Source organism: Manihot esculenta, chromosome 5, assembly GCF_001659605.2.
Source record: "Manihot esculenta cultivar AM560-2 chromosome 5, M.esculenta_v8, whole genome shotgun sequence".
Classification (NCBI taxonomy): Eukaryota; Viridiplantae; Streptophyta; class Magnoliopsida; order Malpighiales; family Euphorbiaceae; genus Manihot; species Manihot esculenta.
Window position 1 is genome coordinate 608,788 of NC_035165.2, and position 72,089 is coordinate 680,876.

The window sequence follows — 72,089 nt, forward strand, 5'->3', positions numbered from 1 at the left end:
TACAAAATGCAAAATGAGATCGGAAGTTATATTATAAGAGGCCTCAATAAAAAATAATTGAGTTAATACCAGGTGATACTCTTTTCGGAAAATGATTGAGTTAATGTTAGGTGATACTCTTTTCGGTCACACATGCTGCTAGTCCAAAACGAAATAATAAACCCTAATTTATGATAATTAATGGAGTCCGAATCAGAGGCTTACACGTCCTGATCTAGCCAGATTGTTTCAGAACATTTGAATTTACCTTATAGTAAAATTTGCCTTATAGTAAAAATTACACCGTGTACTCTATTCCGACTTAATTCTTTTTTTCATCGAAAAAAAAAAACACCTAGGATAGCTACAGTTTCAGGGTAAAATTTCGAGAATAATTCTCCTGTTGAACATTCCCTTGTACATTTTCTCCAAACCGTAAACACGGTGATATTTTACAATACCCATTTGAAAGTGGTAGCTTATAGTCTGACTTCACTTATTGGGTTGGGAATTGGGATGGTGTTCAATTCATTCCTCAACAGGAAGGAGTCTATTATTACGCCACATTTTGGGACAATCTATTGGCATTATTCATTTACTCATCGTCCGACTCTTCATAAAGAAAATGGACTGGTATGTCACAAATGCTCTTTAAGCAATGCACATGCAGCATCAAGCCATCAACCATGAATGACAAAGTGATAAAACTTAATTACAAAAGTATGTGTGAATAAACTAACAATTAACTTGCAATATAAAATGTAGTGATGTGGTAGTGACCAAAGTACAAAACTGAGAAGTACAACTCTCACCTTGTAGTACAGTTTCACACCCATACTGCTCTTCTAAAGGTTCTCCATGGTTGTCCCAACGGGTGTAAAAGGGATACCCTTAGGTCTAGCGACTCTATATCCCACAAAAACAGAGATGCATAAAGACACTACTGAAAATAGAAGGGCTATGGCACCGCCCACATCTCCTGAGCCGCCTGGTGATAGCATTGAACTGCCAGGAGAGATATCTAAGGGTATCCAATCACAGTTGATAGAAAAATGACCAGATCCATGCCATGGATTCCCATCAACAGGATACCAGAATGCAACAGCCATCTTGCTAGATCCACTAATTGTAAATTGAGCATCCTGCAGAAATTTTGACAAAACAAGTCATTCAAGCTCTATTACTGCTGCAAGGTAATACTTCTAACTATAAAGTTATCGCACAACATATGTCTTGACAATATATGCACTTCAGTTAGAGTAGTAGCCCAGCAAATGACTAACGCAACATGGAGCAAGAAAGTTCAATCATGATTGCAGCAAGGTGTAGCAACCAAATTTTAGAGATCCTCTGAGCATCTCATAAATAAAACATCGTGCAATAATAAATAGGAATCAACATGATCTGCTGGCTTCTGCTGGTTATAGTTCAAGGTTATAACCCACTTTCCTTGAGCAACACAATGAGCAATAGTCGGTGCAAGCAATTCTAAAAGATAATACCACTACATATTTGTCAGATAAAATCGTAATAGAGTTACTAACCTGCTGGAGACGATCCATGGTTCTTAAAGGCCTAGAGAATTCAAATAAATAAGTGCCTTTTTGACCATCAGAACCATAAGGACTGTCTTCCTCTACAAAACCTGTTAGTTAAATATTAAAAGGTCAAGTCATTTAGAAGAAAGATGCAAATTTTATTTAAAAAAAAAAAAAAAAAGAAAGAAAAAGAATGTGAATAAAGGTAGACAATAGTTCACTTGAAAGCACAAGTAAAAAATATAAAAACAGACTGAGCATAAATGATATGATACAGAAACCAAAGTAGAAGTTCAATGTCTCAAAGTCAATATTTGTAAGTAAATCCATATGTTTGTTTGCTTTATAGAATCAATTTCCAAACACTGCACTTTGGAGTTTGGACACAGAGTTATTGTGCTTTCTATTGGCTCTTTCATGCAGGTCATTCTTCTCAATGGTACAACAAAATTTGTTTACAGTTGCCATTGTGACCAAGCTACAGTAGAAGGGTGGGTTCAATGCTTTAATACCAAATTGTTATAGAACAGAAAGAGAAGAGGCCTAAGAGAAACTAAATTCTCAAACAAACTTTACCTAATTATCAATAGTAATTATGGTAATAAAACTAACAAATACTATAAAACCTATATTTATGTATAGAGTTTGTTTGATCTAATTGGGATTAAAAAATCTAAATCAATTCTAAATAAAACAATAAATCCCTAAATAATAAAAATATAAAATTCCAAATTGTTCAATGAATATAATTTCTAAGTTCCCTGAGAAATAGCCAATAAATAGATAGATTAAATGGACAGACAAACAGACAAATAGATTGAGAGAGAGAGAGAGACAGAGAGAGTTACCTGAGTGATCAGTAAAGATAGTGTGCCACCATGCCCCCTTCCAATTATTCTGTGCACTAGAATCATTTCCTGACATGGAAAATTATCAACCTTTAATAGTTTGATGATCATTTACTTATTATAATAGAGATTTACTAAAAATAACTAGAGGCATAAATGAGGAGAGGAAGAAGTAAAAGAAATTAACTTGATGTGATTACAAGGAAAGTAGAAGTCATTTTATAATAAGCTCAATCCTAAGAAATAAGTAAATTTCATGCACAAAAGGATTTTGTTTTTTTTTTTAACAATAGTGCTCCTAGTGTGCAAAGCTCCTCCAGATCCTGTCAAGGTCAAAGGAGAACCACCCCAAAAAAAAAAATTACTTTTTTTTTCCCTTTTGGTTCTTTATTTTCTTCCCGGGATAGGTGCTTTTCATATCTAGTGATAAAAAGGCAAGCTTAACAATGAGCCGAGGTTCCCTTCACATAGAAAAGAACATGCTTACTTTTGACTTTAGACTTTAAAGACACCTAAACAATTCTGAAGCTTCATTGATAGAGCTTTAAGAAAGAAAAATGGAAAAATTATAATTTAAAGATCTCATTTCTTCTTTGGTCAGATAAACTTTAGATTCCTTAGCATGAAAAAATTCCAGTTATTTTGCCCACTTTAGAAAGGAATCCACCATATTTCTGCAGTTTAGACTAGTAATTCTTCCTAGGTAAGGCTGTAACCAAGATGGACTGAAGAGAAGCCCACAGTCAGCCTGAATTTTCAGGATGAGCTCAAGCTCACACTCAGACTAGCATTTTATCTTTCATTCGTTTAAAAAAGGCATGGGTAAAGGTAAAAGTGAGTATGAGAGAACTTTGCTACAAACTATAATATCAAACCAAAGGGAAGACAAGTTAATTAATAAAATCAAGAAATAAAAGTAAAACATGCAAATATGGATTAAGCACAATTCAAGCTATCCTCTGGGAATATTTAATATTAAGGATGAACTGACTAATATATCAAGATCTTTATAAAGAATTCCAATATCTAAAAAGTGTGAAATAGACAATATCAGAAAAGGCAAGCTTGACTTTTTAAGAGCACGTCATGATTTCTAGTTTCTATGCCAACTGCCAGGTGCATATTGTCACTTTCTTTAGTGCCTTATCCCACTTTGTTTGTCTTCTTATATGAAGTCCCATCATTTATAAGCATGTTTTATTTCCCATTAGAAAAAAGGATAACTAAATGCAAAAGATACCTGAAGGACCAATTCCATCAATGTATCTACAGTGTGGATTCCATGCATATAGATCGACCAAATGGCCAAACCTGTTCAAAAAGAGAATGACAAGATAACACATAAATATCCACTGAGCTGATTATACAAGCATCCACCAATAGAAACATCCTGCTCCAATTTTTTAATAGTCAAGAAGTGAATATTTTATCACCTGTCACCACCATTTCCATCTCTGTTGTCTATCAGATTCCCACCATAGAGCCGTCCAGGAATAGCATTTCCAATTGAGAAATGCATCATGTCTACTTCGTGGCCTTTGCAAGTTTTACTGGTGCAAGAATTAGTTCCTTCCTTACAACCACCCATCTAAAAACACACAAATGTTTTCACATAATCGAAAAGACCATGAAAATGAAAACTAATTTGCAAATACTGACAGCAAAAGCACAACAACCAGTTGAGCCACTTACATTGTGGTAGGTGGCGTGGTCACCGATTGGAAACATGAGGGCCACAGATGGGCATTTATTGTTATTGCTGCAGAGAAGAAAAGGTTTCAATCGAATAAAATTCTTCTCTCTGATAAGTTAAAGCACCAGCAATCTAATCATAACTAAACGTGCATTTCCCTGATTATCCCAAAAATATGTTATGCCAAGTACAGCCAAGTGTTTGATGTTATCATGATAAAATCAAAACTTCGACCACAAAGCAGAATGGGCAACAGTCTTGAGTGATAACACAAGCATAAGAGGTATTTCCCTCAAATCTACGTATGTCGTAATGTATATCAAATTATAGTTGATCTATAAGAAGGATAGGGTGGCAATTGACTTGGAACAGCCATCTACATACGTGATATTGGACATGTTTAATGGATCAAGCGCATAAAGGAAGTAAATACAAAAAATCCTGAACATTATAAATTCACTTTCTGCTTTTTTCCCCTTTTTGGAAGGAAACTTACCCTTTCGCGTAGGCATATTCCCCATCAACTTGCAACAAGAAGAACAAATCCTGACCATCGTGCAAGGCCTATAACAACCCCAAGCGTTTCTCATCAGGAGAAAAAAATGTAAGAGACAAATTTGACAGTGGATCCACAAAAAGTCACCATGCTCTAATACTCCAATTTGTAACTGATTTAAGCATATCGGACATCACATAAAGACTTACGATTCACACAGTTTTTAATTGAAACCTACCTTAACGGTCATTTTTCCACCCTTGTACTCTTTATCGTCATCGGGGTCCAGAGCAGGAAGAAGAGAGAACTCGAATCCATCAATATCATTCCAATCGTCGGCGTGACCATCGAGGGTGACAATTCCGGGCCTGAACTCGGCCTCTCCATTAATGGAGATAGAGAAGTCAGAAATGGGGAAATGGCCTGTATGTTGTGATGATTAATGAAGAGGAAAGATATTCCCCGAACTTAAGGAATTAAAAATATTACCATGTAGTACGCTTTTCAAGAGGGGGGGAGAATCTCTTTTAACATCTTCATCCCAGAATTCATCATCTGCAAGCAATCCACTTCCGTCAATCTGTCTACGATTTCCGGGTTATTAGGTAAGAAGCAAGGAACACTCTTTAAACCAAATCCCGTGAAAGAAGGTGAAATAAATAAAGTAGTAAACTAAGCCGAAGCACTGCATTGCCATTTTTTTCTGAATTGGCTCCATCTGTTTTTGCAAATATTAATATTAAAAACCCATAAATAATTAATTAGCATAATTTCAAATCTTTCCAAGCAAATTCGACTATATATATATAATTACTTTCCTTCATATTAAATCTTAATTTAGAATAAATATTTATCTCTGAACATCCCGAAACCAAGAAATTAAAAATATTACCATATTCTGCATTGCCATTTTTTCCCGATTGGCTCCATCTATTTTTTGCAAATATTAATATTAAAAACCCATAAATAATTAATTACCATAACTTCAAATCTTTCCAAGTAAACTTGACTATATATATATAATTATTTTCTTTCTTACTAAATCCTAATTTAGAATAAATATTTCATCTTTGAACATCCCAAAACCAAGAAATTAAAAATATTACCATGTGCTGCATTGCTATTTTTTCCCAATTGGCTCCATCGTTTTTGCAAATATTAATATTAAAAATCCATAAATAATTAATTACTATAACTTCAAATCTTTCCAAGCAAATTTGACTATATATATAATTACTTTCCTTCTTACTAAATCCAAATTTAGAATAAATATTGAGAATATCTAATATTTTTAAAGACCTCCGAAGATTTTTTATCAGACACTCCATTGTTACAGTTATAGAATCCCTTTCTTTCATAGCATCAAAGGCCCAATACAGTCCTACTTTGTAATCCTAACTAGTATCATGTCTCTTCCATTCTCTCTCTCTCTCTTATGTGGCTAGAGTGGCTGAGATCACTAAGCAGGGCTCACACCTCCCCAAGACAGCCTCAGGAGCCACCTTCACCAAGGTACTTCTCCTGCTCATCTTTTAAAGATATCAATGCCATTCTCTTAGAAGAACAACATGGCTCCAAATCCCAACCCCAAACCCCCAGAAGACCCTCCATTTTCCACCGCGCCTCCCCACTCCACGGCCACCACCGCAACCACTCTAAAACATTCATAATTTCACCACCTCCTAACCAGGATGACCACGAGATCATCCTCTACTTTACCAGCCTCGGCATTGTCCGCAAAACATTCGAAGATTGCAGAACCGTCAGATCAATCCTCCGTGGATTTCGCGTCCCAATTGACGAGCGAGATTTGTCCATGGACGCCGGGTATCTCGACGAGATACAGATGATCACAGGTTCCAAAAAAGTTAGGTTACCTGCAGTTTTCTTAGGAGGGAAGTATGTTGGTGGGGCCGAGGAGATTAAGGAGATGAATGAGAGTGGTGAGTTGAGTAAGCTGATTGGTGGGTTACCCTTTGTAGGAAACAATAGTTTCTGTGATGTTTGTGGAGAGCTGAGATATGTTCTTTGTGCACAGTGCAATGGCAGCCATAAGATCTACTCTGAGAAGCATAGGTTTAGGACCTGCACATCGTGCAATGTAAACGGTCTGGTTAAGTGCGGCCTATGTTATCCCGTGAACCGGCGGCGAATGTCAACTTAGCCCTCTATCCACAATAGGAAATATAGAAATAAAATAATATTAGATTGGAAGTAGCAGCTGTTTTTTCTTTTGCTTATTTTCTATTTTAGAAAAAAATAGAATACAGGAAAGTGGGGAACTTCCTATTTGGGTTCTTATATTTGATGGGATTTGTTTGATTAGATGTTTATAGACTTTTTTTTTTAGCACAGATGTTTATATACTTAGCAGTAAGTGTTTGATGGTTTATGAATTATTTGTGAAACTTATAAATCTTTACTTGTTGATTTTTATTTATTATTTTTCTAACAAGCCCCTTTGATGAGGCGGACGTTGGCTCGGCATTTGGAATTGAGCATAAAGTCTAGACGAAACTCTGAGTCTGATACTTCGATGAGCGGCCTCTCCATTAATGGAGATAGAGAAGTCAGAAATGGGGAAATGGCCTGTATGTTGTGATGATTAATGAAGAGGAAAGATATTAGTGTTTGAGACGATGCATGCACGTGATTCTGTGGGGCTCATGCATGGGTGGCCAATTTGGAAACTTGTCGTTACTTATGGAAGATGCAAAAACAACACTTTAATCGTGGGACGGCGTTTGGGTTTGTCTTTGTCCCTAATGTATTAAGACTTAAAGTATAATTACATAATAATTAAAAAAATATATTTTCTAACTATTTTTTATCTTTTTTAATACAATTGATAGCTAAATATCTTATGAAACGATATAAATTAGAGATTTGAATAGATAAAATATTTTCGAATATTTAATTTGATGGAATTTTATTACAATGAATTTGAATAAAATATATAATTAGATTTGAATAAATTTGATGGAATTTCATATTGAATAATCATTATCTAAATTTATTTATATAAATAATTAATTTAATTAAAATATATATTTTATAATAATATTTATAAATTTTTATATGTTTTCATTTAAAATTATATTATAAATATTTTATGAAATATTAAGTTTTAAAATTAAAATTATTAATTAAAAATTTTTATTTATAAATTATTGATTAAAATTATATAAATATGGTATTAGTTTGAGTCATAATAATTGATTTTAGAATAAATTTAAATAATTTAATATAAATTTTCATCGTATTTGAACGAGTTCAGTTATTAAAAATATTAACCGATTTTGCATAGGGTGGTTTTTTGTGAATGTCCTTTCATTATTATTTTAGAGAGATGAACAATGAAATTTATTTTATATCATTTGTTAAATTACATCATTGTTTATGCTTTAAAAATAAATAATTAAATTAAATTTAAAATAGTTATATTACACATTTTATTGATGTTTGTAAATGTTTCTCTCATAAATTCAGTTTTAAATGTATTTATTAAAAACCATTTTAGTTTTAAAAGTTGACTCATCAAAATCCGGTTTGGATAGATTAGTGGTGCACAAGTTGAATCTGGGAAAATTAAAAGGAGAAATTTTTAAGTGAATTAGATTTATTATGAAGTTAATAGATATTAAAGGCACTTTGAGGCTTAGCCTGGTGGAAAGTGCATTGTAGTAGATTTGAGAGGTCTAAGGTTCTACTCCCCAACCCCTATTTCAAAAAAAAAAAAATTAAAATGAATTTTATTTATTATTTTATAATATAATTTATTATTTATAATTTTAAAAATTTATTAATCTATAATAAATTGGATCCAAATATATACTTCCCATCAAATGTACTTAAAAATAACTCAATTTATTGATTTATTGGTTTATAAAAAATATTTTCGTCAATTTTATAGTAAACAATATTTACAATATTTTATTAATAATAATATTAATCAATATACTAATATGTAGAATGCTTTCGGGTGACTATTTATTAAATTTTAAAAATTAAACTCTATCTTATTTTATTTTGTCAATTTTATAACAAACAACATTAAAAAAAGTACGAGATAAATTTAAATATTGTATCATAAAAAGCTACTACTCAATTTAAATAAATAATGTAATGCATGGTGGTCAATTTAAGGTCAACGTGAAAGATGAAATTAGAGATTTAAGCCCATATTCTAAAATTCTTAAATATTGATTTCAATTCAACGATTTCAAGTGACATACAGCAAATTTTAATTTGATTTAAAGAAAAATAAAATAACTTAATTAAATTGATGTTGATTTTATTTTAATTTTGCTTCAAAATCTAACAGATTACTATTTAAATTCAAAATAAAAACCGAACCATGACTCAATTGGGAATGTAATTCCTTTTGTTTGCTCCCCATTTTCTAATTTTTAAATGTGAGTCCATACTCATAATTCTCATTTTTCAATAAAATTCTAATATTAAGGACGAATGATTATTCATCTAACTCATTTTAGGATGAGGTTAGGAAAAATCATATAAGCATATAGATAAGATTTGATTATAAGAGTCTTTTTCTGTAATATTAACCATTTTATTAAACTATTAACTGATTATTCACCTTATTTAGTAGGGAATAGCAGTTATGTTAGTGATTAGTTGAATATAAAAGATAATTTTTTATAATTTATTTTTTTAATCACTAAATCAAAATAGTAAGCATTAAGAAAAAATTATTACTTAATTTTTATAAAAAAATTTAATTTTAAAAAATATATTAAAATATTTTAAATATTTTAAAAAATTTATTAGTAAATGATTAGGTTAATTTTATTTATTAAATATTTTACTATTTAATTTTTATAATTTTAAAAATTTATTAAGTAATATTTTAGATATTTAAAAAGTTTATTAATTAATTTTTTATATTCATAACATTTTAAATTCTTTTATAATATTTAACCTTAAAATTAATAAAAAATAATTATTATTTTTTAAAAAAATATTAAAAATATTTTAATATATTTTTTAAAATTAAAAAATTAATTAGTTTTCTTATACCGTATACACTAAAAAATATTTTTTTCCTTACTAAGATGGAAGTAGCGGGAAGAAACCATTGTGATCGACATCTTTTATTCTAGAAATGATATTAAAATTTCAATAATGATTTCTGAGTTGTTCTTGCACATGCATTTGCTCATACATATGGCACAATTAAGTTCTATAGTCGTAAACAGAATTTATTGGAGTTCTCCACATTAGCTGAGAAAAATTATTTAGGGATTGGCAGATCTCAATGCACCCTTCTCGCTACTAGTGAATATCCCCGAAATCAAGAAATTAAAAATATTACCATATGCTGCATTACCATTTTTTCCTAATTTGCTCTATCTTTTTTGCAAATATTAATATTAAAAATCCATAAATAATTAATTACCATAACTTCAAATTTTTTCAAGCAAACTTGACTATATATATAATTACTTTCCTTCTTAGTAAATCCAAATTTAGAATAAATATTTCATATCTCTGAACATCCTCGAAACCAAGAAATTAAAAATATTACCATGTGCTGTATTGCCATTTTTTTCCAATTAGCTCCTTTTTTTTTGCAAATATTAATATTAAAACCCCATAAATAATTAATTACCATAACTTCAAATCTTTCCAAGCAAACTTGACTATATATATATAATTACTTTCCTTCTTAGTAAATCCAAATTTAGAATAAATATTTCATATCTCTGAACATCCCCGAAACCAAGGAATTAAAAATATTACCATGTACTGCATTGTCATTTTTTCCCAATTGGTTGACATCTTTTTTGCAAATATTAATATTAAAAACTCATAAATAATTAATTACCATAACTTCAAATTTTTCCAAGCAAATTTGACTTTATGTATAACTACTTTCCTTCTTACTAAATTCAAATTTAGAATAAATATTGAGAATATCTAATATTTTTAAAGACCTCCGAAGATTTAAACCAATGATGAATCAAGCATTTGATCAGACACTCCATTGTTAAAGTTATAGAATCACTTTCTTTAATAGCACCAAAGGCCGGTCCAGTCCTACTTTGTAACCCTAACTAGTCTCATGTCTCTTCCATTCTCTCTCTCTCTATATATAATGTGGCTAGAGTGGCTGAGATCACCAAGTAGGGCTCACACCTCCCTAAGACGGCCGGCGGAGCCACCTTCACCAAGGCACTTCTCCTGCTCATCTTTCTAAGATATCAATGCCATTCTCTTAGAAGAACAAAATGGATCCAAATCCCAACCCCAAACCCCCAGAAGACCCTCCATTTTCCACCGTGTCCGGATCGCCTCCCCACTCCACCGCAACCACTCTAAAACATTCATAATTTCACCCTGGTTAGGAGGTGGTGAAATTATGAATGTTTTAGAGTGGTTGCGGTGGTGGCACTGGAGTGGGGAGGCGCGGTGGAAAATGGAGGGTCTTCTGGGGGTTTGAGGTTGGGATTTGGATCCATTTTGTTCTTCTAAGAGAATGACATTGATATCTTTGAAAGATGAGCAGGAGAAGTACCTTGGTGAAGGTGGCTCCGGCAGCGTCTTAGGGAGGTGTGAGCCCTACTTGGTGATCTCAGCCACTCTACTGCGTCCAAAAAAGTTAGGTTACCTGCAGTTTTCTTAGGAGGGAAGTATGTTGGTGGGGCCGAGGAGATCAAGGAGATGAATGAGAGTGGTGAGTTGAGTAAGTTGATTGGTGGGTTACCAATAGCGTCTGTGATGTTTGTGGAGGGCTGAGATATGTTCTTTGTGCACAGTGCAATGGCAGCCATAAGATCTACTCTGAGAAGCATGGGTTTAGGACCTGCACATCGTGCAATGTAAACGGTCTCATTAAGTGCGGCCTATGTTATCCCGTGCAATGTAAACGGTCTGATTAAGTGCGGCATATGTTATCCCGTGAAGCGACGTATGTCAACTTAGCCCTCTATCCACAATAGGAAATATAGAAATAAAATAATATTGGTGTTTTTTTTTGCTTATTTTCTATTTTAGAAAAAAATAGAATACAGAAAAGTGGGGATCTTCCTATTTGGGTTCTTTTATTTGATGGGATTTGTTTGATTAGATGTTTATAGACTTTTTTTTTGCCACAGATATTTATATACTTAGGAGCAAGTGTTTGATGATTTATGAATTATTTGTGAAACTTGTAAATCTTTACTTGTTGATTTTTGTTTATTATTTTTCTAACAAGTCCCTGTGATACTATTTCTCCTTTTTTTTCTCTTTTTCTTTGTTTTTTGCAAACATAAGCGATTTCTAATTTCTATTTCATAAAAGGGAAATGCAGTATTTCAGTCATACACCATACCTATTGAAGAATATTCAACATAAAAAAAACAAATCATGGATAGCTACTATAATATGCTTTAGAAAACATCATTGAGAAAATTATTAACTTAAATACATATTAGTCAAATTTATAAAAAAAATTAATTTAAAATTAAATTTAACATGCTTTATTATAAAAATTTGAATAAATAAATAATTTTAATTTTTTTTTTTAGAATGGGGATTAGAAATTGAGAGACTAGAATATGAGAGTTCTATCAAATTTACTTAAATGCACTTACCATATTAAATCTGTGAGTCCAATTTTAAATTCTTTATATATATATAAACATATCTTAAACGATCATTGTTTTTTATTATTCCGATCTTTGACGGGATGAGCCGCTTTACCGTTGACTGTCAAATTAATAGGGACAACTATATTTTCTTATTTATCGATAGTTAATTGACGCAGATCATTTTTTATGGAGAAGAGAAAATAAGAAGTTAGGTTTAAAAATTAATAGGGACAACTATATTTTCTTATTTATCGATAGTTAATTGACGCAGATCATTTTTTATGGAGAAGAGAAAATAAGAAGTTAGGTTTAAAAAAGAGAAAAATGCGATACTACCAAGTTACAAAAGGAGTAGAGAGGAAAACTTATATTATTATATATATTATAAAAACGTGTAAAAACATATAAGAAAATTATTATATGAATTGTTAATCTGAGAAAAAAAGTCGTTAATTAATAAAAATATTATGTGGTCGCTTTAAAATTTTAATTAAAAAATAATAACGCTCGGAGAGAATATTTTTATTTATAATATTTTTAATTTGAAAAATATTTTAAATATTCATAAAGATTATGATGTTTATTTTCTTCTCTTTTTGCTCCTGGAAATTCATCAGATTTAGAGTTCTTCTTCTCTTTTTGCTCTACAGAACTTTATTTTCTGCTGGTCGCTCAACGACGAAGGTATATAGCTACATATGGTTTTCTGTTTGTTTGTTGGGAAAGTGGAGAAGAATGGTTGGTGAAATTTGGTGGTCTGTTTGCAGGTTTAGCGTTATTGAAGTTTAGAGAAAGAATAGTGAGTGATCCGTACGACGCGTTGAAGAATTGGAAGGATGAGGATGGAGTTGTTAATCCGTGTTATTGGTTTGGAGTTGAGTGCTCTGATGGCAAAGTTGTCGAATTGTATGTATCTTTTCTCTCTGCTGAAAAATTTTGGCCTTTTGTTTTCGTTTTCTTTTCTGTTCTGATACTGGAAAATTTAAGGGAAAAGTTTTGAGGCTCGAGACGCATTTTTTTGATAAAATTTGTAATTTCTGAAGCTAATCATGCGAGTCAGCGATGAAAAATACATAACCTTTTGGTTTTGGATGGCAAGTTTAAAGTGTGTTCTAGCTATTACTTTGCAGTTTTGAGAAGTCATCCGTTGGTTTCCAGTTTACTTTTTTGGATGACTCTATCAGATCAAAGTAACTCTATTACTATAATTTATGCTGCTTGATCTATGGATTACATGTTCTGTTGATTGCCCTTTTGGCTGCAGTCTGCAGCATTGTGAGAACATTTTTCAAAACTATATCACATCAGGTGCTGCTGTGCCTGGGAACCTTTTGGGTTCCCTGGTGATATGTAAACTTTGCAACTTGAATCAGAATCCTTAAATCGTGCTTTGGTTTCCAAGTTCCGTTTATTTTGATTAGAACTTAATGGAATCAGCTCAGATTGAGTAAAATTTGAAAAGAAAATCAGTGTTACTCTCTTTGTAGTTAATGGTTATTTTAAACGTGATACTACTTGCTGATAAGCTCTCTATTTTATTCTAAAGAAAAATATGTAATATTCAGGAACTTGAAAGATCTTTATCTTGGAGGAACACTAGCACCTGACCTCAGAAACCTTGTTCGCATAAAGTCTATGTAAGTATCAACTAGGCAACATAAATTTTCCTTTTGTCCTTTGATTCAGAATTTTTTTGCCTTTGGTCATATGGCTTAATGTTCTGCTGCAGCATTTTGCACAACAATTCTTTTACTGGCATCATTCCTGAAGGGATTGGAGAGTTGAAGGAGTTGGAGGTGCTAGATTTTGGAAATAATAACTTCAGTGGGCCACTCCCTCCCGTCCTTGACAGTAGTCTCTCTTTGACAATCCTGTAAGTTGATAATGTTGAACAATTTTTTTCCTCCATTGAGATTATCTTTTGCTTCCATTAGTATATGAACTCCATTTTTTTTGTGCATATGTTTTAGTCTCCTGGACAACAACAGGCTTCTCAGCAATTTATCACCTGAAATTCATCGACTAGAAACACATTCTGAATTTCAAGTAGATGAAAACCAACTAGCTAGTGCAGCTAAAGGACCATCTTACAATGAAAGACAGTTGAATATTCTCGTATGGGTCAAGATAAGACATTTTTCTGGTAGTCTACTGTAAATCTGAGACAATTTTAGTGGCACTAACATTGTTTTAGGTTCTTGGGCACCTTTTGGTGAACCATCTGATGGAATTTCTCCTTTATGGGAGACGTTGAGAAAAGGAATGGCCCCTCTGTGACAAACAATTCATTGTTTTCATGAAATGAAATTGTCTTGCATTCCCCCCCTCCCTTCCCTTCCCCTTCTCTGTATTTGTGTAATTTCTTTGTTGTTCCATGCTGTTACATACTTACATTATGCCTTTGTCCCCCATATTTTTTACAGGAATGCTGTGCAAACTGAAAATGCAATTAACAAGCGACAGCTGCAAGTGGCCAATGCCCCTCGAGTGAATGAATCACCATATTTAAGAAGTCGTTTCTCTGTTCCAGAAGCACCTTCTGAATCTGGAAAGGCTCCACCTAGATCTGTAGCCCCACCATTTTCGCTTTTGCCTTCTCCCCCTGTAAATAACTCCATTCAATCTCCTCCACCGGAACCAAATCCGGCACCCTCTTCTCCCCCTGCAGTTGTTTCTCTTCCAACTCCACTGGAACCAAATCCCCCTTCTGCTTCACCTAATGGTTCTGCTTCAAATCCTCTTCTAGTTCCAACTCCTCCATCCTCTAATAATCCTAGAAAACCTTCCTCATCAAAAAACATGTTTCTATAATTGCTGGTGCCATAGGGGGTGCTCTACTTGCCATGTCCATTGTCATTTTCTATGTGTATAAAATTAACAAGGCTACTGTCAAACCTTGGGCCACAGGATTGAGTGGGCAACTTCAGAAAGCATTTGTAACTGGTAATTCTTCTTCCCAAGTGGAAAAGTTATATTTTGTACGAGGGTGTGAGGTTTCAAACTTCAAACCATTTTACATGTGCATCTAGAGTGTAAGCTGCTCCACATCTTTCTTCCATATGGTGTGTCCGTGTTCAACCCTTTTTGGCTATCTACTTACATGACTCAAGATTTGCATTTCAGGTGTACCGAAGCTTAAAAAAGATCTGAGCTTGAAGCAGGCTGTGAAGATTTCAGTAGTGTAATTGGTTCTTCACCAATTGGTACACTGTACAAGGGAACATTGTCCAGTGGCATTGAAATAGCTGTGGCCTCAGTTGCAGTAACATCTTCCAAGGATTGGCCTAAGCATTTGGAAGTTCAATTTAGGAAGAAGGTACTTTATGAGCTAATCACATTGAACTATAAGGACTTATGATGCAACCTCGTTTTCTAATTCCTTCAGATATTTTCTTTCAGATTGAGACATTATCAAAAGTGAATCACAAGAATTTTATCAACCTTTTTGGATATTGTGAGGAGGATATTTTACTTCATTTCTCTTCTCTTCAATTCCTACCGGTAAATGTGAACAAACTTGCATGGTTTCATTGCTTTATGGCGTTTTGAATTCTAACTCTGATTGTGAATAGTAGTTTTAGTTCATTTTAGTCGTGTTTTCTTGGAGAAGATAGATATATTATTTAATAGTGAATCGAAATTTCTATTGGTGTCGATAGTGTTTTAGTGATTTTGGAGTGTTTTCTTTGTGAATTTTCTTTTCCCTGTTTTGGTAGCTAGAGTACATGGAAAGCTTATTCAATTTATTGACTTTCTAGTTGTGTTAAAGATGGTTGCGACGAATCAAGCAAAATAAAGAAGAAATTAACGTGCTCGACATTATTCCAATCTGGTCATTCCTTTGCTGATTTTTTTCCTTCTTTTTTGGTGTAAATTATATTCAAATAGTGTCCAATCTCGGGCAATGAGTATAATGTTTCCATGTTTGTTTACAATGAACAGATTTTGAATCCCTGTGTACCAATGGCGCTTAGGCTCTCTGGCATTCTAATATCCTTTTTTACAATCTATTCTGTAATCGATTTCTGATTGGAGATCACTGACTAGAATGTTTTCTTTTCTCTTCTCAGGTGAAATTGTTATCGTTTATGAACGGAAAGTGAAACTCCTCTATGGTGATGTTCAGTCCCTTTTATCTCACATTTGTTGAAGTTAAATTGCAATTTTCAGTATCATCTAGGTTAACAGTCTCTACTGTGTGTTTATTTGCAGATGATGCAATCCATTAGCTGGGTAATTGCACGAATTTCTACATCAAGAAGAAAACGAAACCATTCCTCGGTTTTCTTTTTGGCTTTTTGTTTTTAAATTTACAATTTCCTTCACTCAGCTAATTTTAAATTATATGGTGTCCGCTGACTCCACATCCTACTGTTCCTCCTAAAGAGGTCACCGTCTTTTTTCTCTTCACCTCTCCTCTCCTCTTCTTGAATCAGCGTATTTTAGCACACTGATTCACTAAACCAGCCCGCTATGTCGCAACCATTTGAGAGGAATTGTTTATTTCTACACAATTTAAGACCAGAAGATGTTAAGAGCCGATGAAGGCCTTACCGTTCTGTCCACCATTGTTTAAAATTTCAATTGTTGGATGTATCTACCCTTGCAAAACAAACATTAAAGTGAAAAGCAAAGGAGCCTTGGACAACATACTGCATATTTTGCAGGAATGCAGGGATATTATGTCTTATTGGAGCAGCTAACCTGATGGATCTGCCACCTCTGTTCCTTATTGATGATTTATGTGCATATGAATATAGAGAGATCTATTATCCAGCACCTCTTCTGGAGCTTTGAATGAGAAGTGCCCAACCTCCCATAAGTTTATTATCCTATGAAAGACAATTGAATAAATTCATATTTTCGGTCTGCACTGGAAGGACTCCCATTGCTCTGCATCCAGAACCAGCAAGAGCCAACTGGATATGTAAGTCTCTCCAGTTTAATCAGTTTGTTCCAAGGAGAAACACTGAAGTCTAGCTGATCGAGTTTGGAGAATCTTTTCAGTGTTGGGTCTACGTCACTGGATGTTTCTTTTCATCAGTACGCTACTTCCCCTCATTACTGGATAGATGCTTCTAGAGAGGTGCAGGCACCCAGCTTGTAGAAAAGCTATAATGCGACTCCGCTTCAAAACTAGCTCGCAAGGATAGGTTTACAAATCCATTCATATTGTTAGATGGATGTACAAACAACAATTATGTGATTTTCCATAAAAATTGTAATTAAAGAATTAAGCAAGTGATTTTCCATAAGAATTGTAATTAGAGAATTGAGCAAGTAAGAAAAAAAAAAAAAAAAGAAAGAATAAGTAAGAAAGAAAGGAATAGGATTTGGGGATAAATTTTGAATAAATAAAAAATAAATATGTTAGAAGATAACAAGTGTGTGATTTATAATACTCTTCTATTCTCATAATTTTGAATATTATTTAATCAATTTTAGATTTTCAAAATATCTCTCTAAATTAATTCATATTTAAAATAAAGTTTTATATTAAATATTTTTGTGAAATTTTTTCTTGTTTCTTCTGGGACTTATCTAAACAAGCTATTTTATATCATATGTAACTTTCAACACCAACTTTTAAAACATCAAACATTTTCATAAACAATATAAAAGATAGTGTTTTGGAACTCTTACCCTATTATCATGGATTATTTACAGAAAAGAAAAGTAAATAATATTATTATAAGAAAGAAGGATGCAGATAAATTAGAGTTAGTAGAAACACTAGCAGATATAGATGACTCAAAAATCTTCCCTTGAAGTTTGTTTTTGAATTCTGGAAACATAATTAAGAGAATTAAATGTGAGTCCATACTGATAATTCCCATTTTTCAATAAAATTTTAGGATGCAAATTAGATACTTTGAATGTAGCCTCACTTATTAAGGACGGATGATTATTCATCTAACTCATTTTAGGATGAGGTTAAGAAAAATCATATAAGCATATGGATAAGATTTGATGATAAGAGTCTATATTAAGGACATTGGGGTTTAGGCTAAGCCTTTTTCTGTAATATTAACGGTTTTATTAAACTATTAACTGATTATTCACCTTATTTAGTAGTGAATAGCAGTTATGTTAGTGATTAGTTGAATATAAAAGATAATTTTTTATAATTTATTTTTTTAATCACTGAATCAAAATATTAAGTATTATTTTAAGAAAAAATTATTACTTAATTTTTATAAAAAAATTTAATTTTAAAAAATATATTAAAATTTATTAGTAAATCATTAGGTTAATTTTATTCATTAAATATTTTACTATTTAATTTTTATAATTTTAAAAATTTATTAATTAATATTTTAGATATTTAAAAATTTTATTAATTAATTTTTTATATTCATAACATTTTAAATTTTTTTATATTATTTAACCTTAAAATTAATAAAAAATCATTATTATTTTTTTAAAAATATTAAAAATATTTTAATATATTTTTTAAAATTAAAAAAGTTAATTAATTTTCTTATACCATATACACTAAAAAATACTTTTTTTCCTTACTAAGATGGAAATGGCGGGAAGAAACCATTGTCACCCTATGACATCTTTTATTCTACAAATGATATTAAAATTTCAATAATGATTTCGGAGTTGTTACTGCACATGCATTTGCTCATACATATGGCACAGGCAATTAAGTTCCATAGTGGCAAGCAGAATTTATTGGAGTTCTCCACACTAGCTGCTCTTCACTTTATTAGAGAAAAATTATTTAGAGATTGGCAGATCTCAGTGCACCCCCAATTGCCACTAGTCATATATCTGAACATCCCCGAAATTAAGGAATATTCGAAATCAAGGAATTAAAAATATTACCATGTACTGCATTGCCATTTTTTTCTAATTGGCTCCATCTTTTTTGCAAATATTAAAATAAAAAACCCATAAATAATTAATTAACATAACTTCAAATCTTTCCCACCAAACTTGACTATATATATAATTTCTTTCCTTCTTACTAAATCCAAATTTAGAATAAAGATTTCATATCTCTGAACATCCCCGAAATCAAGGAATTAAAAATATTACCATGTGTGCATTGCCATTTTTTTCCCAATTGGCTCCATCTTTTTTGCAAATATTATTATTAAAAACCCATAAATAATTAGTTACCATAACTTCAAATCTTTCCAAGCAAACTTGACTATATATATAATTACTTTCCTTCATACTAAATCCAAATTCAAAATAAATATTTCATATCTCTGAACATCCCCGAAACCAAGGAATTAAAAATATTATAATGTGTTGCATTGCCATTTTTTCCCAATTGGCTCCATCTTTTTTTGCAAATATTAATATTAAAAACCCATAAATAATTAATTACTATAACTTCAAATCTTTCCAAGCAAACATGACTATATATATAATTACTTTCCTTCTTACTAAATCCTAATTTAGAATAAATATTTCATCTCTGAACGTCCCCGAAACCAAGGAATTAAAAATATTACCATGTGCTGCATTGCCATTTTTTCCCAATTGGCTCCATCGTTTTTACAAATATTAATATTAAAAACCCATAAATAATTAATTACTATAACTTCAAATCTTTCCAAGCAAACATGACTATATATATAATTACTTTCCTTCTTACAAAATCCAAATTTAGAATAAATATTGAGAATATCTAATATTTTTAAAGACCTCCGAAGATTTTCAGTCCTACTTTGTAATCCTAACTAGTCTCATGTCTCTTCCATTCTCTCTCTCTATATATCTCTAATGTGGCTAGAGTGGCTGAGATCACCAAGTAGGGCTCACACCTCCCCAAGACAGCCGCCGAAGCCACCTTCACCAAGGTACTTCTCCTGCTCATCTTTCAAAGATATCAATGTCATTCTCTTAGAATAACAAAATGGATCCAAATCCCAATCCCAAATCCCAACCCCAAACCCCCAGAAGACCCACCATTTTCCACCGCGCCTCCCCACTCCACCGCCACCACCGCAACTGCTCTAAAACATTCATAATTTCACCACCTCCTAACCAGGATGACCACAAGATCATCCTCTGCTTTACCAGCCTCGGCATTGTCCGCAAAACATTCGAAGATTGCAGAACCGTCAGATCAATCCTCCGTGGATTTCACGTCCCAATTGACGAGCGAGATTTGTCCATGGATGCCGGATATCTCGACGAGATACAGATGATCACTGCGTCCAAAAAAGTTAGGTTACCTGCAGTTTTCTTAGGAGGGAAGTATGTTGGTGGGGCCGAGGAGATCAAGAATATGAATGAGAGTGGTGAGTTGAGTAAGCTGATTGGTGGGTTACCGTTTGTAGGAAACAATATTAAAATTAAATTTAATAGCGTCTGTGATGTTTGTGAAGGGCTGAGATATGTTCTTTGTGCACAGTGCAATGGCAGCCATAAGATCTACTCTGAGAAGCATGGGTTTAGGACCTGCACATCGTGCAATGTAAACGGTCTGATTAAGTGCGGCCTATGTTATCCCGTGCAATGTAAACGGTCTGATTAAATGCGGCCTATGTTATCCCGTGAAGCGGCGACGTTTGTCAACTTAGCTCTCTATCCACAATAGGAAATATAGAAATAAAATAATATTAAAATGGAAGTAGCAGCTGTTTTTTCTTTTGCTTATTTTCTCTTTTAGAAAAAAATGGAATACTGGAAAGTGGGAATCTTCCTATTTGGGTTCTTTTATTTGATGGGATTTGTTTGATTAGATGTTTATAGACTTTTTTTTTGCCACAGATGTTTATATACTTAGCAGCAAGTGTTTGATGATTTATGAATTATTTGTGAAACTTGTAAATCTTTACTTGTTGATTTTTGTTTATTATTTTTCTAACAAGTCCCTGTGATACTATTTCTCCTTTTTTTTCTCTTTTTCTTTGTTTTTCGCAAACATAAGCCATTTCTAATTTCTATTACATAAAAGGGAAATGCAGTATTTCAATCATACACCATACCTATTGAAGAATATTCAACATAAAAAAAACAAATCATGGATAGCTACTATAATATGCTTTAGAAAATATCATTGAGAAAATTATTAACTTTAATACATATTAGTCAAATTTATAAAAAAAATTAATTTAAAATTAAATTTAACATGCTTTATTATAAAAATTTGAATAAGTAAATAATTTTAATTTTTTTTTTTAGAATGGGGATTAGAAATTGAGAGACTAGAATATGAGAGTTCTATCAAATTTACTTAAATGCACTTACCATATTAAATCTGTGAGTCCAATTTTAAATTCTTTATATATATATAAACATATCTTAAACGATCATTGTTTTTTATTATTCCGATCTTTGACGGGATGAGCCGCTTACTGTTGACTGTCAAATTAATAGGTATAACTATATTTTCTTATTTATCGATAGTTAATTGACGCAGATCGTTTCTCATGGAGAAGGAAAAATAAAAAGTTAGGTTTAAAAAAGAGGAAAAGGCGGGAGTACCGAGTTACAAAAGGAGTACAGAGGAAAACTTACATTATTATATATATTATAAAAACGTGTAGAAGTATATAAGAAAATCATTATATGAATTGTTAATTTGAAAAAAAAAAGTCGTTAATAAATAAAAATATTTCGTGGTCGCTTGTGAAAATTTTAATTAAAAAATAATAACGCTCGGAGAGAATATTTTTATTTTTAATATTTTTAATTTGAAAAATATTTTAAATATTCATAAACATTATGATGTTTATTTTCTTGCTCCAAAAAATAGAGCAATATTATATCAATAACAATCTTTTGTCTCCTAAAGCATTAGACCCACATTGTTTTCTATCATTATCTTTTTGGAAACTATAGTCCATTTCCCTTTTTTTAATTTCTTAATATTTATAAAATATTAGCAATCTATACATGCATTCCACCATACATAATTACCACAAAAAGTTTAAGAATAATCAAAATTTTAATTATATAGTATATTAGCACCAAAAACTATTAAAAAGATTAGAAAATTTAAGATATTTAACTCAATTGAATTCATCTTCTAGTTGTTAGAGATCTCCATTGAACTCTTATTGAAATTAATTATTATTTAATTTAATGGTATCATATGATTGATAAATATTTAAAATATAACATAATAATCACTCAAAATAAATTATAAATTGTCACAATAAATTAGAGTTACATGATACACTCCTATAAAGATCTTATCCATAAAAAAAAAAAAAAAAAAGACCAAACCACTCTAATAGTTGTATTATCAAGACTCGCGCTCTACTGAACAAAGTTTTTATGAAAAATTATTGATCGCGGATATAATCCAATAGATTCAAATTAAGATTTTTTATCAAGTAGTCAATATCAGTCAGATTCATAAGAAATTTGATAATTAATAAAAGTTGATGTGTGCACAAATTAAGATACACATTCTTACACATCTATAACTAATTTATTATATTCGGTTATTTTATCAGTTTACTAACTTAGGTGTTAAAGTTACTGTAGTTTTCTCGTAAAGTCACTGTGTATAAACATCAACCACTTCACATCAATTCAATTTTTAATAGACACATTAGTTTTTTTAAATTAATGATAGTGTTCAATGATAGAATACTAATGAGTTTTTCAGATCGTAGCAGCGTGACTCTTATAACTCTAAACTTTAAGACACTATTATTTTTAAAATGCGATTTTAAATAATTTAATCTTTAAAAGTATTGAAAATCTAAAAGTTTTTTTTATATTTTAAATCAAAATTTTCTAAATTAAAATAACACATTTAAAATATAGAATATTTTCCTTTTCCCTCTGCAAAAATTAAAAAATAAAATAAATGAAATTTCCTATATGTTGAAAATTGTTTGCTTTAGCCGATGTTCCTAATTTATCCCAATAAATAAATAAATAAATAAAAAGAATGATGTAGAAGACATGAAAATTCATACAAGTGTACATTATGAGGTATAAGAGAATAAAAATTAGAACAAAACATTCAATATTAATTTTCCAAATTTCAACTTTGCTAACATAAGCAACATACTTTATTTATTTTTTTATTATTGAAAATATAAATAATTATAAGGACTAATTAAAAATATTTTTATATTTTAAATTCAATTTTTAATCATATTTACTAAAAATAAAAAGATTCTAATGATTCGTGGAGTGTCAGTATATATAAGATAGAGTTATATAACAAGATTCTAATGATTCGTGATTCTTGATCAATTTAACATACCCTTACTTATATATTAGTTAACATACTGTCCCATTTAAAACATCTACAAAAAATTCTCATATTTAGTTCTGCATCTAATTGTATCAACAATCTGTAATACATATATACACACACCATATAACCTATAATTCACAATTATTATTATATGAACTAATAAATCTCGATTTAATGGTGAAAAAATAAATATAGAGGAAGTACATTAAACATAAAATAACTATACAATCAATCATTTGCTCAATATTTAATGTAATAAATACTGATTAACATATATAATTAATAATTCACAAAACATCAAGTATATAATTCATTTTTAAAACAATAAGAGCTTCCTAGTGATTATGACTTTTGTTTTTTGCTTGGGATAATAAAAGGAATACAAGGCAACAAAAACACAAAAACTAACGTCAGAGAGATAACTCCAACTACATCCCTTTTTGAAGCCAAGGCAGCAACTCTAGTGGAGAAGCCAGAACATCGACGCCTCTAGGGACATCCTTCGCGAAGTCCACTAACCAGTCGGCAGTAGATTCTCTAGGGATACGTGTGACTTTTAACTTTTAGAACCGCTTGTAAAAGGGAAGAAACAGCCTTGAGTAAAGAAGCAAAGCATCCTGAATAAGATGATGCAATCAGTTATAGCTTCCATAACGCCTATGTTATCACACTCAACTATCATCCGTGGGATTCTCAAATCAATATCTTAAACGATTATAAGTTGCCAAGAGTTCAGCAGCAAAGATAGAACACTTGCCCAACAATTATCATTCCAGTCTCTGAAAAGACCATTCCCATAAAGCACGAACCAAACATCAAGAAAGCAACCATTCGTATTCACTTTGAAGCAATTTCACGGGAGGAGGTTGCCAGCTGACTTCCAGGAACGAGCTTCTGCTCTCCTTTGGGCTTAAGTTACTGCGGATCAAAGCCGCATGGGCAACATCCACCTGCGACCTCACCATGCAAAATAGTGATTTTGACTTATAACAGTGATACAGACTTCTACCAACTAATTTATCACTAAACACTAGTAGTAACCTTTCAAAAGTATTTATCTTGATTTATAAACTCTAAAATTAAAATATTTATTTATCACATTTTTAAAATCTTATAAAGTGGACAAACAAGAAATCATATACTAACTTCCTACTCTATCCTTAGAAACAAAAGTTCTTTTTTCTTTTTCATTCAATAAAAAAGAGAACAAAATATACCCCTATGTTCTTTCAGCAAAATCCTATCAGTACCTGCAATAGCTCTAATCCATTTTTGCAATGTAACATCATAATGACTCGACATAATCTACCTAACTTCATCTGCGCATTTGTTATCACACCTGCAGCATTTCACAAGAACTCCATATCGTCTTGGTGTTGTTCCAAGATAACTGATGCCATAGCAAGTCTATATGCTGAAGATCTCAAGTTCCTGACAAGCACATATATTTCTTTTCTACTCTTCTTTACAGGTATCCCATTCCACTGTTCTTCCCTAAGATGCGCTAGTAAAACTGCTTCACAAAAGGCCTCTGCCATTGGCTTCTTGCTGCATATCAAAAGTAAATCCTGTGATTCTGTTACCAAAGAAAGAGTTGCATATTCATTGAAAGAAATAAAAGAATAACATCATCACTAACCTCCCTCGAACAAATCCTGTCGTGACAAAACCAATAGGCCACCTATGGGACTCTTCAGCAGCGTTTTCTGGTATCTGGAGTTCCCACTTACCAGAAGATTGCTCTTTGAAGTATGACCTCACCACAGAGGTAGGAATCTGAAAACCAGTCTCATTATTTTCTGACCTGAAGCACGTGCCAACCACATCAAATAACATCAGATGATAAGCCTCATGAACAGTAGGAATCCCCAAATGATAATTTCAACCCTATACGTTAGATGATCTTTGCAATGTTCATATTACAGTAAAACACTCCTTTAAATGTCCCACTCAGCTCTTGAAAAAATGAGAGATGCACAAACATCCTTCTAATTTTGCAAAATATCCTTCTATGACTTATGAATCTATAATCTGTTGGTGTGCATTTAAATGATTGATGATTGGGTTTGTCTTTTAAATTATAATTATAAACTTTCAAATAATATCCAAATTGAATACCTTATTATTATAAATTCACACCTATCAAATGAAGCCTAATGCAATTTCAGCAAGAATTCACATAATCAAGCAAACCTCAGATTTTCAAAGTAATCTGATGCATCAATAAGAATAAAAAGTTCTGGAAGAATACCTGGAAGTCAATAGTGACACATCACTGAGACAAGGTGCACATACAACTGCTCCCTCTTCAAAAACACCTTTTTTATATGCATGGAGAAGAACTCTAACAAAGCACATTTGACGGTTAGAATTCATTCGCATAATACCATTTTGAAGTTGACCAAGTTTACTTTCATCATTGATAGACTTTAGAAACTTCATCTTCCAGTTTGGAGCTTGAGGGAATAAAAGTGAACAATCACCATATATTTCATTCATAAAATCAGCCAACATATTGGATGTCCTTGCTACAATTCCATCAAATGAGTTACCATCAACCCTGAGTGATGTTATATCACTATGATCACATCTAAAGATTGACATTGAATTGCCACCAATCATGTCTTTTGCATGAGAACTTGAAGCCACTTGCACAGCAATGCGGACGCTATTCCATGGGGGTGGAACAGGCACTTTCAAGGATCTTACAGCAGGACATAGTCGTTCTGCTTTTTGGTCTATGGCAGCACTTTCAATTGCCTTAGAAGAGAGGTATGGATTACAGTCAGGAAAATCTGAAGGAAAAAAGGGTAACCCTACCTGCAAAGAAATAATAAAAAAAAATCATAATTGTTCTGTTACCATTTTTTTTTAAAAAAAAATTCTTGCTTGTTAAGCACACATACTTCACATGCAATCCATCGTTTCTCTCTAAGACCTATGGCACGAGCTCCTTTGGAGATGAAAGATATCCAAAAGACCTTGACCCAGCACAAGGGCATTATTATTGACCATCTGTAAAGATAAGCAACATATAAGAGGTGCTAATGAAGAATACAGCTCATTTTTTTTGCAAAGATGTAATCGTGGTACACATATGATCACAGGAAATATATGAAAATGAACCAGATCAATTACTTCTAATAACAACAAATGAGAGATTAAATCTAGTAAAAAGAATTACCCCATGAATGAGCCCATTCCATTGTTGTGTTTAAGAAGAACAATAGGGCAAGATCTTGAACCATGAACATCAACTGCAGTACTCGGCATCCCTGATTTTGCATCATCAAGGCAAACGAAATCCATACGCAAACGGTGTTTTTCCAAGCAAAGAACATTATCTTCCACAGGGAGACTTATTCTGCAAGCTGCATCCCACAGATCCCCTTTGTTAGAGAAACTGCTATCCCCTTCAGGTTTTGAACATGGTTGCCAAAGTAAATCTTCAATCTTTTCTGGATTTCCCAGTGGAGTGACATCCTTTCTAGGTTCATCTTCAGACACATAATTCATTGTGGTAGCAGCTGCCACAGAAACATCACCGATCTTTGTCTCAGACATTGCTCGAGGATCCCTGACTGTAAAAGGAAACATAGAACATGAAGACATATTCTGCTCATTTTCTAGTATAGAAGGATTCTTAAGCTTGGAATCATGATCCGCATCTTCAACAGCACATTTCCTCAGTTGCCAGGAATTCTTTGAATCACTACACACAAGTAAGCAGCCTTAGCCATAGTTAACTAAAAATCTTGATCCCAAAGAAACATAAAAAATTATTAGTTGGCTCACCAATAAACAGGATGTAATATCTTTTGAAGAAGTTGAAATGCCTTCGATCCCATTACCTCTAGTTTTGCAAGTTCGCCTTCAAGTGAAATGCAATTGATCAAGATGCCACTCTCACTCATCTGAAAAAATAAGAAAAGTAAGAAATTCACATATTAAGATATCACAAACCTCTAGAATGTTTAGAATACCTAAAAATTAAGTTCTCCAATTCCAACACAAAATTAATGGTCAGGAAAGCAAATCACAAACCAAAGGGACGTGATTTACCAATTTATAATACATGAAAATGAGGCATGAGGCAAGAAACAAAAGGTGAAATATATGCTGTAGATATGGTCAACCAATCATCTTTTACCAACAAGCTGGGAATTTAGAGGAAAAGGAATTCCTGAAAACCTTATTTGTAAGATAGCAAGTCAACACCAATTTAGCTACAACAAAATTTAAATTTACAAATTTTTTCAGGTACAAAAAGGACATACAAGTTTCTGACAAGCAAATTTTAGAGCATCATATCCCTCATTGAAAGCTGAAGCATGTATCAACACCCAAAGCTGGCGATGGGAAGAAAATGATTCAGAACTTGTCGACTCATTGCATCCATCAGAATTACAGTGACTACCACCGTTTTCTCCATTCGGAAGATGATAAGGTCGCCACATATAAGTCACAGGAGCTATCAATTCAGAAACAGGCGCTCCAACATGATGAAGCTGAAAAAAACAAAAGGAGTTTCATATATGCACATCATAGGGTTATCCTCCTTCAGGAAAAAAATAACAACAAAACAATTGCAGTGGAGTAATATACCATGGCGGTTCCATAGATACAACCAGAAAGAATAGTATTTGTAATTTCCTCAGATTGAGTTGATGAAGAAGGCTCGAGCACCATCCTTAGGATTGACGTTAATGAATCCTAGAAATCACATATCATTAAAAAAAAAATTCTTCCAACTTATAAATCTTACAAGTAAAAGTTCTATAAATTATGAACCTTACAACAAATGAGAACTATCAAAGCAATAAAAATTCAACTTAAAAGATTTGCTAATTACAAAGAGAGGGTAATGCCTACCTCTGGACCCTCCAACTGGACAGCAGTATAATAGCTTGCATCATGCACAAGAGCCCCATGCTTGTACCACTTCAATGAAGCTCGAGACCCCCTTCCTCTGCATCATACAAACCCACTCTAAAAAGAATAGCTTATTAATTTTGCAAAAACTTTTAGCTACAGATTACATGACAATGTTACCTGCCCTGCAAACCCAGGGGAAGGTGGAAACCCCACAGCTTTGTCATTGTGAACCTCTTCGAATGCCAAAGATACGTTCTCAGCCTCTTTGTCCCTTCGCTGGAAGTAGAGAAACCACTTTTAGAATTCCTTCTAAGTTCAACTCTCCGCCGAACGCGACGAGGAGGAAGCCTTTCCTGGTTTTGCTCCGAAGCCACATTATTGCTTCTATCAATAGCTATTTCAAATTTTCTCCTTCTTTTATCTCTCTTCTTTGCATTTTGATTGTCATACGCAGTGGTTCTTCTTCTCTTGTTTCTTCGAGATCGGAAATTGTTATTCAACCGGTCTGATACTATTGAGTGAAGAGTCTCGAGCTCAGAAGCGCGCGATTCTACAAATTTCTGCACATTGATTTTTCGAGGTGGAATTGCTGAGACTTCACTGCTTTTGCTTCCATCGCCAGCCATTGGAAGTGTTACTTTTACCTTCACGTTGATGATAGTAAGCAATGGCTTAAGGTTGGGAACTGAGCATATGAGAGAGCGGCAAAGAATACAACTGACGTCTGTTAATTTAGGGTGCAATCGAATTGAGTCGAGCCGAGTTTTGTAAAGCTCAAGCTCATTTATTAAAAAATTTCAGTAGCTCAAGCTCGGCTCGTGAATTAAATATTATTATCGAATTCGGTTCGAGAAAAGCTTGTTTAGTATAATAATGAGCCTAATTCGAGTTTGAATTCGAAAAACTCGATTAAGAAACTCGTTAACAAAGCTCGAGTTCAAACTCAAAATAAAAAGACTCGGCTCAAGCTCAAGTTCAAACTCAAATTAATAATGACAAATTATTTTAAATACACTTTAATGAGTTAATAGTCATCATTAATATAAATAAACATTAAAAAAGAGAGTAAGCACCTTCAAAAAAGATTACAAAACACAATTCATAACAAATATAATACAAATAAATACAAACTCAATAACATAATACAAATATCACACAAAGTTTAATATCAAGCGAATAAAATTTGAAACGAGCTATATAATTTTATCATCTTCATGCTTGCTCAACTAGTCAACTTGAATTCCGACTACATAATAAATGAAAATAAGGCTAATTGAGTAACTCAATTCAAATTAAATTTTTTTGGAGAAAATTCACTGTAATTTTTTCAAACAATTCTATTTTGCAAATGCGTAGAGGGCGTGTTGAGAAATAATGGAAACAATAAAATAATTAATTATCCAAAACCAAAGTGAAATTACTCCAAGTCCATTTTACAATAACATATCATATCAATTGTGAACTTTGCACAACATGATGCTATCAAATATATCTCTTCTGCAAGTTAACTACTTAAGTATTGATAAAAAGAATGAATATTCATATACTACATACTTTTAACACTCAATCACATAATCTGATGGAAACAGAATGGAATAACCACCTCCATGGTTCCATTGTAAAAGAAAACCAGAAATGACTCCATTTTTTGGAACTACAGGCTAAGTATGTCTAAGCAACACTATGATGCCTATAAACTTGGATGTCATAATAAATTCATAATGCTTCCAATAATACCAACCAAAATTCTACCCAGACTGCTAAAAACATATTCACATATGTGTGCAAACCTATTTAGCAATGCTACGTGAGCAACCAGAGCCCACATATCATTGGAGGGACAGGAACTATTTTCTTCGGATTAAAAAAAAATGCTTACCGTTGAACTGCTGAACTGCAGAGGAGCCGGGTGGGTGGCAAACGAGCAGTCGATGCAGAGGTGCGTGCGTGCGGAGGCTCACAGTCGCGCGATACAGCGGTGGGCTGTAAACGAGCGGTCGATGCAGAGGTGCGGCGTGCGGCGGCTCACGAGCACGAGGGGCAGTGCTGCGGCGGCTCCCAGTCGCGCGATGCAGAGGTGGGCTGCAAACGAGCGGTCGATGTAGAGGTGCGGCGTGCGGAGGCTCACAGGCTAGCGATGCGGCGGTGGTGCTGGCGCGACGTGCTGCTGCTCAGGCGGTCGACGGGTCCTTTGAAATAATGTGTTAGGCGCTTTTGCAACTGTAGTTTTGGTTTTTATAACCAATTAATTAAATTATACAATCATAAAAAAAATACATAATTTTAACCAAAACTAGGCATCTTAAATTTGCCCAATTAAATCAATTTATAAATATATATACTATCTAAAATTAAAGTATAATTATAAAACTCTTTATAAATCTAATATTGATAGATAACATATAAAAAATAAAACCCTAAAACCGTGACATATATAGACGCGAATTAAAAATTTTTTTATTTAGTTTGACTTAGCAGTAAAAAAATCTGACCTATTAAGTATAAAATATTAGATCAGCAACACTCCTAAATTTATTTAAATTCGAAACAGATAAATCAACCTCTTCAAAAATCCATACTACAACAAGACTTTAAACACCGACGTAACCGACCTCACTAATCTGAAGAAACTCATTTCTATATAGGTCGGATGAACCCAACACGACCTGATGAAGTCAGAGTAAAGATGACGACCTCCTATGAGCTGGTCGCCTCCTTAGTTCAGCACAAAAATCATAAGCGCACATGTAGAAGGTACAAACTGGCCAGCTTTGCATTTATTGTCCTATAACCCATCATTAATGTATTGTCTAATACACCTGCACAAAAGCATTCTTGCTCCATCAGAAGGGACATAACACTAGGGGTATCAACTTTATTTAAAGGTATTTATACATCAGATTAACCCTGAAAAAAAAAAGATCTCTCCTTCTATGAAAAGAGACCTATCTCTATCTCTCACGGTCACATAGGGAAAATCCAGAACCACCATTCTCTTCTATGTTTTACTTCTTTTAACTCCATAAAGTTCTCATATCTGACTTGAGCGTCAGAGGGTCTCAACCAGAAACTTACTCAGTGGTCCCCTGACCATCTTCTTCATCTTATAGGTCTCATTCTTTACAGCCAAGTATAGAGGGATCTAATAGACCGATCATAGAACGATGATCAACCTAGCAAATCAAACCTCTGTCTAGGTGTCCTCATCTGAACGCCTTGCCGGATCTCATCATTATCAAGTGGCGCCAACTGTGGAGACGAAGGAGACTATACTGTCACCGAAGTTTTTAAACAAAACTCATTGAGATCCACATGATAACCCAAGAAAAGTTAATAGACAAACAACAAAGGAAACCGGAAAAAAAGAGAGAAAGAAAAGAATCGAGAATTGCTAACGGCATCTAAAACCACACGATGAAAGTTAAAAAAAGGCAGACGCTGATGTAAGAAGGAAACGCGATACAAGGGCGATCTGCCAAGCATGGAAGAGGGGTGACATGCACGAGTTAACCAAACTACACAGTTATCTCTTTAGTTCAAAGTATTTTTGTCATCATGTCTAGTTTCAAACATTAATCCTTCTAATTATATGCTTGAGCATGACAGTATTTTAGAAACAGCTTAAAAAGCTCTCATCAGTGGTTAATATTAATATGAATTCCTTAAGAAAGGGATTATTTGCTTAAGCATATTAATATGAGAAGTGAAAATTGCGAAATAATATATGCTTGAGAAACATTATTTATTAGATTCTTTAGAATTATATGAGATGATACAGTTGGACAAAATTAATATTTACATTCAACTGTAATATGAAGTTGAATAACTTGTTATTTAAATTAGGGATGGCAACGGATCGGGTATTTTCGGGTACCCGATCCGACCGAATCCTAATAGAACGGATTTGGGTAGTTATAATCGGGTTTGGGACGGGTTCGGGTTTTAAAAATAATACCCGTTGCGGGTTCGGATCGGATTCGGGTTTTATGTACAAGATACTCACCACCCGAACCCGTTTATATAAATAATTAATTTAATATAAAAAATATATTTTACAATAATATTTATAAATTTTTTTTATATATTTTTATTTAAAATTTAAAATTTAAATATTGTTTAAAAATATTAGATTTTTTAAATGAAAATTATTAATGAGAAATATTTTTTATATAAATTATTAATTAAAATATATAAGATTAAACGGATTCGGATTTTATTCGGATAATAATAATCGGGTTTGGTACGGATTCGAATAGTTTAAATTAATTTTTAATCGGGTTCGGAACGGATTCTGATATTAATAATATAAATCAGGTTCGGGTTCGGATAGTTTAATTTTCGCTGGTACCCTACCCGTTTACATCCCTAATTTAAATTAATAACGAGCATTCTTATTACATATACTTCGTGCAAACTTTTATTTTGTAGATAAATTTTAAAATCAAGAACAAGGCTCATAAACCTAGAAGCTCTGGTCACAAAACTAATTGGGAAAATGAAGCCCTCAATGAGGTAGGTGACCCGTCTCAAAAATAAGATCGCCGGTATCACAAAACCGACTGAAAAGATGAAGACTCCAATGAGGTGGGTGACCAGTCTCGAAAATAAGACCGCCGGCACTCTCAATGAGGTAGGTGATCGGTCTCGGAAATAAGACCGCTAGCACCACAAAGCTAGTTGAGGAGATAAAGACCCCAATGAGATTGGTGACCAGTCTCGAAAGTAAGACTGCCGGCACAACAAAATCGGTTGAGAATATGAAGCCTTTAATGAGGTAGGTGACCGGTCTCAGAAATAAGACTGTCGACACCACAAAACTAGTTGAGGATATGAAGATCTCAATGAGGTGGGTGACCGGTCTCAGAAATAAGACCACCGGCACCAAAAATCGGTTGGGAAGATGAAGCCCTCAATAAGGTAGGTGACTGGTCTCAAAAATAAGATTGTCAGTATTACAAATTCGGTTGAGGAGATGAAGACTCCAATGAGGTGGGTGACCGGCCTTGGAAATAAGATCGCCGACACTATAAAATCGGTTGGAAAGATGAAGCCCTCAATAAGGTAGGTGACTAGTCTCGGAAATAAGACCGCCAGTGTAATATCCGGCTGGACTCCGGTATCGGAATTCCTATCGTCCGGTGGAATCTCGGATGTCGGAAGCCTCTAGTAGGGTAAAATCATGTTTTCATAAAATGTTTTAATGTGTTTTATGTTTTAAGCATGAAAGAAAATGAGTTTTTGCATGAAAATAACATTGGAGGAAAACTCAGGTTCGGCTGCCGAACCCCTAGTTCGGCCGCCGAACATGCATGCACTTCGGGAGTGCTTTAGGCCCCCGAAGGCATAAGTGAGGGAAGTCCAGGTTCGGCCGTCGAACCTCAAGTTCGGCCACCGAACATGGCATGCATGCGGAGGCACATTCGGCCCCCGAACGTGGACTGGCCAGCCACTATAAAAGGGTCCCTTAGCCGAAAACGGGCGAGCTTTTCTCCCCTTTGTCGGCCAAGGTGAGTTCTCCGCCGTCCCTCACCAATCTTTGATGTTCTTCCTCTAAATCTTTCAAGATTTTCATTTGTTTTAACTTTGTTTTGAAGATTTAAGCTTTTGAGCAAAGTTTTGGAGCTTGGAGGTTCAAGAACCCAATCTCTCCCAACTCCGAGTTTTTGGTCGTCTCCCTCTCGATCTTCAAGAGGTAAAAGCCGATCTTAAGCTCATTGCATGTTTTAAGTAAGTTTTAAGTAGATCTATGGGTTAGAATGCATGTTTAGTTTATGGTTATGTTTATGGGTATAAATGTATGTTCATGGACAATGTGGATGCTTGATGTGTTGTAGATGGGGTTTATGATGGTTTGAGGCCCCTAGGAACATGTATGCTTGTGTTTGTGTGTTGTAGAATAGGTTTGGTGCATGTTTAGTAGGTTTGGAGGCGAAATGTGCAAAGGGAGCCAAGTTTCTGCCCTTTGGCAGAAACCAGGTTCGGCAGCCGAAGGACTTTCGGCCGCCGAACATGGCTAGGGAAGCAGCCTTTCGGCTGCCGAAGCCTGCCCCCGAAAGGGAGACTTTCGTCTCTGTCTGGCAGTTTCGGCCGCCGAAAGTGCCGCCGAACATGCATGAGTTTCGTCTCTGTCTGGGAGTTTCGGCCGCCGAAGGTGCCGCCGAACCTGCCTGACTTTCGACTCTGGAGGGACTTTCGGCCGCCGAACCTGCCGCCGAAAGTGCCCTGTCCAGGCCTCCTTTGCATGTTTTTCTATGGTTGTTTCATGATGTTTTAGGGGGTTTTTGGGGAGTAGTTTATAGCTATGTTCTAGTATGTTTGGTCCCTCATTTGAGTCCACCTGTGTATGTTCAGACCCGAGGAACCGAGGACCCCAGCAGTGAGTTCAGCTGCTTCGGTATTGTCAGAGTCAGCCAGAGGTGAGTGGAATGAAACTTAATCTTTTAAATTGAGAAATTAAATGTTTTATCATGTTTCATGCATCATGATCATGCAATAGGATGATTGCATTAGTTTTCACGAATATGCCGCATTGCACCGATTGTTGTTGATGTGGGTGAATGTTGGATGACCCAATTAGTCCATGACAGGAAGACCAGGACCCCATTCTACGGCCTGGCACAGAGTAAGGAAAGACCAGGACCCCATTCTACGGCCTGGCACGGTTATGGGACTCGAAGACCAAGAGCCCAGAAGAGGCCCTGGGACAATGGTAAGTAATGTATGTTATGACAGGAAGACCAGGACCCCATGCTACGGCCTGGCATAGAGTTAGCTTGGACTAATTGGTGACAAGTTCACCCAGCCCTTATGTGAATTGTCTGTGTTATGATGCATTCCATTGAAGCATAGTGTTAATATGTTTTATGGTTCTACTCACTGGGCTTTTAGCTCACCCCTCTCCCTTTACCCCCATGCTTGCAGGTACAGGATAGAGCAAGAGTCCGGATAGAGTAATGAAGTTTTGATTATGTAATAGTTAGTGTGGACATGATAACTGATTATGATGTAATGTAAAAGTATAGTTTAGATATGTAATGAGATGATGTTTATGGATGTTAGAGGTGTGCTTGACCATAAATTGTTGTTATCCCTTTTAATACATGATCTTAGAAATTTTTATGATATTTATGTAAACCAACTCAACACAGGTTATGTCACCATTTGGGGGCACTGATGAAATCCCACAGAGGGATCAATGTTTATGACTTATGTTATGTACAGTGCATGCAAAGGTTGAGTTTGGTGTATGAATGGAAAGAAAAGTTTTTAATTCCTATGCATATTGTTGATCATGTATGGGATTATACAGGTTTTCAGGTTATATGTCAGGCTTGCTACGGGTCCCGGCGGCCTTAAGCCGATCTGGATCCTAGCGCCGGTAGCGGTCCGATTTTCGGGTCGTTACAGAGTGGTATCAGAGCACTAGGTTCATATGGTCGGACCTAGAGTGTCGGGCTCATAGTTGTTATAGAAGGTCAAGCACAATAGGAAAGATCATGTCCACTAGGATAGGATGTAGAGTCCTGTCTTGATTGATAATGTGAAATGCCATGATAATATGCATGTGCATTAATGATATGCTATGATATGTAATGTATGTGATGTGGGTTCATGTGTTCCCACATGAACCATATGGTGCTAATGCTTGTTTGTTATGTGCGGTTTTTCAGAAAACAGGATGAGAGGAACTCGTCGATCTGCAAGATTGACTGCAGTACCACCTGAGAATGAGGGCACGAGCGCCCGTCCTCCAGCATTGCCTAGGGCAATGTCTAGTAGGTCTAACAGAGAAAGAGCAGCAAGAGACCCTAGAAGGTCTCTGGACCTGGGTAGAAGCAGATCAGTGAGGGGAACAGTTCAGGGAGGAATGTCAGAGGGTATGGGGGATGATATGGATGTAGAGCAGAGGAGGGATGGCAGTCTGGGAGTTAGCATGTCAGAAGAGGGAATGGGAGAGTCCCAAGGAGGCACTCAGGCCTCGGGATTTGTTCAGCCACCCCACTACCCACACTTCTCACAACACCCCGGGTATTCGATGGGAGGTACATCGGATTACCCTAGCTTCACCCCTTATCCCACACAGATACCATACCCACCATACTACCCACCATACTCACAGTACCCAATGTATCCACCTCCACCCTACTATCCAAATCCAGCAAACCCTACCTCATAAAATGTTGCACCATCTCCACCACCTGTAGAACCAGCAGCCCCAGTTACTCAACCTTCTAGACCTAGTTCAGCCAGTGGGAGCAAGGTCAAGATGACTGACTACATGAAGTTGGGTGCTCCTCAGTATGAAAAAGGGGATGACCCGTTTGTGTATCTTGAGAGGGTCAAGGTGATCACAGATGAGATTGGGGCTGATGATAGTAGAGCCATTCAGATGGCTGGGTTCACACTTAAGTGCAAGAAGGCACGAGAGTGATTCAAGAATTATGTGAACCCGAGAGTGGACAGCATGTCTTGGGAGGAGTTTGCAAACGAGTTTGCAGGATGGGTTTTTCCCGATAGTTCAAGGGAGCTGAAGATGATAGAGTTTGAACAGTTGAGGCAGACGGAGGAAATGAGTGTAGAGGAGTACACCGACAGATTCTTGGAGCTGTTGCCTTTTGCTGGGCAGAGTCTGGATACAGATTCGAAGAGGTCAAGGAGGTATGTCATGAAACTCCATTCCAGGTATTCCTCCTTGATTCAGTCAGTGGACAGGGAGAGCTTCCATGCCATAGTAGATATGGCCAGGAAAATGGAGGCCAGTGCCATCGTTCAGGGGACATTTAAGTAGACAGTGGCACAGTCTTCTCGTCCTAAAACTCCGGGTGGGGGAAGGTTAGATCCCTCTACCCTGAGTGCAGCAGCTTCAGGCAGTAAGAGATGGGGTAAGCCCAAGGGTAAGAAGAATAAGTTCTGGAGTAAAGTCAAGTCCAGTCTGGGATTTGGGAGTGGCTCAAGCTCTGGTGCGGATAATGCAGTTTGTGCGAGGTGTGGTAAGCCACACAAGGGAGTATGTTGGTTTGGGACGAATGCCTGTTTTAGATGTGGTCAGGAGGGGCATATGGCTCGAGAATGTCCAAGAGCAGTCCCGATGGCTCAGTCCCAGCAGACAGCCTCAGGCAGTGTAGCGCAGCCAGCAGCTCCAGCCATGACTCAGGCCAGTGGCAGAGGCAGAAGGAGAGGAGCAGCCTCTTCTTCAGCGGGTTTCCGAGGTGAAGGTCCATCAGCTCCAGCACGGATCTTCACAATGACACAGCAGGAGGCAGATGCATCTAACACCGTGGTGGCAGGTAACTTAGTCATTGGTTGTTCAGATGTGTATGCCTTGATGGACCCAGGTACATCTCATTCTTTTATTGCTCCGAGAGCCGTGGGGAGGTTGGGTCTGATGACTTCTGGGTTAGAGTGTCCTCTCTGGGTCAGTGGACTCAAGTGTGATCCATCAGTGGCAGAGTCAGTCTGCCAGTGTAGTCCTATGTTTGTTGAGGGAAGATGCTTGTCCGCCGACCTAGTGGTTCTAGATTTGACAGATTTTGACGTCATTCTAGGGATGGACTGGTTATCTACCCATGGTGCTACCTTGGACTGCAGGGACAAGGTAGTCAGGTTCAGAGGTCAGGATGGGTCTGAGGTTGTCTTCAGAGGAGACAGGAGGGGTACACCTAGAGGTCTGATATCAGCTCTTCAGGCTCGTAGATTGCTCAGGAGGGGATGTCAGGGGTATTTGGCTCATGTGAGAGAGCTTAGCAGTCAGGTCAGAGAGCCCGCCTCGGTGCCAGTGGTTAGAGAGTTCTTAAATGTGTTCCCAGACGAGCTGCCAGGTTTACCACCTACTAGGGAGATAGAGTTCGAGATAGAACTGATGCCTGGAACCCGACCGATCTCTATCCCTCCTTACAGGATGGCACCAGCAGAATTGAAAGAGTTGAAGGAGCAGTTACAGGAGCTGGTAGACAAGGGCTTCATCCGACCGAGTACCTCACCCTGGGGTGCTCCAGTCTTATTTGTGAGAAAGAAGGATGGATCCCTTAGACTTTGTATCGACTACAGGCAGTTGAACAAAGTCACTACCAAGAACAAGTACCCATTGCCGAGGATCGACGATCTATTCGACCAGCTAGCAGGAGCGGGTTGTTTCTCCAAAATAGATCTGAGATCTGGGTATCATCAGTTGAGGATCAGAGAAGAAGATGTGCCAAAGACAGCTTTAAGGACCAGATATGGGCATTTTGAGTTCCTTATGATGCCATTCGGGTTAACCAATGCCCCTGCAGCATTCATGGACCTCATGAACAGAGTGTTTAGTCAGTATCTGGATCACTTCGTTATTGTCTTCATAGATGATATCTTAGTGTATTCCAGGAATGCAGAGGAGCATGCCCATCATCTGAGGTTGGTTCTACAGACCTTGAGGGAACATGGCTTGTATGCCAAGTTCTCCAAGTGTGAGTTCTGGCTGAGGAGCATTTCATTCTTGGGGCATGTGGTGTCAGAAAATGGTATAGAGGTAGACCCCAAGAAGGTAGAAGCTGTGGCTAACTGGCCTAGACCCACTTCAGTGACAGAGATTAGAAGTTTCTTGGGTTTAGCAGGTTACTACAGGAGGTTCGTTCAGGACTTCTCGAAAATAGCAGCTCCTCTGACCAGGTTAACCAGGAAGAATCAGAAGTTTGTGTGGACCGACCAGTGTGAAGAGAGTTTTGAAGAGCTTAAGAAGAGGTTGACTTCAGCACCAGTGTTAGCTCTGCCATCTAGTGATGAAGACTTTACAGTCTTTTGTGATGCATCCCGTGTGGGACTGGGTTGTGTACTAATGCAGAATGAGAGGGTGATTGCTTATGCTTTTAGGCAGCTAAAGAAGCATGAGTTGAATTACCCCACACATGACCTTGAGATGGCAGCAGTAATCTTTGCATTCAAGATGTGGAGGCACTACCTCTATGGGATAAAATGTGAGATCTTCACAGATCATAAAAGCCTGCAGTACATCCTGAGTCAAAGAGATTTGAACTTGAGACAGAGGAGATGGGTAGAGCTGCTGAGTGACTATGATTGCAAGATTCAGTATCATTCGGGTAAGGCGAATGTTGTGGCAGACGCCCTAAGCCGGAAGTCACTAGGCAGTCTATCCCACATCACGGCAGAGAGGAGACCAGTGGTGAAGGAGTTTTTCAAGCTCACTAATGAAGGTCTACAGTTGGAGTTGTCTGGTACAGGTGCTTTAATTGCTCAGATGAAAGTGACGCCCGTGTTTCTGGAGCAGGTGGCTCAGAAACAGCATGAGGACCCAGAATTAGTGAAGATTGCCAGGACTGTTCAGTTAGGCAAAGACAGTGAGTTCAGATTTGACAGCAAGGGGATCCTCCGCTATGGGAGTAGACTTTGTGTACCAGATGACATAGGGCTAAAAGGAGACATTATGAGAGAGGCTCATAATGCAAGATACAGCATTCACCCCGGAGCCACCAAGATGTATCAAGATCTGAAAAAGGTTTATTGGTGGCTAGCCATGAAGAAAGAAGTGGCACAGTTTGTGTCAGCCTGCGAAGTGTGTCAAAGGGTGAAGCTGGAACATCAGAAGCCGGCTGGAATGCTTAACCCGCTACCTATTCTAGAGTGGAAATGGGAGAATATAGCTATGGACTTTGTAGTGGGGTTACCGGCGATGTCCAACAGATTGGACTCCATATGGGTGATTGTGGACAGACTCACCAAATCTGCTCACTTCATCCCTGTCAGGAGTGGCTATTCTGTGGACAAGTTGGCGCAGGTGTATGTTGATGAGATAGTCAGATTGCATGGGGTTCCTGTTTCTATAGTGTCAGATAGAGGACCCCAGTTCACCTCCAGATTTTGGCGGAGTCTGCAGGATGCCATGGGTACCAGGTTGGATTTCAGTACTGCCTTCCATCCACAGACAGACGGACAGTCAGAGAGGACCATCCAGACTATAGAAGATATGCTAAGAATGTGTGTGCTGGACTTTGGCAGTTCTTGGAGGCAGCATCTACCTTTGGTAGAGTTTGCCTACAATAACAGCCATCATGCTAGCATCGGGATGGCTCCATATGAAGCTTTATATGAAAGGAAGTGCAGGTCACCTGTTTGCTGGGAAGAAGTTGGAGAAAAGGCCTTGGCAGGGCCTGAGTTAGTAGAGATCACCAGCAGGGTGGTACACTTAATCAGAGAAAGAATCAAGACGGCTGCAAGCAGACAGAAGAGTTATGCAGACATCCGCAGAAGGCAAGTAGAGTTCCAGGAGGGGGATCTGGTATTGCTCAAGGTGTCTCCAATGAAAGGAGTGGTTCGGTTCGGGAAGAAGGGTAAGCTGGCTCCGCGGTACATCGGACCCTTTGAAGTCTTGCAAAAGATTGGGAATGTATCGTACAAGCTGGATTTACCTACTTCAATGGAGAGAATCCATCTGGTTTTCCATGTTTCTATGTTGAAAAAGTTCGTGTCAGATCCGGGCAAGGTTCTTAGTGAGCCTGATGTGGAGATCTAAGAGGATCTCACCTATGTTGAGGAGCCGGTATGGATTCTGGACACTCAAATCAGGAAGCTGAGAAACAAGGAAATCCCGATGGTGAAAGTCCTGTGGAACCACCACAATATGGAAGATTGCACTTGGGAGACACGGGAGTCCATGCTCCAGCAGTACCCTTATCTTTTCTAAGGTTAGTTTCTTATGAGTTTTATGTGTATGTTTCATTGTATGCCCTGCATGTGCTAGTTGAGGAACATTCGGGGACGAATGTTCTTAAGGGGGGGAGAATGTAATACCCGGCTGGACTCCGGTATCGAAATTCCTACCGTCCGGTGGAATCTCGGATGTCGAAAGCCTCTAGTAGGGTAAAATCATGTTTTCATAAAATGTTTTAAAGTGTTTTATGTTTTAAGCATGAAAGAAAATGAGTTTTTGCATGAAAATAACATTGGAGGAAAACTCAGGTTCGGCCGCCGAACATGCATGCACTTCGGGAGTGCTTTAGGCCCCCGAAGGTATAAGTGAGGGAAGTCCAGGTTCGACCGCCGAACCTCAAGTTCAGCCGCCGAACATGGCATGCATGCGGAGGCACATTCGGCCCCCGAACGTGGCCTGGCCAGCCACTATAAAAGGGTCCCTTAGCCGAAAACGGGCGAGCTTTTCTCCCCTTTGTCGGCCAAGGTGAGTTCTCCGCCGTCCCTCACCAATCTTTGATGTTCTTCCTCTAAATCTTTCAAGATTTTCATTTGTTTTAACTTTGTTTTGAAGATTTAAGCTTTGGAGCAAAATTTTGGAGCTTGGAGGTTCAAGAACCCAATCTCTCCCAACTCCGAGTTTTTGGTCGTCTCTCTCTCGATCTTCAAGAGGTAAGAGCCGATCTTAAGCTCATTGCATGTTTTAAGTAAGTTTTAAGTAGATCTATGGGTTAGAATGCATGTTTAGGTTATGGTTATGTTTATGGGTATAAATGTATGTTCATGGACAATGTGGATGCTTGATGTGTTGTAGATGGGGTTTATGATGGTTTGAGGCCCCTAGGAACATGTATGCTTGTGTTTGTGTGTTGTAGAATAGGTTTGGTGCATGTTTGGTAGGTTTGGAGGCGAAATGTGCAAAGGGAGCCAAGTTTTTGCCCTTTGGCAGAAACCAGGTTCGGCAGCCGAAGGACTTTCGACTGCCGAATATGGCTGGGGAAGCAGCCTTTCGGCTGCCGAAGCCTGCCCCCGAAAGGGAGACTTTCGTCTCTGTCTGGCAGTTTCGGCTGCCGAAAGTGCCGCCGAACATGCATGAGTTTCGTCTCTGTCTGGGAGTTCCGGCCGCCGAAGGTGCCGCCGAACCTGCCTGACTTTCGGCTCTGGAGGGACTTTCGGCCGCCGAACCTGCCGCCGAAAGTGCCCTGTCCAGGCCTCCTTTGCATGTTTTTCTATGGTTGTTTCATGATGTTTTAGGGGGGTTTTTGGGGAGTAGTTTATAGCTATGTTCTAGTATGTTTGGTCCCTCATTTGAGTCCACCTGTGTAGGTTCAGACCCGAGGAACCGAGGACCCCAGCAGTGAGTTCAGCTGCTTCGGTATTGTAATACCCGGCTAGACTCCGGTATTGGAATTTCTACCGTCCGGTGGAATCTCGGATGTCGGAGACCTCTAGAAGGGTAAAACCCTGTTTTCATGAAATGTTTTAATGTTTTGGATGATTTTAAGTAAAAGAGGAAATGAGTTTTTGAATAAAACAACCTTGGAGGAAAACTCAGGTTCGGCCGCCGAACCTCAAGTTCGGCCGCCGAACATGCATGCGTTGCGGGTGTGCTTTTGGCCCCCGAAAGCATAAGTGAGGAAAGTCCAGGTTCGGCCGCCGAACCTCAAGTTCGGCCGCCGAACATGGCATGCATGCGGGGGCACGTTCGGCTCCCGAATGTGGCCTGGCCAGCCACTATAAAAGAGCCCCTTAGCTGAAATGGGCGAGCTTTCTCCCCATTTTCGGCCAAGGTGAGCCCTTCCGCCGTTCCTCACCATTCTTGAGTTCTTTCCTTCAAATCTTTCAAGATTTTCACAAGTTTTTACGTTGTTTTGAAGATTTTAGAGTTTAAAGCAAGTTTTGGAGCTTTGAGGTTCAAAAACTCAAAATCTCCCACCTCCGAGTTTAGGACGTCTCTCTCTCGATCTTCAAGAGGTAAGAGCCGATCTTAAGCTCATTTCATGTTTAAAGTAAGTTTCATGCAAGATCTATGGGGTAGAATGCATGTTTAGCTCATAGTTAGGTTTTTGAGTTAATGTTATGTTTTGAGCAATGTATGTTGGATTTTGTTGTTGTTGTGTGTTGTAGTTGGGATTTAAGTTAGTTTGAGGCCCCTAGGAGCCAATGTATGTATATTTGCATGTTTTGGTTGAGCTAAATGCATGATTGGAGGTTTAGGAGGCAAATGTGCATAAAGGAGCCAAGTTTCTGCCCTTTGGCAGAAACTAGGTTCGGCAGCCGAAGGAACTTTCGGCCGCCGAACATGGCTTGGGAGGCAGGCCTTTCGGTTGCCGAAGTTGCCCCCGAAAAGAGACTTTCGTCTCTGTCTGGGACTTTCGGCCGCTGAAGGTGCCGCCGAACCTGCCTGGGTTTCGGCTATGGAGGGACTTTCGGCCGCCGAAGGTGCCGCCGAACCTGCCCTGTCCAGCCTTCCTTTGCATGTTTTTACATGATTGTTTTGAGGTGTTTTAGGGGGTTTTTGGGGGATGTTCTTAGAGTTATGTTCTAGTTGTTTGGTCCCTCATTTGAGTCCACCTGTGTAGGTTCGGACCCGAGGAACCGAGGACCTCAGCAGTGAGTCAGCTGCTTCAGTCAGTGTCTGAGCTAGCCGGGGTGAGTGGAATAACTCTTATGCTTTTAAATAAATAAATCAGTTTTGAGCATGTTCATGCATCACGAATGCCATGTGATATTTTAGGTTGTTTGCATTAGAAATCACGAATATGTTGCATTGCATAAAATGTTGTTGATGTGGATGAATGTTGAATGATCCATTAGCCCTCATATGTTATGACATGATGATATGATATGGAAGTCCAGATGTGGCCTGCACTACGCCCCTGGCACTATGTAAGAGAAAGACCAGACGTGGCCTGCACTACGCCCCCGGCACCATGGAATATGTATGTTATGATATGTTATGTATAAGAGAAAGACCAGATGTGGCCTGCACTACGCCCCTGGCATGATTGGATTATGTAGAGGGCTAGATGGTAACAAGTTCATCCTTGATATGATTAGTTGTGATGTGATGCATTCCATGATAGCATGTATTTTAAATGTTTTATGATTCTGTTCACTGGGCTCTAGTAGCTCACCCCTCTCCCAAATTCCCCAGGTTTGCAGGTACGGGCTAGACTGAGAAGTCAAGAAGAGTAAAGTCTTGTAATTGTAATAGTTAGAAAGTGGACATGATAAATTGTAAGATGATGTATAACTGAATAGTTATGTTATGTATAATGATATTGAGGATTAGAAGTTGGGCTTGACCCTATAGATGTTGTAATCCCATTTTGTTACATGATCTTAATGTCTAATGATGTTTATGTTTAACCAACTCAACTTATGATGTATCGCCCATTGGGGCATTGATGAGAATCCCACTGAGGGATCAATGTTTATAGTTATGATCATGTTTAGTGCATGCACAGGTTGAGTTTGGTGTATGAGAAATGAATGAAAGAAAAGTTTTAATTTTTATGTATGTTGTTGATCATGTATGGGATTAAACAGGTTTACAGGTTGCATGTCAGGCTTGCTACGGGTCCCGGCGGCCTTAAGCCGATCTGGATCCTAGCGCCGGTAGCGGTCCGATTTTCGGGTCGTTACAGAATGGTATCAGAGCCCTAGGTTCACATGGTCAGACCTAGTGTGTCGGGCTCATAGAGGTTATAGAAGGTCAAGCACGATAGGAAAGGTCATGTCCACTAGGATAGGATGTGGAGTCCTGTCTTACATGATGATGTGAAATGTTATGATATGAATGATATGCTATGATGTGCGATGCGGGTTCATGTGTGCCCACATGAACCATATGATGCTAATGTTTGCTTGTGATGTGTACTGTTTTTCAGAAAACAGGATGAGAGGGACTCGTCGATCAGCAAGATTGACTGGAGTACCACCTGAGGATGAGGGCACGAGCGCCCGTCCTCCAGCATTGCCTAGGGCAATGTCTAGTAGGTCTAGCAGAGAAAGAGCAGTAAGAGACCCTAGAAGGTCTTTGGATCTGGGTAGAAGCAGATCAGTCAGAGGAACAGTTCAGGGAGGAGCGTCAGAGGACGTGGGGGGTGATATGGATGTAGAGCAGAGGAGGGATGGCAGTCTGGGAGTTAGCATGTCAGAAGAAGGAATGGGAGAATCCCAAGGAGGCACTCAGGCCTCGGGATTTGTTCAGCCACCTTACTACCCACCCTTCTTGTAACGACCCGAAAATCGGACCGCTACCGGCGCTAGGATCCGGGTCGACTTAAGGCCGCCGGGACCCGTAGCAAGCCTGACATAAAACCTGTAAACCTGTACAATCCCATACATGATCAACAATATGCATAAAAATTTAAAACTTTTCTTTCCTTTGAACATCAACCAAACCCAACCTGTGCATAACATTAACATAACTTTGATCCCTCTGTGGGATCTCATCTGTGCCCTCAATGGGTAACATACATCTGTTGAGTTGGTTTGCATAAACATCAACAAAATCTCTAAGATCATGCATAAAAGGGATACAACAATCTATGGTCAAGCACATACTAACATCCATAAAACTCGTTACATAATTATACTGTACTTTTACATTACAATTTGATCATGTCCATTGTTAACTATTACATAAGCATGACTTCTTTACTCTATCCGGACTCCCGCACTATATCCTGTACCTGTAAGCCTGGGGGAAAAGGGAGAGGGGTGAGCTAAAAGCCCAGTGAGTAGAGCTAGTAAAACACATTAACACTATGCTTAAATGGAATGCATCATAACACAAACAATTCACATAAGGGTTGGGTGAACTTGTCACCAAATAGTCCAAGTTAACTCTGTGCCAGGCCTGTAGAATGGGGTCCTGGTCTTTCCTGTCAGAACATACATTACTTACCATTTTTCCAGGGCCTCCTCTGGGCTCCTGGTCTTCGAGTCCCATAACCGTACCTTACTCTGTGCCAGGCCTGTAGACTGGGGCCTGGACTTGCTTACTCTGTGCCAGGCCTGTAGCATGGGGCCTGGTCTTCCTGTCTTGGACTAATTGGGTCATCCAACATTCACCCACAACAACAACAATTTATGCAATGCGGCATATTCGTGAAACTAATGCAATTATCCTATTGCATAATCATGATGCATGAAACATGATAAAACATTTAGTTTAAAAGATTAAGTTTAGTTCCACTCACCTCTGGCTGACTCTGACAACACCGAAGCAGCTGAACTCACTGCTGGGGTCCTCGGTTCCTCGGGTCCGAACCTACACAGGTGGACTCAAATGAGGGACCAAACATACCTGAACATAACTCTAAAATATCCCCCAAAAACCCCCTAAAACATCCTGAAAATATCACAGAAAACATGCATGAAATGGCTGAACAGGGCACTTTCGGCGGCACCTTCGGCGGCCGAAAGTCCTGGACAGAGACGAAACTCAGGTAGGTTCGGCGGCACCTTCGGCGGCCGAAACTCCCCGACAGAGGCGAAACTCATGCATGTTCGGGGGCACCTTCGGCAGCCGAAACTGCCCGACAGAGCCGAAACTCCTCTTTCGGGGGCAAGCTTCGGCAGCCAAATGCTGCCTCCACAAGGGGGTTCGGCGGCCGAAAGTTCCTTCGGCTGCCGAACCTGGTTTCTGCCAAAGGGCAGAAACTTGGTTCAAACATGCACATTTGCCTCCCATATCATCAATCATGCATAAATCTTACTCTACAACATGCATACTCATACCACAAGCTCCTAGGGGTCTCAAACTACCTTAAACCCCATCTACAACACATCCAACACATACACATTAACCACATTGTTCAAAAACACATATATCAACTCATAACTCAACATATAACCTAACATGCATTCCTACCCATAGATCTTGCATAAAACTTGTTTAAAATGCATAATAAGGGTGGATCCGAGCTTACCTCTTGAAGAAATGAGAGGGAAGACGATCCTAGCTTGGAGATGAAGAGATTGAGCTCCTTGAACCTCCAAGCACCCAAAACTTGCTCTTTGCTCACAAATCTTCAAAATAGAAGTCAAAACTCGTGAAAACCATGAAAGATCTAGGGAAAACACTCAAGATTGAGGGAGGAGCGGCGGAGACTCACCTTGGCCGACAATGGGAGAGAAAAAGCTCGCCCGTGCGGACCAAAGGGACCCTTTTATATGTGGCTGGCCAGGCCACGTTCGGGGGCCGAATGTGCCTCCGTATCCATGCAATGTTCGGCGGCCGAACATGAGGTTCGGCGGCCGAACCTTGACTTCCCTCACTCATGCTTTCGGGGGCCTAACGTGCCTCCAAAACGCATGCATGTTCGGCGGCCGAACTTGACTTTCGGCGGCCAAACCTGGGTTTTCCTCTAAAGCTATTTTCATGTAAAAACTCATTTAATTCACACTTAAAATCATTTAAAACATAAAAACATTTCATAAAAACATGACTCTACCCTTCTAGAGGTCTCCGACATCCGAGATTCCACCGGACGGTAGGAATTCCGATACCGGAGTCTAGCCGGGTATTACATTCTCCCCCCCTTAAGAACATTTGTCCCCGAATGTTCCTCAACTAACACATGCAAGGCATACAACATCTCGTACACATAAAACACGTAGAGACTAACCTTAAAAGAGATGAGGATATTGCCGGAGCATAGACTCCCGTGTCTCCCAAGTACACTCCTCAATATTGTGGTGGTTCCAAAGGACTTTCACCATCGGGATTTCCTTGTTCCTTAGCTTTCTGATCTGGGTGTCTAGGATCCGTACTGGCTGCTCAACATAGGTGAGATCCTCTTGGATCTCCACATCAGGCTCACTAAGAACCTTGCCCGGATCTGACACGAACTTTCTTAACATAGAAACATGGAAAACCGGATGGATTCTCTCCATTGAAGCAGGTAAATCCAGCTTGTACGATACATTCCCAATCTTTTGCAAGACTTCGAAGGGTCCGATGTACCGCGGAGCCAGCTTACCCCTTTTCCCAAAGCGAACCACTCCTTTCATTGGAGACACCTTGAGCAATACCAGATCCCCCTCCTGAAACTCTACTAGCCTTCTGCGGATGTCTGCATAACTCTTCTGTCTGCTTGCAGCTGTCTTGATTCTTTCTCTGATCATGGGCACCACCCTGCTGGTGATCTCTACTAGCTCGGGTCCTGCTAAGGGCCTCTCTCCTACCTCTTCCCAGCAAACAGGTGATCTGCACTTCCTTCCATATAAAGCTTCATATGGAGCCATCCCGATGCTAGCATGATGACTGTTATTGTAGGCAAACTCTACCAAAGGTAGATGCTGCCTCCAAGAATCGCCAAAGTCCAGCACACACATTCTAAGCATATCTTCTATGGTCTGGATGGTCCTCTCTGACTGTCCGTCTGTCTGTGGATGGAAGGCAGTGCTAAAATCCAATCTAGTACCCATGGCGTTCTGCAGACTCCGCCAAAACCTGGAGGTGAACTGGGGCCCTCTATCTGACACTATAGAAACAGGAACCCCATGCAGTCTGACTATCTCGTCAACGTACACCTGCGCCAACTTGTCCACAGAATAGCCACTCCTGACAGGGATGAAGTGAGCAGATTTGGTGAGTCTGTCCACAATCACCCATATGGAGTCCAATCTGTTGGATGTCGCCGGTAACCCCACTACGAAGTCCATAGCTATATTCTCCCATTTCCACTCTGGAATGGGTAGCGGGTTAAGCATTCCAGCCGGCTTCTGATGTTCCAGCTTCACCCTCTGACATATCTCGCAGGCTGACACAAACTGTGCCACTTCTCTCTTCATAGCTGGCCACCAATAAACTTTCTTTAGATCCTGATACATCTTGGTGGCTCCGGGGTGAATGCTGTATCTTGCATTATGAGCCTCTCTCATAATGTCTCCTTTTAGCCCTATGTCATCTGGTACACATAAACGACTCCCATAGCGGAGGATCCCCTTATTGTCAAATCTGAACTCACTGTCCTTGCCTGACTGAACAGTCCTGGCAATCTTCACTAACTCTGGGTCCTCATGCTGTTTCTGAGCCACCTGCTCCAGAAACACGGGTGTCACTTTCATCTGAGCAACCAAGGCACCTGTACCAGACAACTCCAACTGTAGACCTTCCTCAATGAGCTTGTAAAACTCCTTCACCACCGGTCTCCTCTCTGCCGTGATGTGGGATAGACTGCCTAGTGACTTCCGGCTTAGGGCGTCTGCCACAACATTCGCCTTACCCGGATGGTACTGAATCTTACAATCATAGTCACTCAGCAACTCTACCCATCTCCTCTGTCTCAAATTCAAATCTCTTTGACTCAGGATGTACTGCAGGCTTTTATGATCTGTGAAGATCTCGCATTTTACCCCATAGAGGTAATGCCTCCACATCTTGAGTGCAAAGATTACTGCTGCCATCTCAAAGTCATGTGTGGGGTAATTCAACTCATGCTTCTTTAGCTGCCTAGAAGCATAAGCAATCACCCTCTCATTCTGCATAAGCACACAACCCAGTCCCACACGGGACGCATCACAAAAGACTGTAAAGTCCTCTCCACTAGATGGCAGAGCTAACACTGGGGCTGAAGTCAATCTCTTCTTAAGCTCTTCAAAACTCTCTTCGCACTGGTCGGTCCACAGAAACTTCTGATTCTTCCTGGTTAGTCTGGTCAGAGGAGCTGTTATCTTTGAGAAGTCCTGAACGAACCTCCTGTAGTAACCTGCCAAACCCAAGAAACTCCTGATCTCTGTCACTGAAGTGGGTCTAGGCCAGTTAGCCACAGTTTCTGTCTTCTTGGGGTCTACCTCTATACCATTCTCTGACACTACATGCCCCAAGAACGAAATGCTCCTTAGCCAGAACTCACACTTGGAGAACTTGGCATACAAGCCATGTTCCCTCAAGGTCTGTAGAACCAACCTCAGATGATGGGCATGCTCTTCTGCATTCCTGGAATACACTAAGATATCATCTATGAAGACAATAACGAAGTGGTCCAGGTATTGGCGAAACACTCTATTCATGAGGTCCATGAATGCTGCAGGGGCGTTAGTTAACCCGAACGGCATCACAAGGAACTCAAAATGCCCATATCTGGTCCTGAAAGCTGTCTTTGGTACGTCCTCTTCCCTGATCCTCAACTGGTGGTACCCCGATCTCAGATCTATTTTGGAGAAACAACCCGCTCCTGCTAGCTGGTCAAATAGATCGTCGATCCTTGGCAATGGGTACTTGTTCTTGGTAGTGACTTTGTTCAACTGCCTGTAGTCGATACAAAGTCTAAGGGATCCATCCTTCTTTCTCACAAACAAAACTGGAGCGCCCCAAGGTGAGGTACTCGGTCGGATGAAGCCCTTGTCTACCAGCTCCTGCAACTGCTCCTTCAACTCTTTCAATTCTGCTGGCGCCATCCTGTAGGGAGGGATAGAGATCGGTCGGGTTCCAGGCATTAGTTCTATCTCGAACTCTATCTCCCTAGCAGGTGGTAAACCTGGCAGCTCGTCTGGGAACACATCTAAGAACTCTCTAACCACTGGCACCGAGGCGGGCTCTCTAACCTGACTATTTAGCTCTCTCACATGAGCCAAATACCCCTGACATCCCCTCCTGAGCAACCTACGAGCCTGAAGAGCTGAGATCATACCTCTAGGTGTACCCCTCCTGTCTCCTCTGAAGACAACCTCTGATCCATCCTGACCTCTGAACCTGACTACCTTGTCCCTGCAGTCCAAGGTAGCACCATGGATAGATAACCAGTCCATCCCTAGAATGACGTCAAAGTCTGTCAAATCTAGAACCACAAGGTCGGCGGACATGCATCTCCCCTCAACAAAAACTGGACTACACTGACAGACTGACTCTGCCACTGATGGATCACACTTGGGTCCACTGACCCAGAGAGGACACTCTAACTCAGAGATCATCAACCCCAACCTCTGGACGGCTCTCGGAGCAATAAATGAATGAGATGCACCAGGGTCCATCAAGGCATATACATCTGAACAACCAATAATTAAGTTACCTGCCACCACGGTGTTAGATGCATCTGCCTCTTGCTGTGTCATTGTGAAGATCCGTGCCGGAGCTGATGGACCTTCACCTCTGAAACCCGCTGAAGAAGAGGCTGCCCCTCTCCCTCTGCCTCTGCCACTGGCCTGAGTCATGGCTGGAGCTGCTGGCTGCGCTACACTGCCTGAAGCTGTCTGCTGGGACTGAGCCATCGGAGCCGCTCTTGGACAATCTCGAGCTATATGCCCCTCCTGACCACATCTGAAGCAGGTGTTCGTCCCAAACCGACATACTCCCTTGTGTGGCCTACCACACCTCGCACATACTGCATTATCCGCACCAGAGCTTGAGCCACTCCCAAATCCCAGACTGGACTTGACTTTACTCCAGAACTTGTTCTTCTTACCTTTGGGTTTACTCCATCTTTTACTGCCTGAAGCTGCTGCACTCAGGGTAGAGGGATCTAACCTTCCCCCACCCGGAGTTTTAGAACCAGAAGCTTGTGCCACTGTCTGCTTAACTGTCCCCTGAATGATGGCACTAGCCTCCATTCTCCTAGCCATGTCTACTATGGCGTGAAAACTCTCTCTATCTGCTGACTGTACCAAGGAGGAATACCTGGGATGGAGCTTCATGATATACCTCCTTGACTTCTTCTGGTCTGTGCTAAGGTCTTGCCCTGCAAATGGCAGCAACTCCATAAACCTGTCAGTATATTCGTCTACACTCATGTCATCAGTTTGCCTCAACTGCTCGAATTCTATCATCTTCAATTCCCTTGAACTATCAGGGAATGCCCATCCTGCAAACTCGTTTGCAAACTCTTCCCAAGTCATGCTGTCCACTCTCGGGTTCACATAATTCTTGAACCACTCTCGTGCCTTCTTGCACTTTAGTGTGAACCCAGCTATTTGAATGGCTCTACTGTCATCAGCCCCTATCTCGTCTGTAATTGCCTTGACCCGCTCCAAGTACACGAACGGATCATTACCGGTTTCAAACTGGGGAGCACCCAGCTTCATATAGTCTGTCATCTTAACCTTGCTCCCACTGGCTGAGCTAGGTCTAGGTGGTTGAGCAACTGGGGCTGCTGGTTCTGCAGGTGGTGGAGATGGCACAACATTTTCTGAGGTAGGGTTTGCTGGATTTGGATAGTAGGGTGGAGGTGGATACATTGGATACTGAGAGTATGGTGGATAGTATGGTGGGTATGGCATATGTGAAGGATAAGGGCTAAAACTAGGGTTATCCGATGTACCTCCCATCGAATACCCTGGATGGTGTGAATAGGGTGGGTAATGATGTGGCTGGACATAACTCGAGGCCTGAATGCCTCCTTCTGATTCTCCCATGCCCTCTTCCGGCATGCTCACACCGAGACTGCCATCCCTCCTCTGATCTACTTCCATATCCTCAGACACTCCTCCCTGCACTGTTCCCCTTACTGATCTGCTTCTACCCAGATCCAAAGACCTTCTAGGGTCTCTTACTACTCTGTCCCTGTTGGACCTGCTTGACATTGCCCTAGGCAATGTAGGAGGACGGGCGCTCATGCCCTCATCCTCGGGTGGTACTCCAGTCAATCTTGCTGATCGACGAGTTCCTCTCATCCTGTTTTCTGAAAAACAGTACACATCAAGCAAGCATTAGCATCATATGGTTCATGTGGGCACACATGAACCCTCATCACATACATCACATATCATAGCATATCATTAATGCACATGCATATTATCATGGCATTTCACATTATCATGCAAGACAGGACTCCACATCCTATCCTAGTGGACATGATCTTCCTATTGTGCTTGACCTTCTATAACATCTATGAGCCCGACACTCTAGGTCCGACCATATGAACCTAGGGCTCTGATACCATTCTGTAACGACCCGAAAATCGGACCGCTACCGGCGCTAGGATCCGGGTCGACTTAAGGCCGCCGGGACCCGTAGCAAGCCTGACATAAAACCTGTAAACCTGTACAATCCCATACATGATCAACAATATGCATAAAAATTTAAAACTTTTCTTTCCTTTGAACATCAACCAAACCCAACCTGTGCATAACATTAACATAACTTTGATCCCTCTGTGGGATCTCATCTGTGCCCTCAATGGGTAACATACATCTGTTGAGTTGGTTTGCATAAACATCAACAAAATCTCTAAGATCATGCATAAAAGGGATACAACAATCTATGGTCAAGCACATACTAACATCCATAAAACTCGTTACATAATTATACTGTACTTTTACATTACAATTTGATCATGTCCATTGTTAACTATTACATAAGCATGACTTCTTTACTCTATCCGGACTCCCGCACTATATCCTGTACCTGTAAGCCTGGGGGAAAAGGGAGAGGGGTGAGCTAAAAGCCCAGTGAGTAGAGCTAGTAAAACACATTAACACTATGCTTAAATGGAATGCATCATAACACAAACAATTCACATAAGGGTTGGGTGAACTTGTCACCAAATAGTCCAAGTTAACTCTGTGCCAGGCCTGTAGAATGGGGTCCTGGTCTTTCCTGTCAGAACATACATTACTTACCATTTTTCCAGGGCCTCCTCTGGGCTCCTGGTCTTCGAGTCCCATAACCGTACCTTACTCTGTGCCAGGCCTGTAGACTGGGGCCTGGACTTGCTTACTCTGTGCCAGGCCTGTAGCATGGGGCCTGGTCTTCCTGTCTTGGACTAATTGGGTCATCCAACATTCACCCACAACAACAACAATTTATGCAATGCGGCATATTCGTGAAACTAATGCAATTATCCTATTGCATAATCATGATGCATGAAACATGATAAAACATTTAGTTTAAAAGATTAAGTTTAGTTCCACTCACCTCTGGCTGACTCTGACAACACCGAAGCAGCTGAACTCACTGCTGGGGTCCTCGGTTCCTCGGGTCCGAACCTACACAGGTGGACTCAAATGAGGGACCAAACATACCTGAACATAACTCTAAAATATCCCCCAAAAACCCCCTAAAACATCCTGAAAATATCACAGAAAACATGCATGAAATGGCTGAACAGGGCACTTTCGGCGGCACCTTCGGCGGCCGAAAGTCCTGGACAGAGACGAAACTCAGGTAGGTTCGGCGGCACCTTCGGCGGCCGAAACTCCCCGACAGAGGCGAAACTCATGCATGTTCGGGGGCACCTTCGGCAGCCGAAACTGCCCGACAGAGCCGAAACTCCTCTTTCGGGGGCAAGCTTCGGCAGCCGAATGCTGCCTCCACAAGGGGGTTCGGCGGCCGAAAGTTCCTTCGGCTGCCGAACCTGGTTTCTGCCAAAGGGCAGAAACTTGGTTCAAACATGCACATTTGCCTCCCATATCATCAATCATGCATAAATCTTACTCTACAACATGCATACTCATACCACAAGCTCCTAGGGGTCTCAAACTACCTTAAACCCCATCTACAACACATCCAACACATACACATTAACCACATTGTTCAAAAACACATATATCAACTCATAACTCAACATATAACCTAACATGCATTCCTACCCATAGATCTTGCATAAAACTTGTTTAAAATGCATAATAAGGGTGGATCCGAGCTTACCTCTTGAAGAAATGAGAGGGAAGACGATCCTAGCTTGGAGATGAAGAGATTGAGCTCCTTGAACCTCCAAGCACCCAAAACTTGCTCTTTGCTCACAAATCTTCAAAATAGAAGTCAAAACTCGTGAAAACCATGAAAGATCTAGGGAAAACACTCAAGATTGAGGGAGGAGCGGCGGAGACTCACCTTGGCCGACAATGGGAGAGAAAAAGCTCGCCCGTGCGGACCAAAGGGACCCTTTTATATGTGGCTGGCCAGGCCACGTTCGGGGGCCGAATGTGCCTCCGTATCCATGCAATGTTCGGCGGCCGAACATGAGGTTCGGCGGCCGAACCTTGACTTCCCTCACTCATGCTTTCGGGGGCCTAACGTGCCTCCAAAACGCATGCATGTTCGGCGGCCGAACTTGACTTTCGGCGGCCGAACCTGGGTTTTCCTCTAAAGCTATTTTCATGTAAAAACTCATTTAATTCACACTTAAAATCATTTAAAACATAAAAACATTTCATAAAAACATGACTCTACCCTTCTAGAGGTCTCCGACATCCGAGATTCCACCGGACGGTAGGAATTCCGATACCGGAGTCTAGCCGGGTATTACACTTCTCACAAAACCCTGGGTATTCGATGGGAGGCACATCGGATTACCATAGCTTTAGCCCTTATCCCACACAGATGCCATACCCACCTTATTATCCACCATATTCGCAGTACCCAATGTATCCACCTCCACCTTACTATCCAAATCCAGCAAACCCTACCTCAGAAAATGTTGCACCACCTCCACCACCAGCAGAACCAGCAGCCCCAGTTGCTCAACCTCCTAGACCTAGCTCGGCCAGTGGGAGCAATGTCAAAATGACCGACTACATGAAGTTGGGTGCTCCCCAGTATGAAAAAGGGGATGACCCGTTTGTGTATCTTGAGAGGGTCAAAGTAATCACAGATGAGATTGGGGCTGATGATAGTAGAGCCATTCAGATGGCTGGGTTCACACTTAAGTGCAAAAAGGCACGAGAGTGGTTCAAGAATTATGTGAACCCCAGAGTAGACAGCATGTCTTGAGAGGAGTTTGCAAACGAGTTTGCAGGATGGGCTTTCCCAGATAGCTCAAGGGAGCTGAAGATGATAGAGTTTGAGCAGTTGAGGCAGACTGATGAGATTGGTGTAGAGGAGTTCACAGATAGATTTTTGGAGCTGTTGCCATTTGCAGGGCAAAGCCTTGACTCAGATCAGAAAAGGTTAAGGAGGTATATCATGAAACTCCACTCCAGATATTCGTCCTTAATCCAGTCAGCAGATAGGGAGAGCTTCCATGCCATAGTGGATATGGCCCAGAAAATGGAGGCCAGTGCCATCGTTCAGGGGACAGTTAAGCAGTCAGTGGCACAGCCTTCTGGTTCTAAGACCCCAGGCTCTTCTTCAATGAGTGCAGCAACTTCAGGTAGCAAGAAGTGAGACAGAGGTCCCAGGAAGTCTAAGAAGAACAAGTTCTGGAACAAGGTTAAGTCCAGTCTGGGACTAGGGAGTGGCTCAAGCTCTGGCGCGGATAATGCAGTTTGTGCTAAGTGTGATAGGCTACACAGGGGAGTTTGCCGAGCTGGGACAGCAGCCTCCTTCAGATGCGGGCAGGAGGGACACATGGCTCGGGAGTGTCCCAGGGCAGCTTTTGGAGCACAGTCTCAGCAGACAGCTTCAGGTAGTGTAGCTCAGCCAGTAGCTCCAGCCATGACTCAGGCTAGTGGCAGAGGCAGAGGGAGAGGGGCAGCCTCTTCTTCAGCGGGTTTCAGAGGTGAAGGTCCATCAGCTCCAGCACGGATCTTCACAATGACTCAGCAGGAGGCAGATGCATCTAACACCGTGGTGGCAGGTAATTTAGTCATTGGTTGTTCAGATGTGTATGCCTTGATGGACCCTGGTGCATCTCATTCTTTTATTGCTCCGAGAGCCGTCCAGAGGTTGGGGTTGATGATCTCTGAGTTAGAGTGTCCTCTCTGGGTCAGTGGACCCAAGTGTGATCCATCAGTGGCAGAGTCAGTCTGCCAGTGTAGTCCTGTGTTTGTTGAGGGAAGATGCTTGTCCGCCGACCTTGTGGTTCTAGACTTGACAGATTTTGACGTCATTCTAGGGATGGACTGGTTATCTACCCATGGTGCTACCTTGGACTGCAGGGACAAGGTAGTCAGGTTCAGAGGTCAGGATGGATCAGAGGTTGTCTTCAGGGGAGACAGGAGGGGTACACCTAGAGGTCTGATATCAGCTCTTCAGGCTCGTAGGTTGCTTAGGAGGGGATGTCAGGGGTATTTGGCTCATATGAGAGAGCTTAGCAGTCAGGTTAGAGAGTCCGCCTCGGTGCCAGTGGTTAGAGAGTTTCTAGACGTCTTCCCAGACGAGCTGCCAGGTTTACCGCCTGCTAGGGAGATAGAGTTCGAGATAGAATTGATGCCTGGAACCCGACCGATCTCTATCCCTCCCTACAGGATGGCTCCAGCCGAGTTGAAAGAATTGAAAGAACAGTTGCAAGAGCTGGTAGACAAGGGCTTCATCCGACCGAGTACCTCACCTTGGGGTGCACCAGTTTTGTTCGTGAGAAAGAAGGATGGATCCCTTAGACTTTGTATCGACTACAGGCAGTTGAACAAAGTCACTACCAAGAATAAGTACCCATTGCTAAGGATCGACGATCTATTTGACCAGCTAGCCGGAGCAGGTTGTTTCTCCAAAATAGATCTGAGATCGGGGTACCATCAGCTGAGGATCAGATATGAGGATGTGCCAAAGACAGCTTTCAGGACCAGATATGGGCATTTTGAGTTCCTTGTAATGCCGTTCGGGTTAACCAATGCCCCTGCAGCATTCATGGACCTCATGAACAGAGTGTTTAGCCAGTACCTGGATCACTTTGTTATTGTCTTTATAGATGATATCTTAGTGTATTCCAGGAATGCAGAGGAGCATGCCCATCATCTGCGGTTGGTTCTGCAGACCTTGAGGGAACATGGCTTGTATGCCAAGTTCTCTAAGTGTGAGTTCTGGTTGATGAGCATTTCGTTCTTGGGGCATGTAGTGTCAGAGAATGAGATAGAGGTGGACCCCAAGAAGACAGAAACTGTGGCTAACTGGCCTAGACCCACTTCAGTGACGGAAATCAGGAGTTTCTTGGGTTTGGCAGGTTACTACAGGAGGTTCGTTCAGGACTTCTCGAAAATAGCAGCTCCTCTGACCAGACTAACCAGGAAGAATCAGAAGTTTCTGTGGACCGACCAGTGCGAAGAGAGTTTCGAAGAGCTTAAGAAGAGGTTGACTTCAACACCAGTTTTAGCTCTGCCATCTAGTGATGAGGACTTTACAGTCTTTTGTGATGCGTCCCGTGTGGGACTGGGTTGTGTACTGATGCAGAATGAAAGGGTGATTGCTTATGCTTCTAGGCAGCTGAAGAAGCATGAGTTGAATTACCCCACACATGACCTTGAGATGGCAGTAGTAATCTTTGCACTCAAGATGTGGAGGCACTATCTCTATGGGGTAAAATGTGAGATCTTTACAGATCATAAGAGCCTGCAGTACATCCTGAGTCAAAGAGATTTGAATTTGAGACAGAGGAGATGGGTAGAGCTGCTGAGTGACTATGATTGCAAGATTTAGTATCACCCGGGTAAGGCGAATGTTGTGGCAGACGCCCTAAGCCGGAAGTCACTAGGCAGTCTATCCCACATCACGGCAGAGAGGAGACCAATGGTGAAGGAGTTTTACAAGCTCATTGATGAAGGTCTACAGTTGGAGTTGTCTGGTACCGGTGCTTTAGTGGGCCAGATGAGAGTGACACCTGTGTTTCTGGAGCAAGTGGCTCAGAAACAGCATGAGGACCCAGAGTTAGTGAAGATTGCCAGGACTGTTCAGTCAGGCAAGGACAGTGAGTTCAGATTTGACAGTAAGGGGATCCTCCGCTATGGGAGTCGATTGTGTGTACCAGATGACATAGGGCTAAAAGGAGACATTATGAGGGAGGCTCATAATGCAAGATACAGCGTTCACCCCGGAGCCACCAAAATGTATCAAGATCTGAGGAAGGTTTATTGGTGGCCAGCGATGAAGAAAGAAGTGGCACAGTTTGTGTCAGCCTGCGAAGTGTGTCAGAGGGTGAAGCTGGAACATCAGAAGCTGGCTGGAATGCTTAACCCGCTACCTATTCCAGAGTGGAAATGGGAGAATATAGCTATGGACTTCGTAGTGGGGTTACCGGCGGCGTCCAACAGATTGGACTCCATATGGGTGATTGTGGACAGACTCACCAAATCTGCTCACTTCATCCCTGTCAGGAGTGGCTACTCTGTGGACAAGTTGGCGCAGGTATATGTGGACGAGATCGTCAGGCTGCATGGGGTTCCGGTTTCGATAGTGTCAGATAGAGGGCCCCAATTCACCTCCAGGTTTTGGCGGAGTCTGCAGAATGCCATGGGTACTAAATTAGATTTCAGTACTGCCTTCCACCCCCAGACGGACGGACAGTCCGAAAGGACCATCCAGACTATCGAGGATATGCTTAGAATGTGTGTGCTGGACTTTGGCGGTTCTTGGAGGCAGCATCTACCTTTGGTGGAGTTTGCCTACAATAACAGCCATCATGCTAGCATCGGGATGGCTCCATATGAAGCTTTATACGGGAGGAAGTGCAGGTCACCTGTTTGCTGGGAGGAAGTTGGAGAAAAGGCCTTGGCAGGGCCTGAGCTAGTAGAGATCACCAGCAGGGTGGTACCTATAATCAGAGAGAGAATCAAGACTGCTGCAAGCAGACAGAAGAGTTATGCAGACATCCGCAGAAGACAAGTAGAGTTTTAGGAGGGGGATCTGGTATTGCTCAAGGTGTCTCCAATGAAAGGAGTGGTTCGCTTTGGGAAGAAAGGTAAACTAGCCCCACGATACATCGGACCCTTTGAAATCTTGCAGAAGATTGGGAATGTGTCGTACAAGCTAGATTTGCCTGCTTCAATGGAAAGAGTCCATCCAGTTTTCCATGTTTCAATGTTGAGGAAGTTCGTGTCAGATCCGGGCAAGGTTCTTAGTGAGCCTGATGTGGAGATCCAAGAGGATCTCACCTATGTTGAGCAGCCAGTGCGGATCATAGACACCCAGATCAGAAAGCTGAGAAACAAGGAAATACCGATGGTGAAAGTCCTATGGAACCACCACAATATGGAAGAGTGCACCTGGGAGACACGGGAGTCCATGCTCCAGCAATACCCTTATCTTTTCTAAGGTTAGTTCCTTGTGTGTTTTATGTGTATGTTGTGATGACTCTATGCATGTGCTAGTTGAGGAACATTCGGGGACGAATGTTCTTAAGGGGGGGGAGAATGTAATACCCGGCTAGACTCCGGTATCGGAATTCCTACTGTTCGGTGGAATCTCGGATGTCGGAGACCTCTAGAAGGGTAAAACCCTGTTTTCATGAAATGTTTTAATGTTTTGGATGATTTTAAGTAAAAGAGGAAATGAGTTTTTGAATAAAACAACCTTGGAGGAAAACTTAGGTTCGGCCGCCGAACCTCAAGTTCGGCCGCCGAACATGCATGCGTTGCGGGTGTGCTTTTGGCCCCCGAAAGCATAAGTGAGGAAACTCTAAGTGAGGAAACTCCAAGTTCGGCTGCCGAACCTCAAGTTCGGCCGCCGAACATGGCATGCATGCGGGGGCACGTTCGGCTCCCGAATGTGGCCTGGCCAGCCACTATAAAAGAGCCCCTTAGCCGAAATGGGCGAGCTTTCTCCCCATTTTCGGCCAAGGTGAGCCCTTCCACCGTTCCTCACCATTCTTGAGTTCTTTCCTTCAAATCTTTCAAGATTTTCACAAGTTTTTACGTTGTTTTGAAGATTTTAGAGTTTAAAGCAAGTTTTGGAGCTTTGAGGTTCAAAAACTCAAAATCTCCCACCTCCGAGTTTAGGACGTCTCTCTCTCGATCTTCAAGAGGTAAGAGCCGATCTTAAGCTCATTTCATGTTTAAAGTAAGTTTCATGCAAGATCTATGGGGTAGAATGCATGTTTAGCTCATAGTTAGGTTTTTGAGTTAATGTTATGTTTTGAGCAATGTATGTTGGATTTTGTTGTTGTTGTGTGTTGTAGTTGGGGTTTAAGTTAGTTTGAGGCCCCTAGGAGCCAATGTATGTATATTTGCATGTTTTGGTTGAGCTAAATGCATGATTGGAGGTTTAGGAGGCAAATGTGCATAAAGGAGCCAAGTTTCTGCCCTTTGGCAGAAACCAGGTTCGGCAGCCGAAGGAACTTTCGGCCGCCGAACATGGCTTGGGAGGCAGGCCTTTCGGCTGCCGAAGTTGCCCCCGAAAAGAGACTTTCGTCTCTGTCTGGGACTTTCGGCCGCTGAAGGTGCCGCCGAACCTGCCTGGGTTTCGGCTATGGAGGGACTTTCGGCCGCCGAAGGTGCCGCCGAACCTGCCCTGTCCAGCCTTCCTTTGCATGTTTTTACATGATTGTTTTGAGGTGTTTTAGGGGGTTTTTGGGGGATGTTCTTAGAGTTATGTTCTAGTTGTTTGGTCCCTCATTTGAGTCCACCTGTGTAGGTTCGGACCCGAAGAACCGAGGACCTCAGCAGTGAGTCAGCTGCTTCAGTCAGTGTCTGAGCTAGCCGGGGTGAGTGGAATAACTCTTATGCTTTTAAATAAATAAATCAGTTTTGAGCATGTTCATGCATCACGAATGCCATGTGATATTTTAGGTTGTTTGCATTAGAAATCACGAATATGTTGCATTGCATAAAATGTTGTTGATGTGGATGAATGTTGAATGATCCATTAGCCCTCATATGTTATGACATGATGATATGATATGGAAGTCCAGATGTGGCCTGCACTACGCCCCTGGCACTATGTAAGAGAAAGACCGGACGTGGCCTGCACTACGCCCCCGGCACCATGAAATATGTATGTTATGATATGTTATGTATAAGAGAAAGACCAGATGTGGCCTGCACTACGCCCCTGGCATGATTGGATTATGTAGAGGGCTAGATGGTGACAAGTTCATCCTTGATATGATTAGTTGTGATGTGATGCATTCCATGATAACATGTATTTTAAATGCTTTATGATTCTGCTCACTGGGCTCTAGTAGCTCACCCCTCTCCCAAATTCCCCAGGTTTGCAGGTACGGGCTAGACTGAGAAGTCAAGAAGAGTAAAGTCTTGTAATTATAATAGTTAGAAAGTGGACATGATAAATTGTAAGATGATGTATAACTGAATAGTTATGTTATGTATAATGATATTGAGGATTAGAAGTTGTGCTTGACCCTATAGATGTTGTAATCCCATTTTGTTACATGATCTTAATGTCTAATGATGTTTATGTTTAACCAACTCAACTTATGATGTATCGCCCATTGGGGCATTGATGAGAATCCCACTGAGGGATCAATGTTTATAGTTATGATCATGTTTAGTGCATGCACAGGTTGAGTTTTGTAATACCCGGCTAGACCCCGGTGTCGGAATTCCTACGTTCCGGCGGATTTTCCGTTGGAAGTCGGGATTCGAGGATGTCGGAGCTTGCCCTAAGGGTATAAGACAGGTTTTTAAGATGTTTTTACAATGTTTTTGTCATGTTTGCATGATTTGCGTTAAGAAAAATGAGTTTTGAAATGAAAAGGCCAAGGGGACAAAAAGCCAGGTTCGGCCGCCGAAGGTGAAGTTCGGCCGCCGAAAGTTGCATGGTTTCGCATGCACGTTAGGCCGCCGAAGGAAGAGTCGGTTGGCTTAAAGTATGATCATGTATGGGATTTATCAGGTACACAGAGTTGACAGTAGGCTTACTATGGGTCCCGGCGGCCTTAAGCCGATCTGGATCCTAGTGCCGGTGATGGTCCGGTAAGCGGGCTGTTACAAGTTTGGTGTATGAGAAATGAATGAAAGAAAAGTTTTAATTTTTATGTATGTTGTTGATCATGTATGGGATTAAATAGGTTTACAGGTTGCATGTCAGGCTTGCTACGGGTCCCGGCGGCCTTAAGCCGATCTAGATCCTAGCGCCGGTAGCGGTCCGATTTTTGGGTCGTTACAGGTATTGTCAGAGTCAGCCAAAGGTGAGTGGAATGAAACTTAATCTTTTAAATTGAGAAATTAAATGTTTTATCATGTTTCATGCATCATGATCATGCAATAGGATGATTGCATTAGTTTTCACGAATATGCCGCATTGCACCGATTGTTGTTGATGTGGGTGAATGTTGGATGACCCAATTAGTCCATGACAGGAAGACCAGGACCCCATTCTACGGCCTGGCACAGAGTAAGGAAAGACTAGGACCCTATTCTACGGCCTGGCACGGTTATGGGACTCGAAGACCAGGAGCCCAGAAGAGGCCCTAGGACAATGGTAAGTAATGTATGTTATGACAGGAAGACCAGGACCCCATGCTACGGCCTGGCACAGAGTTAGCTTGGACTAATTGGTGACAAGTTCACCCAGCCCTTATGTGAATTGTCTGTGTTATGATGCATTCCATTGAAGCATAGTGTTAATATGTTTTATGGTTCTACTCACTGGGCTTTTAGCTCACCCCTCTCCCTTTACCCCCAGGCTTGCAGGTACAGGATAGAGCAGGAGTCTGGATAGAGTAATGAAGTTTTGATTATGTAATAGTTAGTGTGGACATGATAACTGATTATGATGTAATGTAAAAGTATAGTTTAGATATGTAATGAGATGATGTTTATGGATGTTAGAGGTGTGTTTGACCATAAATTGTTGTTATCCCTTTTAATACATGATCTTAGAAATTTTTATGATATTTATGTAAACCAACTCAACACAGGTTATGTCACCATTTGGGGGCACTGATGAAATCCCACAGAGGGATCAATGTTTATGACTTATGTTATGTACAGTGCATACACAGGTCGAGTTTGGTGTATGAATGGAAAGAAAAGTTTTTAATTCCTATGCATGTTGTTGATCATGTATGGGATTATACAGGTTTTCAGGTTATATGTCGGGCTTGCTACGGGTCCCGGCGGCCTTAAGCCGATTTAGATCCTAGCGCCGGTAGCGGTCCGATTTTCGGGTCGTTACAGCTAGCACCACAAAACTAATTGAGGAGATGAAGACCCCAATGAGGTGGGTAACTGGTCTAGAAAATAAGACCATCGGCACTACAAAATCGGCTGAAAAGATGAAAACCACAATAAAGTAGGTGACCGGTCTAGGAAATAAGACTACTGGCACCACAAAAACGGTTGAGGAGATGAAGAATCCAATGAGGTGGGTGACTGGTCTCAGAAATAAGACCATCAACACTATAAAATCGGTTGGAAAGATAAATCTCTCAATGAATTAGGTGACCGGTCTCAAAAATAAGACCGTCGACACGACAAAACCGGTTGAGGAGATGAAGACCTTAATGAGCTGGGTGATCGGTCTCGAAAATAAAACCGTCGACACCATAAAAATGAAGCCCTCAATAAGATAGGTGACAGGTCTCAGAAATAAGACTGTCGACACCACAAAACCTGTTGAGAAGATGAAGACCCCAATGAGGTGGGTGACCAGTTTCAAAAATTAGACCACCGGCACCACAAAACCGGTTGGGAAGATAAAGGCTTCAATGAGGTAAGTGACTGGTCTCAAAAATAAGACTACTGGCATCACAAAACAGATTGAGGAGATTAAGACCCCAATGAGGTGGGTGATCAATTTCCGAAATAAGACTGTCGACACCACAAAACAGGTTGAAAAGATGAAGACTTCAATGAGGTAGATGACCGGTCTCAGAAATAAGACCGCCGGCACTATAAAACCGGTTGAGGAGATGAAGACCCCAATGAGATAGGTGATCAGTCTCAAAAATAAGAAAGCCAACACTACAAAACCAGTTAAGGAGATGAAGACCCCAATGAGATGGGTGACCGATTTTAGAAATAAGACTGTCGGTACCACAAAACCGGTTGGGAAGAGGAAAACCTCAATGACATAGGTGATTGGTCTCGAAAATAAGACTATTGGCATCACAAAACTAATTGAGGAGACAGAGATAATGCTGAAGGCCCACCCTAGCAAGGCTATAGGCCAAAAGAAATGAAACAGAGGCATAATGCTGACCTCAAGATAAGACCATCGCAACTGAAAAGCCGAGTTGAGGAAACAAAGAAGCCCAATAAGGTAGATGACCAGTCTCGAAAATTGAATCTAGCACCAAAAGGCCAAGTTAAGAAAAAAAAGTCCGAAAGCAGACTAGCGAGCTAAAGAGCTCGGACGATTAAGAGCAAAAGTGCTCGAAAGTGCTTAAAGGTAGATAGCCCGAAAGAGCAAAAATGCTCGAAAAACACTTAAGAGCAAATAGCCTAAAAAGTGCTTAAGGGCAGATAGCCTGAAGAATGCAAAGAGTCAAAAAGCTCGGATGAATAATCAGGGCTAAAGAGCCAGGTAAAGAGCGAAAACACTCTGGAGACGCTTGAGGGCAAATGGCCCAGAAAGTGCTTAAGGGTAGAGAGCCTAGAAGATGACAAAGTAAAAGCGCTTGGATAATGAGTCAGGGCTAAAGAGCCCAGAAGGACAAAAACCTAAACTGCTCGGATGAAGACTCATCCTAAAAGCCCACAAGAAAACGTAGAGCAAAAGTGTTCGGACTATGGTCTAGGGCTAGATGAGCCTGGAACGCAACAAAAGCAAGAAGAGCTCGAATAGAAAAATCAAGGATAGGAGCACGAAATATGCAAAAAATAAAAATGCTCACAAGCAGACTAAGGGCAAAAAAGCCTGGAAGCGTACTTAAGGCTGATTACCCAGGAGACATAAAAGAGCGAAAGGCTCAAAGAAAGGAGTCAGGGTTAAGAGCCCAAAAGAGCAAAAGGGTTTAGATAAAGAACACAAAGAATAAGGAACTCAGAATGAATAATCAGGGTTTTGAACTCCAAAATGCTTAAGGGCAGATAGCCCGAAGGAGCAGAAAAATGCTCGAAAGAAACTTGAGGGAAAATAGCTCGGAAAGCGAATAAGGACGAAAATCGCCCAAAAAGCGCTTGAGGGCAAAAATGTCCAGAAGTTACGAAGAGCTAAAGAGCTGAAAAAAATAATTAGTACTAAAAAACCCAGATTCGGGCGAAAAATCAAGGCTAAAGAGCTAAAATACTAGTAAAAATAATCAGGGCTAAAGAGTCTGGAATGATATAGAAAACCAAAGAGTTTTGACGAACGTTCAGGACTGGAGAGCCCAGCAAAGAGCTAAACTGTTCGTAAAACCAATCAGCTGAAACGCTTATTAAAAGACCCAAGGCTTAAAGGCCGAAAGACACCTCAGAGTAAAATGCTCAGAAGAAGACCCAAAAGGACAGACCATTAAGGTCAGGTCGGAAAGACAAGGTTAGAAGGGCAGAGCAACCAAGTCAAACATTCCAAAAGAAAAAACTACCAAGGTCAAACTTTCCATGAAAAAGACCACCAAGATCAGATCTCCCGAAGGGATGATTATCAAGATATAAAATTTGCTTTCTCGGTTCGGTCTATGTTAAGTTGACCAATTCCAACGATCGTACTTCCCTTCGAAATTCATAAGTGTCAACCAAACAAACAAATGGTGTCAAATTAGTAGGACGAGTTCCCTTCTTCGACGATCATAAATAACCGTCAGAGAAGTGAAAAGACAAACTAATAACGTATAAAAAATAGGACTCCTAAGATCGTGACACGTGTACACGTGAATCGAAAACCTTTCTATCTGATCGGATCGGGCAGTTAAAAGTCTGACTTATTGAGTATAAAGAATCAGACGAGCAACACTCCTGATATTACGCAAGCTCGAAACAGACAGATCAACCTCCTCAAAGACCGGAGAGGATAAACAAACCGACCTTTTCAAAAGCCCGTACTATAACAAGGCTTTGAACGCCGACGTGGCCGACCTTAGTAACCGGAAGGAGCTCATTTTTATGTTGGTCAGATGAGTTCAGCACGACATGATGAAGTCAGGGTAAAGATGCCGACCTCCTATGAGCTGATCGCCTTCTTGGTTCAGCACAGGGATCATAAACGCGCATGTAGAGGGTATGAACCGGCAAGCTTCGCATTTAATGTTCTATAGTCCATCATTAATATACTGTCTGACACACCTACACAAAAGCATCTTTACTCTATCAAAAAGGGACATGGCACTAGGGGCATCAACTTTATTCAAATTTATGTACCGAACTAACCTGAAAAAAAGGATCTCTCCTTCTATGAAAATGGACCTATCTCCCTCTCTCACAGTCACATAGGGAGAATCCAAAACCACCATTCTCTTCTCTTCTCTTCTTTGTTTTACTTCCTTTAACTCCATGAAGTTTCTAGATCTGATTTGAGCGTCAGATGGTCTCCATTGGAAACTTCCCCAATGATCCTCTGGTCGTCTTCTTCATCTTATAGGTCCTATTCCTTAAAGTCAAGCATAGAGGGATCTAATGGACCGATCGCAGAATGATGATCAACTTAGCAAATCAGACTTCTGCTTAGGTATCCTCATCTAGACGCCTCCTTGGATCTGACTATTATCAAATATTAATTTATCTACCTAATTAATCATTATTAATATATTTTTATAATTAGTATCATTTTAGTTATCAAAAATTTAAATTTTCATTTAATTAAAGTTTTCATTTTATTTTATTTACAACTTATTTTTAATTTTATAATAAAAAATTAAATTAATATTATAATATATAATGAATAATTTTAATATATCAAGTAATAAATTTATTATTCATATAAAATAATATTTACTAGATACTAAATATGAAATAATATATCAATTCATTGATGACTTTACGTAATTAGTTTGTTAATGTGCTTGTTCTTAAACTTATTTAATAAGTTTGTTCACGAGCTTACTTGACGAATTAATTCACGAATTTATTTAATGAGTTTGCTTGCGAGTCTATTTAATGAGTCTAATCAATAAGTCAATTCACAAATTTGCTCACGAATATGAAAATACGTTAGCTTGCAAGTCTTAACGAGTCGAATGCTATTTAATTCAAACTCGGCTCGTTTAGATGATGAGTTTGAAAATTGAATTCGAGCTCAATTCATTTAAAAAATAAGCTAATTTCGATCGAATTTTTATCAAATTAAATATCAAATAACTCATAAATATTTTGATTCGTTTAGCATCATGATCTCAAACCGTGCTTAACTCGTTTTGCCGCTTAGAAAAGGCGAGTGTGGGTAATTAATCAGTTTCCACGAGTTGACTCAGGCCGTACACAGCACCTTCAAAGGGTTCAAGTTCGACTTGGGCTTAGGCCGGACCCTCAACCGGACAAAAACAGAAATATGTCCCAACTGATTAAATAAATTTATAATTATTTTAATTCCAATTGAAACTTGAAAAATAAATAAAGTAAAACCAACATAGCACCTCATTATCCCACAAATGTTCAATTTCAGAGGCGATTTAAAGATTAACAATAGTAATTTCGTAAATTTGATCACAAGCATGGCCGCATGCATCTGAAAGTGCACATATGTTTATGACAGAAGAAAGCAAGCTATAATAAAGAGATTGGTATAAATTATTGAATGATAAATATAAATTGATATTGAGTTTAAAATATTAGATAATTTGATGAATATTATTAAGTATTAGAATAAATTATTAACTATATAGTAAACTTAATGTTTAAATCTGGGAAACAATATTATTTGTATTTTGCAATAATATAATATTTTAACTTGTATCTAATGAAATGATAATATTAAAATAATTGTTGGTAATATTTTTAAATGTAGATAATAGTTCAATATTTAATCAGTAATATTAAAATTTTATATCTTTGTTATGTATAAAAGTAGAAAGGGGATAATGAGATTGCCTAAAAGGTGTTTTATATTATCTACAATTATATGATGTATTATTATGTTAAATTAATTAGAGAGTTTAGATAAAATTAGAATTCTTACTCCAATTTGTATCTAATTTCTACTTAATTCTTTAAAAAGGATTATACTTATTTAAAATATGATTGATCTGAATTTGATGAGTTATTATAACTTCAGAACTCTTTTTCATCCAGATATTGATTGAACCTTATTTTAGATTAGATGATTAGTTAATATGATAATTATAGGCTATCTAAAATAACTATATGATATGTTAGCCCTATTACATGATCTATACTTAATGATATTTTATTTATTTTGATTTTTAAAAGTATTTATATACAGTTTGTTAGCTACGGATAATGTTTTTTGCTGTAGGTTTTATGTGTTAAAAAAATAGTGATATTTATATTTTTTTTAAAAAAAATTATATAACAATTTTTTTAAAAAAATCAATTTTTATGACCATGACATTTAAAAAATTACTGCATAAATTGCACCGTAAATATTCATGCAAGCATATGATCCAAAAGTACAAGAAATAAATGTAAAATAACTTAACGGCTGAACTTATTTCAAATTAATTTAAGTAATAATATTATAGGATAAGTGGTGGAGGGCGATCTCTTAGGTTTCAAGAGGAATGCTTGAGGTAGCAAAAGAAGGATAGTAAATAGTGTTGGGTTGTATATTCCGAAGGGGCCGAAGTCACTTTTTTTGAGAGTGATGGAATAAATATATTTATGTTTTTATGTCATAACAGATCCCTTCAGAGAAATGATTATATTTTTATCAGGCTGAAAGTAAATAATTAATGTCTAAAATCATACTACCCTAACACACATGCTACATTAGAGTTATCCTAACATGCGTATTTAAAATTTCTTATGCAAAATAAGATCGGAGATTATACCATAAGAGACCTAAATGAAAAAGAATTGAGTTAATAACATGTGAAACTCTTTTCGGTCGGACATACTGCTAATCCGAACCGAAATAATAAATCTCTATGATAATAAATAGAGTTTGAATCAGAGGCTTATACAGTATCCTGATCTAGTCAGAGCATCTATTTTATACATTACCAATAAGAAAGATTGTTTCAGAACATTTGAATTTGCCGTATAGTCAAAATTACACCGTGCAATCCATTCCGAGTTAATTCTTTTTTTTTTTCAGAAAAAAAAAAAAACACCAAGGAACAGCTACAGTTTCAGGGTAAAATTTCGAGAATAATTCTCCTGTTAAACATTCCCTTGTACATTTTCTCCAAATCATAAACACGGTGATATTTTACGATACCCATTTCAAAGTGGTAGCTTACAGTCTGACTTCACTTATTGGGTTGGGAATTGGGATGGTGTTCAATTCATTCCTCAATAGGAAGGAGTCTATTATTACGCCATATTTTGGGACAATCCAATGGCATTACTCATTTACTCATCCACCGACTCTTCATAAAGAAAATGGACTGTTATGTCACAAATGCTCTTTAAGCAATGCACATGCAGCATCAAGCCATCAACCATGAATGACAAAGTGATAAAACTTAATTACAAAAGTATGTGTGAATAAATTAACAATTAACTTGCAATATAAAATGTAGTGATGTGGTAGTGACCAAAGTACAAAACTAAGAAGTACAACTCTCACCTTGTAGTACAGTTTCACACCCATACTGCTCTTCTAAAGGTTCTCCATGGTTGTCCCAACGGGTGTAAAAGGGATACCCTTAGGTCTAGCGACTCTATATCCCACAAAAACAGAGATGCATAAAGACACTACTGAAAATAAAAGGGCTATGGCACCGCCCACATCTCCTGAGCCGCCTGGTGATAGCATTGAACTGCTAGGAGAGATATCTAAGGGTATCCAATCACAGTTTATAGAAAAATGACCAGATCCATGCCATGGATTCCCATCAACAGGATACCAGAATGCAACAGCCATCTTGCTAGATCCACTAATTGTAAATTGAGCATCCTGCAGAAATTTTGACAAAACAAGTCATTCAAGCTCTATTACTGCTGCAAGGTAATACTTCTAACTATAAAGTTATCGCACAACATATGTCTTGACAATACATGCACTTCAGTTAGAGTAGTAGCCCAGCAAATGACTAACGCAACATGGAGCAAGAAAGTTCAATCACGATTGCAGCAAGGTGTAGGAACCAAATTTTAGAGATCCTCTGAGCATCTCATAAATAAAACATCGTGCAATAATAAATAGGAATCAACATGATCTGCTGGCTTCTGCTGGTTATAGTTCAAGGTTATAACCTACTTTCCTTGAGCAACACAATGAGCAATAGTCGGTGCAAGCAATTCTAAAAGATAATACCACTACATATTTGTCAGATAAAATCCCAATAGAGCACACCAGTTACTAACCTGCTGGAGACGATCCATGGTTCTTAAAGGCCTAGAGAATTCAAATAAATAAGTGCCTTTTTGACCATCAGAACCATAAGGACTGTCTTCCTCTACAAAACCTGTTAGTTAAATATTAAAAGGTCAAGTCATTTAGAAGAAAGATGCAAATTTTATTAAAAAAAAAAAAGAAAAAAAAGAAAAAGAATGTGAATAAAGGTAGACAATAGTGCACTTGAAAGCACAAGTAAAAAATATAAAAACAGACTGAGCATAAATGATATGATACAGAAACCAAAGTAGAAGTTCAATGCCTCAAAGTCAATATTTGTAAGTAAATCCATATGTTTGTGTGCTTTATAGAATCAATTTCCAAACACTGCACTTTGCAGTTTGGACACAGAGTTATTGTGCTTTCTATTGGCTCTTTCATGCAGGTCATTCTACTCAATGGTACAACAAAATTTGTTTACAGTTGCCATTGTGACCAAGTTACAGTAGAAGGGTGGGTTCAAGGCTCTAATACCAAATTGTTATAGAACAGAAAGAGAAGAGGCCTAAGAGAAACTAAATTCTCAAACAAACTTTACCTAATTATCAATAGTAATTATGGTAATAAAACTAAGAAATACTATAAAACCTATATTTATGTATAGAGTTTGTGCGATCTAATTGGGATTAAAAAATCTAAATCAATTCTAAATAAAACAATAAAATCCCTAAATAATAAAAATCTAAAATTCCTAATTGTTCAATGAATATAACTTCTAAGTTCCCTGAGAAATAGCCAATAAATAGATAGATTAAATGGACAGACAAACAGATAGATAGATAGATAGAGAGAGAGAGAGAGAGAGAGAGAGGTACCTGAGTGATCAGTAAAGATAGTGTGCCACCATGCCCCCTTCCAATTATTCTGTGCACTAGAATCATTTCCTGACATGGAAAATTATCAACCTTTAATAGTTTGATGATCATTTACTTATTATAATAGAGATTTACTAAAAATAACTAGAGGCATAAATGAGGAGAGGAAGAAGTAAAAGAAATTAACTTGATGTGATTACAAGGAAAGTAGAAGTCATTTTATAATAAGCTCAATCCTAAGAAATAAGTAAATTTCATGCACAAAAGGATTTTGTTTTTTTTAAAAACTAGTGCTCCTAGTGCGCAAAGCTCCTCCATCTGTCAAGGTCAAAGGAGAACCACCCCAAAAAAAAAATTACTTTTTTTTTCCCTTCTGGTTCTTTATTTTCTTCCCCGGATAGGTGCTTTTCATATCTAGTAATAAAAAGGCAAGCTTAACAATGAGCCGATGTTCCCTTCACATAGAAAAGAACATGCTTACTTTTGACTTTAGACTTTAAAGA

General features: G+C 39.1%; 4 protein-coding genes and 1 pseudogene across 10 annotated transcripts in view; 2 read left to right on the plus strand and 3 right to left on the minus strand.

The window, feature by feature from the left end:
* Positions 1-704: 704 nt before the first annotated feature.
* Positions 705-4,989, minus strand: LOC110616110. Its single transcript, XM_043956359.1, has 8 exons — positions 4,793-4,989; positions 4,555-4,622; positions 4,058-4,124; positions 3,799-3,953; positions 3,606-3,676; positions 2,366-2,434; positions 1,524-1,624; positions 705-1,121 (listed from the first exon to the last, which is right to left on the minus strand). Exons 1-8 carry the CDS (start codon positions 4,802-4,804, stop codon positions 825-827), a joined length of 840 nt encoding a protein of 279 aa, XP_043812294.1. The 5' UTR covers positions 4,805-4,989; the 3' UTR covers positions 705-824.
* Positions 4,990-5,989: 1,000 nt separating this feature from the next.
* On the plus strand, positions 5,990-16,196 carry LOC110616294 (annotated as a pseudogene).
* Positions 16,197-20,025: 3,829 nt separating this feature from the next.
* LOC110614520 (uncharacterized protein At5g39865) lies at positions 20,026-20,593 on the plus strand. The gene is made up of 2 exons (XM_021756074.1): positions 20,026-20,444; positions 20,527-20,593. Exons 1-2 carry the CDS (start codon positions 20,026-20,028, stop codon positions 20,591-20,593), a joined length of 486 nt encoding a protein of 161 aa, XP_021611766.1.
* Positions 20,594-23,583: 2,990 nt separating this feature from the next.
* On the minus strand, positions 23,584-30,425 carry LOC110615950 (ribonucleases P/MRP protein subunit POP1-like). 7 transcript variants are annotated; one of them, XR_006350757.1, is made up of 13 exons: positions 30,092-30,425; positions 28,390-28,897; positions 28,210-28,306; positions 27,943-28,050; positions 27,615-27,845; positions 27,133-27,251; positions 26,522-27,049; positions 26,244-26,352; positions 25,589-26,157; positions 24,977-25,141; positions 24,647-24,885; positions 24,095-24,287; positions 23,584-23,954 (listed from the first exon to the last, which is right to left on the minus strand). XR_006350757.1 is itself a non-coding variant. In XM_043956873.1 (12 exons), exons 2-11 carry the CDS (start codon positions 28,836-28,838, stop codon positions 24,687-24,689), a joined length of 2,574 nt encoding a protein of 857 aa, XP_043812808.1. In that variant the 5' UTR covers positions 28,839-28,897; positions 30,092-30,425; the 3' UTR covers positions 23,584-24,287; positions 24,677-24,686. The 7 variants fall into 7 exon arrangements, 3 of the variants coding, with proteins under 3 accessions (XP_043812808.1, XP_043812809.1, XP_043812807.1); XR_006350755.1 differs by having other exon boundaries at positions 23,584-24,287; positions 24,588-24,885; positions 28,390-28,856; XR_006350756.1 differs by having other exon boundaries at positions 23,584-24,287; positions 24,588-24,885; positions 28,390-28,863.
* Positions 30,426-69,875: 39,450 nt separating this feature from the next.
* The window catches only part of LOC110616125, a 4,509-nt gene continuing 2,295 nt past the window's right edge, over positions 69,876-72,089 (minus strand). The window contains exons 6-8 of the mRNA XM_021758450.2: positions 71,587-71,655; positions 70,741-70,841; positions 69,876-70,330 (exon numbers count right to left, since the gene is read on the minus strand). Coding sequence (XP_021614142.1) covers positions 70,034-70,330; positions 70,741-70,841; positions 71,587-71,655 — 467 coding nt within the window. The 3' untranslated portion in view covers positions 69,876-70,033. The remainder of the gene's footprint in view (positions 70,331-70,740; positions 70,842-71,586; positions 71,656-72,089) is intronic.

Excerpts from the sequence above, each read along its gene's own strand:
- LOC110616110 (XM_043956359.1), bottom strand. Across the intron at positions 2,435-3,605 it reads TGATGGAATTGGTCCTTCAG|GAAATGATTCTAGTGCACAG; the intron begins GTATCTTTTGCA and ends TTTCCATGTCAG. Across the intron at positions 1,625-2,365 it reads TATCTTTACTGATCACTCAG|GTTTTGTAGAGGAAGACAGT; the intron begins GTAACTCTCTCT and ends TTTAACTAACAG.
- LOC110614520 (XM_021756074.1), top strand. The coding sequence starts at position 20,026 with ATGGATCCAAATCCCAATCCCAAATCCCAACCCCAAACCCCCAGAAGA. Across the intron at positions 20,445-20,526 it reads AAGCTGATTGGTGGGTTACC|TGCAATGGCAGCCATAAGAT; the intron begins GTTTGTAGGAAA and ends CTTTGTGCACAG.
- LOC110615950 (XM_043956873.1), bottom strand. The coding sequence starts at position 28,838 with ATGGCTGGCGATGGAAGCAAAAGCAGTGAAGTCTCAGCAATTCCACCT. Across the intron at positions 26,158-26,243 it reads AACGATGGATTGCATGTGAA|GTAGGGTTACCCTTTTTTCC; the intron begins GTATGTGTGCTT and ends ATTTCTTTGCAG. Across the intron at positions 24,886-24,976 it reads ACAGGATTTGTTCGAGGGAG|CAAGAAGCCAATGGCAGAGG; the intron begins GTTAGTGATGAT and ends TTTGATATGCAG.